We start from the raw sequence: 71,679 nt of genomic DNA on the forward strand, positions 1-71,679 counted from the left end.
TAATCAGTAAAATAAGTTATAAGTTAATTTGCAGTTTATCCATAGTCTGTCTCATAACACTGCTTTAGTGGAAAAATAACAGCTTTCTTATTGGTGTGTTTTTTTTGTTTTTTTTCAGATGGCCCATGGGAATTAAATTGTTTGACTGCTCTATCGGATTGTGTTTTTGTTCATTGGGATAAATCTGTTATTAGTATTCTCTGTTTTGTTCTGACCACATTGTTTGGACACAGGGGACCAACTCCTGTAGTTGCACAGTTAAAAAAAATAGTAAATAAATAAATAAATTTATTTGCATTGTTCTTGTACTGTTTTATTTGTTTTTTATTTACACTTTGCACAATAACTATTTTTGTCAACAGTGTTGTAAAGATCAGTGTTTGTTTTTCTTTTATTAGCATAAATATACTGTCAATTTACTTTACTTTGAAACAGAAACAGAAAAACAATACTTAAACAGTAGTCCAAGAACTGCTTGTGACCACTGACTTTATTGGATGTTATTCCTTATCCTGTCACTCCCCTACCGTCTTTGTTAGTAAAAGCATAACAAGGCTCAAAACATGGAGAAAATATTGGTAAATAATGTTTGTGACTAGCAACTTAAATTGAAATTAGATCTCAGTTGACTTAAATTTCAGGAAGTGTTGCATTACAACTATGTGGTAATAATTAGGTTTTTCTTATTGTGTAGCACTGATTTAAGCTTGGTGAATATTATGGAAGCACAGTAAGTAAAAAACTGTGTTAGGTAGAAAGTAAGGTCAAATCTGCTCTGTGTAATTGTTTATGTATGTTTATAGTAAAGTAGTGGCTGTTGTGTTAGAATTAACATTAGATGATCAGAAGGCATTTTAATACAGTATTTGTTTATATAAAAAAATAAGTAGCAAAAGACAAAAAAGATATTTTAGATAATAAATGCTTGAAATTCTAGACAACATAGTCTTGGGCCAGATCTGAGTCAGCTGAGCGAACTCCAGGCCAGATACTATGATGATTTGGCGCAAATGTGAACCACATCTGGCCCACATCTATTCCACACTTCTGGCCCACATCTGGGGCTGGTATGGGACCAAAACCAGAACAGAGCTGGACCAGATCTGGTCCACATTTGAGCCAGATCATCATAAAGGAATCCACATCTGGCCCACATCTATTCCACACTTCTGGCCCACATCTGGGGCTGGTATGGGACCAAAACCAGAACAGAGCTGGACCAGATCTGGTCCACATTTGAGCCAGATCATCATAAAGGAATCCACATCTGGCCCACATCTATTCCACACTTCTGGCCCACATCTGGGGCTGGTATGGGACCAAAACCAGAACAGAGCTGGACCAGATCTGGTCCACATTTGAGCCAGATCATCATAAAGGAATCCACATCTGGCCCGGAGCCGGCTCAGTGCTGGTCCGGATAAGTACAATCGGATCTATGCCAGTATTGGCCCGTTGTGCCAAAAGACATCGGCCCAAGTCAGTTGCGCGAATCTGGCCCAGAACTTACGATGGGTCTGGGCCAGATCTGGACCACATGATTTTTGCTATCTGGGCAGACTAGAGTTGGTGCCAGGGCATTTATCCCTGTAAGATCCAGTTTCCTGACACAGTGGAACCGCACAGGAAGCCGGGGCGGAACAGCAAACAGAATGAGAAGTGTTGGCTCGGAAACTTCTGCTGCTTTATCCTATGCCTGGGGGGGGGCGGGGGGGGTACTGTCTCCTGTTTGTCTCCTCTGCAAATAACATGGGGATGGGAAGGCTGCCGTATGGGCGGCAATGTAGTGCAGCTCTGGGGGGTTGCCTGGTTATAGGAAGGGTTAAAATCTGATCAATGAACATAAACCCAACCTGCAGCTACTGTGCAACTACAGCTCCCAGCATCCCCTGACATTCTGCACTATATTGGCTCCTCCCCCTGCTGCCCCCCGGCATCACCCTAATATTCATACAATGTGTTGTGCCAGCCCCACTGTGGCCCCTCTGTAAAAAAATGACTTTTAATGCCCCCACAGTGGCTGATTTCTCCCCGCCCCCCCCCCCACGCTTGTGTTTAGGGATCTATCAGTGTGGGGAGAAGCCCAGGGGCCCCCACTTTTCATATATTCACAGGATCTGCACCCCCTGTTGTTACTGACTATGTAGGGGCTCCCCTAGAGACTCAGGGGCTCCTGTGCAAAAGTTACCCCCGGGCCCCCCAGGGGTTAATGAGTGAGAATGGGGGGGGGCATGGGGGTTTGGGGATAAGGAAGTTGGTCATGTGAGCAGAAAGTCCCTGATTGGGTGAGGATTTGGCACAAGCTGAGAATTAAAGGTCAATTAAATGACACAATGTGAAAATCTATATAAAATTGCAATTGGTCTTTTTTCTGTCATTTGTAAATATGGATTTTAACAGATTAAATTCCAGACGAACAAATCATCATAAACTCAATTTAACCACCGACTTCATTGCCATTTCATTGGTCGCCGCGGCTCTATGGCGATTCCCCCCCACAATATACTGACATTGATTGTAACCAGATTGTCCAACAAACGAGCAGATGTGATTGGCCGTGGGATCCTCAGATAAGAGATTAGGAAGAGAGAACCATATGCCCTTCCTCTGAGCCCCTCATTATTAGCAAAACAATTGCCCCCCCCCCCCCCCGCCCCTGTGCAATTGTGTCACCTGAGCCCTCTGACCCCCTGACAGGATCTTGTTGTTTTACCCCAACACCTTCTCCCCCTGCCCCAGCACAATACCCTCTTCATCTGCTCTTCCTCAGGCAGATCCTGTTACAGCCCCACAGGGTATAAACAGAGCAGAGCTGAACTTTACTAGGGCCCCTACACTTTATACTTCTTGCCCTACTGTCTCCATCTTGCCCTACTGTCTCCATCTTGCCCTACTGTCTCCATCTTGCCCTAATGTCTCCATCTTGCCCTACTGTCTCCATCTTGTCCTACTGTCTCCATCTTGCCCTACTGTCTCCATCTTGCCCTACTGTCTCCATCTTGTCCTACTGTCTCCATCTTGCCCTACTGTCTCCATCTTGCCCTACTGTCTGCATCTTGTCCTACTGTCTGCATCTTGCCCTACTGTCTCCATCTTGCCCTACTGTCTCCATCTTGTCCTACTGTCTCCATCTTGTCCTACTGTCTCCATCTTGTCCTACTGTCTCCATCTTGTCCTACTGTCTGCATCTTGTCCTACTGTCTCCATCTTGCCCTACTGTCTCCATCTTGTCCTACTGTCTCCATCTTGTTCTACTGTCTCCATCTTGTCCTACTGTCTCCATCTTGTCCTACTGTCTGCATCTTGTCCTACTGTCTCCATCTTGCCCTACTGTCTCCATCTTGTCCTACTGTCTCCATCTTGTCCTACTGTCTCCATCTTGTCCTACTGTCTGCATCTTGTCCTACTGTCCTCCATCTTGCCCTACTGTCTCCATCTTGTCCTACTGTCTCCATCTTGTTCTACTGTCTCCATCTTGCCCTACTGTCCCCATCTTGTCCTACTGTCTCCATCTTGTCCTACTGTCTCCATCTTGCCCTACTGTCTCCATCTTGCCACTTCCAACTTGTCTACTGTCCATCTTGTCCTACTGTCTCCATCTTGTCCTACTGTCTCCATCTTGTCCTACTGTCTCCATCTTGTCCTACTGTCTCCATCTTGCCCTACTGTCTCCATCTTGCCCTACTGTCTGCATCTTGTCCTACTGTCTGCATCTTGTCCTACTGTCTCCATCTTGCCCTACTGTCTCCATCTTGTCCTACTGTCTCCATCTTGTTCTACTGTCTCCATCTTGCCCTACTGTCCCCATCTTGTCCTACTGTCTCCATCTTGTCCTACTGTCTCCATCTTGCCCTACTGTCTCCATCTTGCCCTACTGTCTCCATCTTGTCCTACTGTCTCCATCTTGTCCTACTGTCCCATCTTGCCCTACTGTCCCCATCTTGCCCTACTGTCCCCATCTTGTCCTACTGACTCCATCTTGCCCTACTGTCCCCATCTTGTCCTACTGACTCCATCTTGCCCTACTGACTCCATCTTGTCCTACTGACTCCATCTTGCCCTACTGACTCCATCTTGCCCTACTGTCTCCATCTTGCCCTACTGTCTCCATCTTGTCCTACTGTCTCCATCTTGCCCTACTGACTCCATCTTGCCCTACTGTCTCCATCTTGCCCTACTGTCTCCATCTTGCCCTACTGTCCCCATCTTGTCCTACTGTCTCCATCTTGCCCTACTGTCTCCATCTTGCCCTACTGTCTCCATCTTGCCGTACTGACTCCATCTTGCCCTACTGACTCCATCTTGTCCTACTGACTCCATCTTGCCCTACTGACTCCATCTTGCCCTACTGTCTCCATCTTGCCCTACTGTCTCCATCTTGTCCTACTGTCTCCATCTTGCCCTACTGACTCCATCTTGCCCTACTGTCTCCATCTTGCCCTACTGTCTCCATCTTGTCCTACTGTCTCCATCTTGCCCTACTGACTCCATCTTGCCCTACTGTCTCCATCTTGCCCTACTGTCTCCATCTTGTCCTACTGTCTCCATCTTGCCCTACTGACTCCATCTTGTCCTACTGTCTCCATCTTGCCCTACTGACTCCATCTTGCCCTACTGTCTCCATCTTGCCCTACTGTCTCCATCTTGTCCTACTGTCTCCATCTTGCCCTACTGACTCCATCTTGCCCTACTGTCTCCATCTTGCCCTACTGTCCCCATCTTGCCCTACTGTCTCCATCTTGCCCTACTGTCCCCATCTTGCCCTTCTGTCCCCATCTTGCCCTACTGTCTCCATCTTGCCCTACTGTCCCCATCTTGCCCTACTGTCCCCATCTTGTAGAACAATACAGACAGACATATAAATAATGGGGGTGCAGCAATGTCAGTTTTTCCCAGGCTGAGCTAAAACACAAACTATTTGCCGTTGGACCTGCCCAGTCCTATTAATGAACATGATACCCCCCCCCCCCCACCCTACAAATACCGATCCCCGCACTCACGGGTGCTAATGTGCAGATATGACTAATATAATAATTACACTCATATTTCAAGCAAAGTTTGTTAAAGGGAAACTAAACCTGAGTCGCACCCAGAATAAGTCTTTCTTTTTGTTGAAAGAGTCGCAGGGAGGGAGGGGCCACTGGGAGTGCTGGGAATGTGCGGCTATTGTCGGCCAGTCTGGGCCATTGCCCAACCCTTTATAGCCATGGGGTTGGCACGGCGTTCCCATAAAGCAGATGAATAGCAGGAGGCTGCCGGCCGCTATAATAACAATAGATACGGGCACACGCGGGCAGGGGTTGGCCGGTGCCCAAACTGCGGCCTATGGGTTGGGCCCAAAAGAGTCAAGTTGTTATCAGAATGTGAAGGTTCTTGCTCAGAACCATTGGCCAAAGGGATAAATGACTCCCCCTACGGTGCCCATACAGGGGTCAGACCGACTGTCAGCTTATCTGACCGCTCTCTGGCTGAAAACTGGGCAGGTGCCCATGGGGCAGGTTTGGTTTTCATATCGCATTGGCTTGCTCCTCCGACTGCCCCTATACCCACCCTAGGGTAATTATTGAATTACCCCGATATCACCCACCTTAGGGTGGGCAAATAGGGAGAAATTTTATTGACTCCCAGCATTCCCAGTGACCCCCAGCATTCCCAGTGACTCCCAGCATTCCCAGTCACTCCCAGCATTCCCAGTGACCCCCAGCATTCCCAGTGACTCCCAGCATTCCCAGTGACTCCCAGCATTCCCAGTGACCCCCAGCATTCCCAGTGACCCCCAGCATTCCCAGTGACTCCCAGCATTCCCAGTGACTCCCAGCATTCCCAGTGACCCCCAGCATTCCCAGTGACCCCCAGCATTCCCAGTGACTCCCAGCATTCCCAGTGACTCCCAGCATTCCCAGTGACCCCCAGCATTCCCAGTGACTCCCAACATTCCCAGTGGCCCCCAGCATTCCCAGTGACTCCCAACATTCCCAGTGACTCCCAACATTCCCAGTGACCCCCAGCATTCCCAGTGACTCCCAGCATTCCCAGTGACTCCCAGCATTCCCAGTGACCCCCAGCATTCCCAGTGACTCCCAGCATTCCCAGTGACCCCCAACATTCCCAGTGACCCCCAGCATTCCCAGTGACCCCCAGCATTCCCAGTGACTCCCAACATTCCCAGTGACTCCCAACATTCCCAGTGACCCCCAGCATTCCCAGTGTCTCCCAGCATTCCCAGTGACCCCCAGCATTCCCAGTGACCCCCAGCATTCCCAGTGACTCCCAGCATTCCCAGTGACCCCCAGCATTCCCAGTGACCCCCAGCATTCCCAGTGACCCCCAGCATTCCCAGTGACTCCCAACATTCCCAGTGACTCCCAACATTCCCAGTGACCCCCAGCATTCCCAGTGACTCCCAGCATTCCCAGTGACTCCCAGCATTCCCAGTGACCCCCAGCATTCCCAGTGACTCCCAGCATTCCCAGTGACCCCCAACATTCCCAGTGACCCCCAGCATTCCCAGTGACCCCCAGCATTCCCAGTGACTCCCAACATTCCCAGTGACTCCCAACATTCCCAGTGACCCCCAGCATTCCCAGTGACCCCCAGCATTCCCAGTGTCTCCCAGCATTCCCAGTGACCCCCAGCATTCCCAGTGACCCCCAGCATTCCCAGTGACTCCCAGCATTCCCAGTGACCCCCAGCATTCCCAGTGACCCCCAGCATTCCCAGTGACTCCCAACATTCCCAGTGACTCCCAGCATTCCCAGTGACTCCCAGCATTAAATTGAAGCAAGAATAGGGGGGTTTCTCCCCTTATTCTACCCCCTCTGCCTTTCTATTTTGCCTCCTGAGATCTCTTTCTCCCTGTTTCTCTGTGACTGGGGGGGGTCTCCCATTCTTTCAATAGAGGGGTGCTGCCCCCCATGTCGTCCCATCTGCAGCAGTTGGGGTCTCTCACTGATAGAAGCCCCTAATTCAGCTCCCCGTACCATGTGACTAGGGCATATTGTAACTGGCCAATAGCAGCCATGACGGTGCAAAGTGCCAAGAGAATGAGGGAGTTCATGCTGCCCTGTAAGGGTTAATTTAAAGGTGACTTTCCCTGTTCCGTAGTTTATTATGTGAATGAGCAGTTTATTATTTTAGTGAGGAGGTAAGTGGCCCTATTGGCCGGCTTCTCCCTTGCCAGTGATTATTGCCCCTTGCCCAGGTGCAATTCCCTCTCCTATCACCCCGACACCATCAGCCCCGACCTGTTCTGCACCCCTGAGCCTGACAGGCGCTGGACCTTTATGAGGCATCAAAGGGTAAGTAACTGCCATTAAATTGCCCAATGTGGAATTTCAACCTTTTGTGATTTGTTTATTGTGGGGCCATAAAGGGCTGAGGGCTCATTGTCTCCAGGCAGGGAGGAAATTGGCCCCAACTGGGCGGGGAGGGTTATGTTGCCCTTTATTCTCACTGCCAGGGCCAGTCTGATTGGCTCAAGCTGCAAGGAGCCTGGAGGCCGATATTGTCACTTGCCTAATGATCACCCTGTAATCACCCCCATCATTGGCTTGTTTAGCAAATGGCTTCTCAGTTACGCCGGGAGCTGCCATGTTGTCTGTCCCAGATCAGCTGAGCCCAGTGCATTGCATGAAAATTCCCTGTATTCATTGATATGGGGGGTTGGAGCTGCCATGTTGTCTGTCCCAGATCAGCTGAGCCCAATGCATTGCATGAAAATTCCCTGTATTATTATTATACAGAGGGAGGGTGGGGTATGGGGCTAAAGTCTTACAGAAAGGGGGGTAGATACAGGGAACAGCCTCCCAGCAGGGCCGGTGGGACTAATACAGTAAAGGAATGGGGGGGGGGGGCTGAAAGGGAACATAAGGAAGTGCTACTTTACAGAAAGGGGGGTAGATACAGGGAACAGCCTCCCAGCAGGGCCGGTGGGACTAATACAGTAAAGGAATGGGGGGGGGGGGCTGAAAGGGAACATAAGGAAGTGCTACTTTACAGAAAGGGGGGTAGGTACAGGGAACAGCCTCCCAGCAGGGCCGGTGGGACTAATACAGTAAAGGAATGGGGGGGGGGGCTGAAAGGGAACATAAGGAAGTGCTACTTTACAGAAAGGGGGGTAGGTACAGGGAGCAGCCTCCCAGCAGGGCCGGTGGGACTAATACAGTGAGGATATGGCTGATATCTTGCCCAGCAACTTCTGTATCAGGGGATCAGCCTGTGAGAGGAATCGGCCAATAAACACGCCGGATACCAGTGCCGAGCCCCGGGGTTTATGATTTGGGCAGGTAAATAAGGAACTTATTGCGGCTGATTCATGAGTGAATCACATCCCAGATATCTGTGCCGGCACTATGGAGACCAGGAAAACAAACCCCCCCCCCCCGGCCGGTGACTCCAATACAAATTGCTGACATGGGTTCCCTTCCGTCCCGGGGCTTTTTTTGCCACTTTATCTTATTTTGTGGTCAGTGGCTGTGGCCCTTCCTATTGCCCCGCGGGCTCCGGCGCTGTACGGGGTGCGGCTGGGAATGGAATCTGGTGACTGACGAGTTAGAAATGTCCCATCAGATCTGGGGATTTCAGCTAAAGGATCTGACGAGGAAGGGAGAGAGACTCCCAGCAACACCTGCCCCGAATATTCTGGGGCCCCTCACTAACCCCCATTTACCCCTCATTTACCCCCTGCAGAGCCAGATAGTGTCTGAGCTACACGGGCGGTGTCAGCTGTTTAACTGCAACTCCCAGCACCCCCCCCCCCCCACAGCTGAAGGGATCTAGCTTGATCATCACAGATCTAAATCATCTGGTCCCACTATTGGCATCTTGCGCTACTGTCTCCATCTTGTCCCTACTGTCTCCATCTTGTCCTACTGTCTCCATCTTGTCCTACTGTCTCCATCTTGTCCCTACTGTCTCCATCTTGTCCTACTGTCTCCATCTTGTCCTACTGTCTCCATCTTGCCCTACTGTCTCCATCTTGTCCTACTGTCTCCATCTTGTCCTACTGTCTCCATCTTGCCCTACTGTCTCCATCTTGCCCTACTGACTCCATCTTGTCCTACTGTCTCCATCTTGCCCTACTGTCTCCATCTTCCCCTACTGTCTCCATCTTGCCCTACTGTCTCCATCTTGTCCTACTGTCTCCATCTTGCCCTACTGTCTCCATCTTGCCCTACTGACTCCATCTTGTCCTACTGTCTCCATCTTGTCCTACTGTCTCCATCTTGCCCTACTGTCTCCATCTTGCCCTACTGACTCCATCTTGCCCTACTGTCTCCATCTTGCCCTACTGTCTCCATCTTGCCCTACTGACTCCATCTTGTCCTACTGTCTCCATCTTGCCCTACTGTCTCCATCTTGCCCTACTGTCTCCATCTTGCCCTACTGACTCCATCTTGCCCTACTGTCTCCATCTTGCCCTACTGTCTCCATCTTGTCCTACTGTCTCCATCTTGCCCTACTGACTCCATCTTGTCCTACTGACTCCATCTTGCCCTACTGTCTCCATCTTGCCCTACTGTCTCCATCTTGCCCTACTGACTCCATCTTGCCCTACTGACTCCATCTTGCCCTACTGTCTCCATCTTGCCCTACTGTCTCCATCTTGCCCTACTGACTCCATCTTGTCCTACTGTCTCCATCTTGCCCTACTGTCTCCATCTTGCCCTACTGTCTCCATCTTGCCCTACTGATTCCATCTTGTCCTACTGTCTCCATCTTGCCCTACTGTCTCCATCTTGCCCTACTGTCTCCATCTTGTCCTACTGACTCCATCTTGCCCTACTGTCTCCATCTTGTCCTACTGTCTCCAATCTTGCTCTAATGTTATCATTGTTCCCCAGTTTTGCAACATTGCCCAACTGCCCCCATTTTGCCCTGTGGTTGTGCCTATTATCTCTAGGGATGCACTGAACCCACTTTTTTGGTTCTTTTTGTTGGACCCCAGTTATCCCACCCATTTCCTACCAATCTAAGCCTGAAGAGAACATACAGTTCTATTAAAGTTGCACATATGAAATCCCATTGGGTCTCTGTATCTATATTCCCCCGGCAGCTGCCCCCCCACACACAGGGGCCCATTGTGATATCAATGAGTGAATGTTACACTGTATCCCCGAGCGCGTGGGGGGGGGGTGGCAACTGAGACTCTTTGGCTCTAATGAGGCCCTATCTGTCACATGGTACAGAGAAGTGAAATTCTGCTCATTGCAGGGACCACCCCCCCAGATCTGAACTTTCTGTTTCATTTTCCCATAATATTTTACTATATTTGACTTTACAATGCAGTAAGTGCAGGAAAGCCCTGCCCTGTGGCCCCCCCTGTGGCTCCCCCTGTGGCCCCCCCTGTGGCTAGTCCTGGCCCAGCCCGGCCCTGTATGTCAGCGGGACACAGGATTCCTGAACAGGACAGGTCTCACCATGGGGGGGTCACGTTACTGAGTGATGGAGGGATCTGTCATTCAGTCCCATACAGACCCTCACACTGTTGAGGGACAAACATGAGAGGTACAAGCCAGGCTTTCCCCATCTGTCACTCTTCCTATTCCCAAACCTGCCCGGGGGGGGGGGGGGGGGGGGAGATGCCTAAAAACCCCTAATAGACCCCAATCAGAAGTGCAGTTACTTTATTTACTAATTAGTGCTCAGTAAAACATATTTCTAGTATAACTTGCCCTTTAATGCGATCAGCAAATACCTGGCTCTGTGTATCTGGGGGGGGGGGGTGACTTTCATGTTTCACCTCCTTCATTTTCATTGGCTGAAAAGCAAACACGTGACATTCTGCTCAGTTACGGACAGATATAAATGTAATTATTATTATATTGCTATTATTATCATGAGTTTGAATTTGCCAGCACATCCCTCAGCCACTTATAACAAATGGGGGTGCACAGAGAACATACAGGGGGTGCCTGTGCCCACCCTAACCCCCCCGTTCTCATCCCAGGCCTGACCCGGCCAGACTTTGAGAAGGGAATTCATGGTTCTGTTCTGCTAGGGATGAAGGAGCCCAATTTTCAGCCCGGACCCACCCAAATCACAGGTTACCCCATAAGGTTTGGCCCGGCCCCCCCATCATTAACTCCCCCTGCACCTACACTGAGTAAAGTGCAATATTCTGCTGCAATCATCATGTTTTTTACCCACAATGCAGTGTTCCCCCCCCAGATTCCCAGAGTAATTGTGGTCACCAGAGGGTGCTGTCGAAATAGCATTTGGTGTGAGAGCAACGTGGGCACCCTATTCTTTGGGCCCATCTGGGCCCCACTTACCGGCACCGGGTACCTGTAGGTACTGCCTGGCCTGGAGGTGGTGCTAGCGCCGGGGTTCCCCTGGGGAAAGGGAGGAAGGCCGTGGCCATCTTGCTCTACTGTCTCCATCTTGCCCTACTGTCTCCATCTTGTCCTACTGTCTCCATCTTGTCCTACTGTCTCCATCTTGCCCTACTGTCTCCATCTTGTCCTACTGTCTCCATCTTGTCCTACTGTCTCCATCTTGCCCTACTGTCTCCATCTTGTCCTACTGTCTCCATCTTGTCCTACTGTCTCCATCTTGCCCTACTGTCTCCATCTTGTCCTACTGTCTCCATCTTGTCCTACTGTCTCCATCTTGCCCTACTGTCTCCATCTTGTCCTACTGTCTCCATCTTGCCCTACTGTCTCCATCTTGCCCTACTGTCTCCATCTTGCCCTACTGTCTCCATCTTGTCCTACTGTCTCCATCTTGTCCTACTGTCCCCATCTTGCCCTACTGTCTCCATCTTGTCCTACTGTCTCCATCTTGCCCTACTGTCTCCATCTTGTCCTACTGTCTCCATCTTGTCCTACTGTCTCCATCTTGTCCTACTGTCTCCATCTTGCCCTACTGTCCCCATCTTGCCCTACTGTCTCCATCTTGCCCTACTGTCTCCATCTTGCCCTACTGTCTCCATCTTGCCCTACTGTCTCCATCTTGCCCTACTGTCTCCATCTTGCCCTACTGTCTCCATCTTGCCCTACTGTCTCCATCTTGCCCTACTGTCTCCATCTTGCCCTACTGTCTCCATCTTGTCCTACTGTCTCCATCTTGCCCTACTGTCTCCATCTTGTCCTACTGTCTCCATCTTGCCCTACTGTCTCCATCTTGTCCTACTGTCTCCATCTTGCCCTACTGTCTCCATCTTGTCCTACTGTCTCCATCTTGCCCTACTGTCTCCATCTTGCCCTACTGTCTCCATCTTGTCCTACTGTCTCCATCTTGCCCTACTGTCCCCATCTTGCCCTACTGTCTCCATCTTGCCCTACTGTCTCCATCTTGTCCTACTGTCTCCATCTTGCCCTACTGTCTCCATCTTGCCCTACTGTCTCCATCTTGTCCTACTGTCTCCATCTTGCCCTACTGTCTCCATCTTGCCCTACTGCCCCCATCTTGCCCTACTGTCTCCATCTTGCCCTACTGTCTCCAATCTCTGGGAGAAATTATACTTAGATGAAACAGAATTACAGGGGGCGGGTACTGTGGCCCCTCATTCAGCCGCTCTCTAGGGGCCCCTCTCCATTTCACCTGCTCTAATGTCTATAAAAGAGACAGTCATCCGTCTATCCGTCAGCCATGCACGAGCTCCCCTGCCTGTTCCTTTCATGGCTCTTTTCCATCCATCACCCCATGTCTAGCCCCCCCTCCCTCTCTCATTCTCACTCTCCCATGCCGGGGCAACAATACCTGGAGCCTCACAGGCGGCGGCAGCGACACACGACTGCACATTCTGCGCTGCGAGGAATTCCTGACGTGTTGCTTCTCGCCAAAGGCACCTTAGTGTTATCTTTACTGAGCGATGCCACCCACTTACGTAATGGCACCCAGGCTGCACCCCCCGCTGCCACCCAGAACCTGTTCTGTCCTGTGGGGAATATTTGGGGGCCCCCCTGGGCCACATTGAACAGCACTAAATATTAGTCTCTGGGCTACGGGCACTATGGGCAGCGAGGTGGCACAGCGGGTACCTGCCATGTCTGCCAATCAGCCAATTAGATCCAATTATATCTCTCCCAATATCAACAAATATCACGTTTAATGTGAAAAATTCCTTCAGTTGCTATGGAACAGGACACACAGACAGACAGAGAGACAGACAGAGAGACAGACAGGTATTTAGTCATTGGATTGTGAGATTCCTGAGAGACCGGGGGTCTGGCCCTGAGCCCATAGTGTCGCCCCCCCCCCCCCAATCCTTCCCTATTCCCCCAACCAGAGTCGCCGTCGGTAGCGATGGGCGAAATGTTCCACCAGGTTTGGAATTGTGGGGAATTTCCGCGTTTCACCATTAAAAAAATTCACCGTGTGTCCAAAAATTGTTGCCCACGTCACAAGAATTGTCATGAAGAAATCCCTCTCTCCTTCTGTCTCTCATCCCCTCTCTCCTTCTGTCTCTCATCCCCTCTCTCCTTCTGTCTCTCATCCCCTCTCCTTTCCTTTTCTATTCCCCCCCCCAACTGTTTGGCCTTACTCCCCCCCATCCTCCCTCTTCTCCCCCCTTCTATATTTCCCCTCTCCCCCCATTTGTCTCTCTACTCCCCGAACCCCCTTTCCCTTCCCCTCTCTCCTTCTGTCTCTCATCCCCTCTCCTTTCCTTTTCTATTCCCCCCCCCAACTGTTTGGCCTTACTCCCCCCCATCCTCCCTCTTCTCCCCCCTTCTATATTTCCCCTCTCCCCCCATTTGTCTCTCTACTCCCCGAACCCCCTTTCCCTTCCCCTCTCTCCTTCTGTCTCTCATCCCCTCTCCTTTCCTTTTCTATTCCCCCCCCAACTGTTTGGCCTTACTCCCCCCCATCCTCCCTCTTCTCCCCCCTTCTATATTTCCCCTCTCCCCCCATTTGTCTCTCTACTCCCCGAACCCCCTTTCCCTTCCCCTCTCTCCTTCTGTCTCTCATCCCCTCTCCTTTCCTTTTCTATTCCCCCCCCCCCAACTGTTTGGCCTTACTCCCCCCCCATCCTCCCTCTTCTCCCCCCTTCTATATTTCCCCTCTCCCCCCATTTGTCTCTCCCCGAACCCCCTTTCCCTGCTCCTGGGAGAGAGGAGTGAAGCTGTTTGCAGGGAATTCATCCCCATTGGCCATTGCAGACCGGACCTGGTACTGGTAGATGCGCTGGTACCGTGGGCCCATCTGGTCAGGGTATGATTGCCCTGGGTCGGGGCGCATAGGGCCCGGCACATAATCATCGGGGCAGTTCGGGGATAATAACGGTACATATGGCATCACTTTGCTTTTATCGCTCACCCATGAAATACAAACTGTTTAGCAAAATCCGAGACCCATTTCACAAATGAAAAGAATATGGAATTTCTCTTTCTTCCCATAGTAACTCCCCCCCCCCCCCCATTCCCATTGGCGCAGTCTGAGCTTTCTGGCTTTTATCTGAACTTTGTGCAGTTCTGGGTGTTTTTACACCCTGCGTATAGGGGTGTCGGGGGGGCTTAATAACTCTATATACGCACTTACACCCCCTTCTCTGCACCCCAACCTTCCCCCGACATCTTTTCATTCAATAAACACGATCCCCACATGAAGAATCTGACCACTTCTAAGCAACTTTTCAATTGGTCTTCATGAATTATTTCTTATGGTTTTTTAATTATTCTTCTTTAAACTTTGCAGCTTTCAAATGGGGGTCAGCGACCCCGGCAGCCAAACCCTATTGCTCTGTGAGGCTCCAGTTTTATTGTTATTCTTACTTTTTATTCCTTATCTTTCTATTCAGCCCCTCTCCTATTCATATACCAGTCCCTCATCCAAACCACTCCCTGGTTGCTAAGGTGATTTGGACCCTAGCAACCAGATAGCTGTACGAATATTGAAATAACGAAAAAACTACAAATAATAAAAAATGAAGACCAATTGCAAACTGTCTCAGAATATTACTCTCTACATCATAAAAGTTAAACTTCCCCTTTAAAGTTACTCACCATCAGTAGGACCCTTGGGGGCTCAGAAGGATCTGTGATCCCCCCCCCCCCGGCAATGATAACATTTCCACTTCCCAATAAACTGAATGATTTAATGAAACTTGAGAGAATAAAGGAATTTGCTGAACAATAAAGGGGAATAAATACAGAGGCGGCAGATTTATCCCAATCTATAGTACAAGGAAGATTTCCCAGCCCCCCCAGTGAATACCCAAGGACCACACACACCCCCCCCAGTCCCCTCTCACTTGCCCCGTGGGTCCCCTCTCAGTATTGTGTGGGGCAGACATTGTGCCACATTGTATCACAGTGAATTGGGGACTGGGGGGGCCGCGCCGGTGGGAATGGGCGCTAATTAAAGCAGCCCTGGGGGGGGGATATTTCCTACAGGCCTGTACAGGGCCCGGGGAGGGGGGCTGATTCGCCCCACGGGAGTCATTGAGGCAAAATATTACAAAAGCAAACAAAAAAGATGTGTTTTTAGCCCGACATGAGAATCTTGGGGGGGAAGATGCAAATAACTGGTGCAAATCTCTGCGTTATCCCTCGGTGCCCCCCACCCACATTACGTAGCACCCAGTGCCGGCGCCTATGAGGGAGTCAAATGAAGTTGAACTGCACTCCCCTTACTTGTATCCTAAGCCCTTTATTTAATATCTGCTTGAGGTTGCTAGGATCTGTGACCCTAGCAACCAAAACAAGTTATTGGAAGACTGGATTTTTATTTTTATAGGGCTAGTGTTTTTATTCAGACCTTCTGATTCGAGGCCAGGGTTGGACTGGCCCACTAGGAACAAATCTCATTGGGCCCAGTCCTGTTGGCCCTGCTGCCTACCCACAAGCCAGACAACTATAAAAAGATGAAACTTTCTGCTAATCAGACAAATGATTAGGTTCTCGGTCCCCTGTCCAACTGGAGCTTATCCTAAAACTGGGAGAATCCCCCCTTTCCTGTTACTGGGAGAGTCCAACCATTCCTACCATATGGAGGGACCAATTTTACTACCACTGGGAGAGTCCATTCTTTTTGGTCATAGGGAGAGTCTATTCCTTTCAATGAGTCTACCAACGCTCTACCATTTCAAGAGTCCAAACATTCCCACTATAACAATAGTCTAAACTTTGCTATCATTGGAAGAGTCCAACCTTTGCTACCATAGGGAGAGTCACTGTGAGAGTCCAACTATATCTACCATTGGAAGAGTCCAATTTCTCTACCATTTTGACAGTCCAACCTTTCCTATCATTAGGAGAGTCACTGGGAGAGCCCAACTATTTCTACCACTGGAAGAGTCCAATCTTTCCTACCATAGGGAGAGTCCAATTTCTCTACCATTTCAAGAGTCCAACCTTCCCTATCATTAGGAGAGTCACTGGGAGAGTCCAACAATCCCTAGCCCTGGGAACATCCAACCATTTCTACCATTGGAAGAGTCCAATCTTTCCAACAATAGGGAGAGTCCAATTTCTCTACCATTTAGACAGTCCAACCTTTCCTACCATCAGAAGAGTCACTGGAAGAGTCCAACCATTTCTACCACTGGAACAGTCCAATTTCTCTACCATTTAGACAGTCCAACCTTTCCTACCATCAGAAGAGTCACTGGAAGAGTCCAACCATTTCTACCACTGGAACAGTCCAATTTCTCTACCATTTAGACAGTCCAACCTTTCCTACCATCAGAAGAGTCACTGGAAGAGTCCAACCATTTCTACCACTGGAACAGTCCAATTTCTCTACCATTTAGACAGTCCAACCTTTCCTACCATCAGAAGAGTCACTGGAAGAGTCCAACCATTTCTACCACTGGAACAGTCCAATTTTTCTACCATTTAGACAGTCCAACCTTTCCTATCATTAGGAGAGTCACTGGGAGAGTCCAACAATCCCTAGCCCTAGGAACATCCAACCATTTCTACCATTGGAAGAGTCCAATCTTTCCTACTATAGGGAGAGGCCAATCTTTTCTACTATAGGGAGAGGCCAATCTTTTCTACTATAGGGAGAGGCCAATCTTTTCTACTATAGGGAGAGGCCAGTCTTTTCTACTATAGGGAGAGGCCAGTCTTTTCTACTATAGGGAGAGGCCAGTCTTTCCTACTATAGGGAGAGTCCAATCTTTCCTACCATAGGGAGAGTCCAGTCTTTCCTACCATAGGGAGAGTCCAGTCTTTCCTACTATAGGGAGAGGCCAATCTTTCCTACTATAGGGAGAGTCCAGTCTTTTCTCTCATTGGGAAGACTTCATTTTATTTTGGGAGAGCCCAGTGTTTACTAAACCAGTTTAAAATATTTTTCTCACAGAAGATTGATACAAATCGGCAAAATTGGGCTAATTTGTACAAATCAGAAGGATCCTGGGCTTTATGGGTTCTTCTCACTGGGTTGGGCCCCATTCCAGCCATAGATATATATATACTGTATATACACATTCTACTCTAGTGCGACTTTCCCGGCTTATAAGATCCTTTCTCCCGAGCTCAGCCCCATTACTCGGGACCCTACTGGGGCCACAGACGGAGCGTTGGGTACTCACCGTAGGCCCCGGTTACACAGACTATTAATATAGGGAGAGAGAATGAAAGATTTTATCAGGTTTTGCTCCAGGCAAGCGACTGCTGAATTTATCTATAATTTTTAATGACTTAAAGAAAGAAAGTTCAGTTGCCAAACTGGAATAAAACCTTAATAAATTCCGCAGTGAGCGGCTAACGAGAAACACATGTGGCTCCTGTTTGTTGGGATGCGGCCGGCGGCCAAAGCGCCCCGTATAGTAGGCTGGAAATCTCACCGTTACTTGCGCCGCTGTCACTGACGCAGCCCCGGGGGGCAAATATTCCGAGGTGTTTATTTATACTTCAAATAACTCCCAGAGAGGCGTTGGGCAGCAGGGAGTTAATTGCTCAGAGGATCCCAGGCTGTTCCATTAGGGAGAGAGATACTGGGCAACATGGGATGGGTTTGGGGGTCCAGCAGCCCCTATAGTAGCAGTGGGATAGTAGCACAAGGGCCCCTATAGTAGCAGTGGGATAGTAGCACAGCAGCACCTATAGTAGCAGTGGGATAATAGCACAAGAGCCCCTATAGTAGCAGTGGGATAGTAGCACAGCAGCCCCTATAGTAGCAGTGGGATAATAGCACTATAGTAGCAGTATAGGCAGGGATAGTAGCACAGCAGCACCTATAGTAGCAGTGGGATAGTATAGTAGCAGTGGATAGTAGCACAGGGCCCCTATAGTAGCAGTGGGATAATAGCACAGCCCCTATAGTAGCAGTGGGATAATAGCACAGCAGCCCCTATAGTAGCAGTGGGATAGTAGCACAAGGCCCCTATAGTAGCAGTGGGGATAATAGCACAGCAGCCCCTATAGTAGCAGTGGGATAATAGCACAGCGCCCTATAGTAGCAGTGGGATATAGCACAGCAGGGCCCCTATAGTAGCAGTGGGATAATAGCACAGCAGCCCCTATAGTAGCAGTGGAATAATAGCACAGCAGCCCCTATAGTAGCAGTGGGATAAGTAGCACAGCGGGCCCCTATAAGTAGCAGTGGGTAGTAGCACAAGGGCCCCCTATAGTAGCAGTGGATAGTAGCACAGGGGCCCCTATAGTAGCAGTGGGATAATAGCACAGGGCCCCTATAGTAGCAGTGGGATATAGCACAGGGGCCCCTATAGTAGCAGTGGGGATAATAGCACAGGGGCCCCTTAGTAGCAGTTGGATATAGCACAGGGCCCTATAGTAGCAGTGGGATAATAGCACAGGGGCCCCTATAGTAGCAGTGGGATAATAGCACAAGAGGCCCTATAGTAGCAGCAGATAGTAGCAGGCAGCAGTAGTAGCACCCCCTATAGTAGCAGCGGGATAATAGCACAGGGGCCCCTATAGTAGCAGGGATAGTAGCACAAGGGCCCCTATAGTAGCAGTGGGATAATAGCACAGGGGCCCCTATAGTAGCAGTGGGATAATAGCACAAGAGCCCCTATAGTAGCAGTGGGATAGTAGCACAGCAGCCCCTATAGTAGCAGTGGGATAATAGCACAAGAGCCCCTATAGTAGCAGTGGGATAGTAGCACAGCAGCCCCTATAGTAGCAGTGGGAAAATAGCACAGCGGCCCCTATAGTAGCAGTGGGATAGTAGCACAAGGGCCCCTATAGTAGCAGTGGGATAATAGCACAGCGGCCCCTATAGTAGCAGTGGGATAGTAGCACAGGCCCCTATAGTAGCAGTGGGATAATAGCACAAGGGCCCCTATAGTAGCAGTGGGATAGTAGCACAGCAGCACCTATAGTAGCAGTGGGATAGTAGCACAAGGGCCCCTATAGTAGCAGTGGGATAATAGCACAGCGGCCCCTATAGTAGCAGTGGGATAGTAGCACAAGGGCCCCTATAGTAGCAGTGGGATAATAGCACAGGGGCCCCTATAGTAGCAGTGGGATAGTAGCACAGCAGCACCTATAGTAGCAGTGGGATAATAGCACAGGGGCCCCTATAGTAGCAGTGGGATAGTAGCACAGGGGCCCCTATAGTAGCAGTGGGATAATAGCACAGGGGCCCCTATAGTAGCAGTGGGATAATAGCACAGCAGCCCCTATAGTAGCAGTGGGATAGTAGCACAAGGGCCCCTATAGTAGCAGTGGGATAATAGCACAGCAGCCCCTATAGTAGCAGTGGGATAGTAGCACAAGGGCCCCTATAGTAGCAGTGGGATAATAGCACAGCAGCCCCTATAGTAGCAGTGGGATAATAGCACAGCAGCCCCTATAGTAGCAGTGGGATAATAGCACAGCAGCCCCTATAGTAGCAGTGGGATAATAGCACAGCGGCCCCTATAGTAGCAGTGGGATAGTAGCACAAGGGCCCCTATAGTAGCAGTGGGATAGTAGCACAGCAGCACCTATAGTAGCAGTGGGATAATAGCACAGGGGCCCCTATAGTAGCAGTGGGATAGTAGCACAGGGGCCCCTATAGTAGCAGCGGGATAATAGCACAGGGGCCCCTATAGTAGCAGCGGGATAATAGCACAGGGGCCCCTATAGTAGCAGCGGGATAATAGCACAGGGGCCCCTATAGTAGCAGCGGGATAATAGCACAGGGGCCCCTATAGTAGCAGCAGGATAATAGCACAGGGGCCCCTATAGTAGCAGCGGGATAGTAGCACAGAGGCCCCTATAGTAGCAGCGGGATAATAGCACAGGGGCCCCTATAGTAGCAGCGGGATAGTAGCACAGAGGCCCCTATAGTAACAGCGGGATAATAGCACAGGGGCCCCTATAGTAGCAGTGGGATAATAGCACAGAGGCCCCTATAGTAGCAGTGGGATAGTAGCACAGCAGCCCCTATAGTAGCAGCGGGATAATAGCACAGGGGCCCCTATAGTAGCAGCGGGATAGTAGCACAGGGGCCCCTATAGTAGCAGCGGGATAATAGCACAGGGGCCCCTATAGTAGCAGCAGGATAATAGCACAGGGGCCCCTATAGTAGCAGTGGGATAATAGCACAGGGGCCCCTATAGTAGCAGTGGGATAATAGCACAGAGGCCCCTATAGTAGCAGTGGGATAGTAGCACAAGGGCCCCTATAGTAGCAGCGGGATAGTAGCACAGAGGCCCCTATAGTAGCAGCGGGATAATAGCACAGGGGCCCCTATAGTAGCAGCGGGATAATAGCACAGGGGCCCCTATAGTAGCAGCGGGATAATAGCACAGAGGCCCCTATAGTAGCAGTGGGATAGTAGCACAGAGGCCCCTATAGTAGCAGTGGGATAGTAGCACAGAGGCCCCTATAGTAGCAGTGGGATAGTAGCACAGAGGCCCCTATAGTAGCAGTGGGATAGTAGCACAGAGGCCCCTATAGTAGCTCTTAAAGTTACTAAGGGTAGTGTTTTGCTTAGCAACACTGATTAAGGTATAATTATTGGGGGACAATAAAGGATAATTTTCTATACACAGCACATTCGGACAATACACAGAGTATAAACAATACAATAAAATTCAAGATTAAGTGTGTAAATATACAACAGGATAGATTCTCCTGTCCCAAAGAGCTTACAATCTAAGATTGTCAGGAAAACCATGAGATTTTTCCGGGGCTACAGTCGCTAAGCTGGTAGAGTGTAAGCCTTTGGGACAGGCAGTAATAGATGCAGACAAATGTGACACCACCTGATTAAAAGAGACAGTAGCCCCGCCAGGTGGTATTAATGCCCCCCCCCCCCCATATGGGGGGTAAGAAGGGTCTGTTTGAGCTGAAGTGCACTCAGGGTGAGAGGAAGGCGCTCAGGAAGGCAGAGAAACGATCAAAGGGCTCCCAAAATAACTCTGTGGCATCAAAGGAACAAGGAAACCCCACAGCTCCCCTCCTCCCCACCGGATCAGGTACACTGCGCCTTTAAGGGGCGGAGCTGAGAGTTGAGCTTGAATGGGGTGTGGGGGCGGAGCCTGGGCCGCTCACTCTGGGAACCAAGTGCCGCACAGAAGCCGCCAGTTGGGCAGCGCACACGACTCAGTGCTGACCTGATACTGGCGTCTTGCTGCGACTGTCGGGCACTGAGCAAAGGAATGTAGAGACAGACAGTCGGTACTGACCCAGGGCAAACAGGAGCGACTTTACCGAGTAACTGCAGGAGATATTCCCGGACTGGATCCCGACACACCGACCCAGGAGGGAACCGATCGGAATTAACATGAGACCGGAGCGGATTGTGCCCGTACTTACCCTGCTGCTCAGCAATGTGTTTATTGCCCTACAGACCAAGGAGGGTAAGTACCCATGTGCCGGGGGTCGGGATGGGGGGGTCGGTGACACGTTGGCTACAGTGGGGTGCCAAGCAGGGGGGGTGCCAGGGTAGGAAGAGCTGTGCCACTGAGAGAGGGGCTGTGCCAGGCGTAAGGGGGTGGGTGCCAGGGGCAGAAATGTGGCACAGAGGGAATGGCCGGGGTACCAAGGGTACAGGAAAGTTGATCATCCACCGGCCCAGGGGGTTATGTCTGTGGTGAGGGGAGTTGGCACCGTGTCAGGGCAGTGGCACCAGGGGTAAGGAGAGGTGGCACCGGGGGTAAGGAGAGGTGGGACCCGGGGGTAAGGAGAGGTGGCACCGGGGGTAAGGAGAGGTGGCACCGGGGGTAAGGAGAGTTGGTACCGGGGGTAAGGAGAGTTGGTACCGGGGGTAAGGAGAGTTGGTACCGGGGGTAAGGAGACCTGGTACCGGGGGTAAGGAGAGTTGGTACCGGGGGTAAGGAGAGTTGGTACCGGGGGTAAGGAGAGGTGGCACCGGGGGTAAGGAGAGGTGGCACCGGGGGTAAGGAGAGGTGGCACCGGGGGTAAGGAGACCGGGAGTAAGGAGAGTTGGTACCGGGGGTAAGGAGAGTTGGTACCGGGGGTAAGGAGAGGTGGCACCGGGGGTAAGGAGAGGTGGCACCGGGGGTAAGGCGAGGTGGCACCGGGGGTAAGGAGAGGTGCGACCCGGGGGTAAGGAGAGGTGGCACCGGGGGTAAGGAGAGTTGGCACCGGGGGTAAGGAGAGGTGGGACCCGGGGGTAAGGAGAGGTGGCACCGGGGGTAAGGAGAGGTGGCACCGGGGGTAGGGAGAGTTGGCACCGGGGGTAAGGAGAGGTGGGACCCGGGGGTAAGGAGAGGTGGCACCGGGGGTAGGGAGAGTTGGCACCAGGGCTAAGAGAAAGTTGATAACGAATGGGTAGAAAGTGTGGTAGAGTCAGGAATGTTCGGGACAGGAGAGGGGCAGCCAGATGCCGGTACAGGGGATAAGGTGGCATCCGGGCATGGGAGTTGGTACCGGGAGGAACAGAATCTGCCGGGAACATGGGGTTCTGATACAATGTATCGGTCAGTGGGCACTGGGCCGGTTCTGCCCGTAGATACAGTAACAGTCAGGGGACAATGGGTCAGTTCTGCCCATAAATACAAAGTATCAGTCAGGGGACAATGGGCCGGTTCTGCCAGTATATACAGTGTAAAGTCGCTCACCTGGGTGGGCAGCTCGTCTCTCTGTGCCCCCCGGCTGGGAACTGACAGTTGGGAGTTTTATGCACTTTTGTTGGAATTGTGAGAATTCTCTTTAAAACGTGTCTGGCAGAGGTTTAAGGGGTGCCAGCTGGGATGTTGGGGTGTCTGTATCTAGCTTGGTTACACCTGCCCGCATGTCAGGGGGAGTTTGTAATTTGGGGGTTACACCTGCCCGCATGTCAGGGGGAGTTTGTAATTTGGGGGTTACACCTGCCTGCATGTCGGGGGAGTTTATAATTTGGGGGTTACACCTGCCTGCATGTCGGGGGAGTTTATAATTTGGGGGGTACACCTGCCTGCATGTCGGGGGAGTGTATAATTTGGGGGTTACACCTGCCTACATGTCGGGGGAGTGTATAATTTGGGGGCTACACCTGCCTGCATGTTCGGAGAGTCTATAATTTTGGGGTTACACCTGTCGGCATGTCGGGGTAGTCTATAAATTGGGGGTTACACCTGCCTGCATGTCCGGGGAGTTTATAATTTGGGGGGTACACCTGCCTGCATGTCGGGGGAGTCTATAATTTGGGGGGCTTACACCCCCGGCGCACTGTGTGCCCAGGATACGGATCGCTTTGGGCAATTTGATTGGAAACCGGTCGGTTGGGTTACGTGGATTCCTTCCAAATTCCTCACTCTGAGATTTGGCAGTGAAAGGGTTTATTACTTCCTGGTTTAACCCCTCATAGTCGGCCGATCTGCACTCCTGTATGTAGCCCCATTTCCCTCTATAGCGGCGTTTTTGCGCCGCTTTTGTAAGTAGTTCCGTGCGATTATACGGGTAAAAGAGTTGTATGCGGCCTGTGACCCTGTTGTTGGACTACAACTCCCAGCAGCCTTAGCTCTCCGCTGTAGCGGGGCAAATTGTTTCCTTCCTTCCCACATCCCGGCTGCGCTAAGGAGTCGTGCCTGAGTCATTAGGCTGATTGCGACACAAATGGTTAATTGTTTAATTAGGGAGCAGTGTTGTCAGTGTGAGATCACACGCCTGGCTCTGATTAATGGAAATAAAGTGCCAGGTATATTTAAATCTGAGTGTTAAAATATGCGGGGTATAAAAATAGCGCATTTACCCCTGGGGCAGAAGCCTGAATGTGCTCCCTGGGGGCAGGGGCATCGTTTTAATAACAATTTAACTTGATATAGAGAGTGATATTCCGAGCCACTTTGCAATTGGTCTTCATTTTTTGTGTTTTTTGAATTATTTAGCTATTTTGGTCAGCAGCTCTTTGGTTGCTAGGGTCCCAATTACCCCAGCAACCAGGCAGTGGTTTGAATGGCCATTCTATAACATGCTAAAATTTAACTTGAAGGTGAACTTCCCCTTTAGGTTGCCATATAGAGTATAACTGGGGGGGGGGGGGGGGGGTAAAAACTCTTTCTGATGCAAAAATTCCCAAAACCCCTATTATTTAACCATTGGTTGCCCAGAAGGAACTCTCAAAGCCTTTCCTTTTCGGCTCTTGTTGAACTAAAACAACCCAGAGATTTATTGTTTCTGCTCTCGGTGCCGGTTATTACTTTCCAAAGTCCAATGTCGCTGAACCGCAGGCAGGAGTCACACTCAGCCGGCATCCCATAATGAGTGGGGGTAAGTGGGGGCCATTGTGACAGTGCCGGGGCAGTTCATGCTGGTGGCACAATACAAACCCCGTGTGTATTTTCTTAGCGAGTAGAACAAGTGTCCTCCCCTGTCTTTGTCATGTTTCTTTTCCTTTCATTGTTTGTTAAATAAAGGGAGAATTCTGCTTGTTTTCGGCATCACTTGCCTTCTGGAATGTTATTGCTTTACTGACTGTAAATATGGGGTATACTTTGCCTTTAATTGCAAATTGTCCCTCAGTTATTCATTGTAGGGTCACTCATGTATTATAAGGGATAATGTACCCCCTACTGTAAATGATAAGGATATTAGCAGTCACTGAGGGGTTCTGTGCCCCCCATATAAAGGCACAAGGCTGCAGGCTGAGTTATACAGGGAACTCTGAGTATCACTCATGTATTATAAGGGATAATGTACCCCCTACTGTAAGTGATAAGGATATTAGCAGTCACTGAGGGGTTCTGTGCCCCCCATATAAAGGCACAAGGCTGCAGGCTGAGTTATACAGGGAACTCTGAGTATCACTCATGTATTATAAGGGATAATGTACCCCCTACTGTAAATGATAAGGATATTAGCAGTCACTGAGGGGTTCTGTGCCCCCCATATAAAGGCACAAGGCTGCAGGCTGAGTTATACAGGGAACTCTGAGTATCACTCATGTATTATAAGGGATAATGTACCCCCTACTGTAAATGATAAGGATATTAGCAGTCACTGAGGGGTTCTGTGCCCCCCATATAAAGGCACAAGGCTGCAGGCTGAGTTATACAGGGAACTCTGAGTATCACTCATGTATTATAAGGGATAATGTACCCCCTACTGTAAATGATAAGGATATTAGCAGTCACTGAGGGGTTCTGTGCCCCCCATATAAAGGCACAAGGCTGCAGGCTGAGTTATACAGGGAACTCTGAGTATCACTCATGTATTATAAGGGATAATGTACCCCCTACTGTAAATGATAAGGATAAAGGACAGTCACTGATACATTTAATATCACTATAAATACTGCTGGGATGATTATACTGATAGTTAAGAAAATGCCACAATAGTTACATAATATTATTAAAGTCAGTTGCAACATCCCCTGGATTATACCACAGCTATTCCCCGTGTTTATATCAGTATTAATGTTGCTCAGGTTCCATATAACCAATCAGCCCGGGATATGGCGCTGAGTAACCACATAAATCCGGCTCCATGTGACCGTATGGTCCAATAAATCTCACTTGCTGGAAAGTCCCGGGTGATTGGTTCAGTTTAAACCTCACGACTGGGAAAGGGTTAACTTGAAGGAATGGGATAAAGGTAGAAATCTGCCCATGATGTAGGGTGCAGGGTGTCACACAGAGGGGGGGGGGGGCAGTAAGAATGAAGTGAGGGAGGGGTTGGGCCGGTGCTTGATTCAAGCTCAGGAATTCGGATATTCATTGAGTGACGTAGGGCCGGTCGCTAGGGCCGGTTGCTAGGGCTGCATTGCTATGTACTTACCTGTTAGATCATCATCTGGGCAAACGGCTCTAACACCTTAATGAGCAGCTACTAACTCTGGAATGTTATTGCCCTCCATCGTAAAGCACTTTTATTGGCCATTGAAGTCAGGCTGCCGGCCCAGGGGAACCCAGGAGCTGTAGGAAACCCCTAGTAGAGCGGGGGATCTGTTCCGGGGTACTAGGTGGGTTCCCCTAGTAGAGCGGGGGATCTGTCCTGGGGTACTAGCTGGGTTCCCCTAGTAGAGCGGGGGATCTGTTCCGGGGTACTAGGTGGGTTCCCCTAGTAGAGCAGGGGATCTGTCCTGGGGTACTAGGTGGGTTCCCCTAGTAGAGCGGGGGATCTGTTCCGGGGTACTAGGTGGGTTCCCCTAGTAGAGCAGGGGATCTGTCCTGGGGTACTAGCTGGGTTCCCCTAGTAGAGCGGGGGATCTGTTCCGGGGTACTAGCTGGGTTCCCCTAGTAGAGTGGGGTATCTGTTCCGGGGTACTAGCTGGGTTCCCCTAGTAGAGCGGGGGATCTGTTCTGGGGTACTAGCTGGGTTCCCCTAGTAGAGCTGGGTATCTGTTCTGGGGTACTAGGTGGGTTCCCCTAGTAGAGCTGGGTATCTGTTCTGGGGTACTAGGTGGGTTCCCCTAGTAGAGCGGGGTATCTGTTCTGGGGTACTAGGTGGGTTCCCCTAGTAGAGCGGGGGATCTGTTCTGGGGTACTAGGTGGGTTCCCCTAGTAGAGCGGGGTATCTGTTCTGGGGTACTAGGTGGGTTCCCCTAGTAGAGCGGGGGATCTGTTCTGGGGTACTAGCTGGGTTCCCCTAGTAGAGCGGGGTATCTGTTCCGGGGTACTAGGTGGGTTCCCCTAGTAGAGCGGGGTATCTGTTCCGGGGTACTAGCTGGGTTCCCCTAGTAGAGCGGGGGATCTGTCCTGGGGTACTAGCTGGGTTCCCCTAGTAGAGCGGGGTGTCTCCTCTGTGTGGGTTCTTCGGGGTTAATTATACCCTATATGTTAAAGAGAAAACCTTTCTCCTCTTTGAAATATTTAGTTAAATAGGTGGGTTTACCTTTAAGCTGTTAGTACGTTATACAATGGCCTATTCTAAGCAACTTTTCAATTGGTCTTCATTATTTGTTATAGTTATTACATTATTTGCCTTCTTCTGACTCTTTGCAGCTTTCAAATGGGGGTCACTGACCCCGGCAGCCAAACCCTATTGCTCTGTGAGGCTCCAGTTTTATTGTTATTGTTACTTTTTATCCCTTATCTTTCTATTCAGCCCCTCCCCTATTCATATTCCTGTCTCTCATCCAAACCACTCCCTGGTTGCTAAGGTAATTTGGACCCTAGCAACCAAATACCTGTTGAAGCTCCAAAGTGGTGAACTGAGAATGAAATAACTAAAAAACTACAAATAATAAAAAATGAAGACCAATTGCAAACTGTCTCAGAATATCACTCTCTACATCATATTAAGAGTTAACTCAAAGGTGAACATCCCCTTTAAAATAGAGAGAGAGAGGTAACTCGGTATCAGGTTCTGGGGGGGGGGGGGGGTTGCGTAACATTGGGTAAGGGAGACTGTCTCGCTTACAGGGAAAGCAGATTTTTGGCAGATCCTTCTGCCCTTGTCTGGGGCCACAAGAGAGATGTTGTAATACAAGCGCTTTCTACAAGGAAAGGGAAAGCGGCCAAGAGTCAGTCAGGCATCTCCTGTGCTCATCCCCTACACATTCTCTTCCCCGTCCCATAGATACACTGATACGGACTCAGCCCAGACATGTCAGGTGTTGTTGCTATGGGCAGAAACCCTAGAGGCAAGATGTGCTGCCAAACTGCATGCGAAAGGGATAATGTACCCCCTACTGTAAATGATAAGGATATTAGCAGTCACTGAGGGGTTCTGTGCCCCCCATATAAAGGCACAAGGCTGCAGGCTGAGTTATACAGGGAACTCTGAGTATCACTCATGTATTATAAGGGATAATGTACCCCCTACTGTAAATGATAAGGATATTAGCAGTCACTGAGGGGTTCTGTGCCCCCCATATAAAGGCACAAGGCTGCAGGCTGAGTTATACAGGGAACTCTGAGTATCACTCATGTATTATAAGGGATAATGTACCCCCTACTGTAAATGATAAGGATATTAGCAGTCACTGAGGGGTTCTGTGCCCCCCATATAAAGGCACAAGGCTGCAGGCTCAGTTATACAGGGAACTCTGAGTATCACTCATGTATTATAAGGGATACTGTACCCCCTACTGTAAATGATAAGGATATTAGCAGTCACTGAGGGGTTCTGTGCCCCCCATATAAAGGCACAAGGCTGCAGGCTGAGTTATACAGGGAACTCTGAGTATCACTCATGTATTATAAGGGATAATGTACCCCCTACTGTAAATGATAAGGATATCGGCAGTCACTGAGGATTCTTTCTACTTGGATTATTACTCACATAGTAAATGAATGTTAGGGTTTACTTCCCCTTTGATATGTAAGACAAGGGTGGGGGTTGGACGCAGGATGCATTAGTATCACCTGATTGTGGGCATTTCTCACCCCATTGACTCACTAATGAGGCAGATTCACAGCCCCTGATGTTCCTTCCGCACAATAAAAGGGTGTTAGAGTCCCGGGCACATGGTCTCGTCACCTCCGGGGAAGTGTTGTTTATGGGACTTGTCGGCCTTTGATGGGATCTTTCACATGGATCTGAGCCCCTCCCCTGGATGGTACCGAGTCATAACCGGGGGTGATTGTGGCCTTTTATCATTCTAATGAAAGGGCTGATGGGTCGGCATTAACGCCCCTTTGTACTCGCTGAAGCGCAACTCCCAGCGCCGGGGAACAGATGCTGCTGGGAGTTGTCGGCAATAGGATCCTCCTGCAGTTGGTCGATTTCTTCTTTATATAACTGCGACCCTATGCCTTGGGCTATTATAGACTAAACACTCATTTGGGGCTTTACTTCCCCTTTAAATTGCTGGTGTTGAACTATAATGCTGGGCTGCGGGGTGTTGGCTTGGGATTCCGTGTAATATCCTCTCTAATGTCAGTGATGTAATGCCCCAAACACTCCTTTATTGCAGGTAGTTGGACTTGGCACCGCTCCCTCCTTTGTACATGTTCCGACATTTACCCGCCGTACCTGTAATTACCGGCGCTTTGGTGAATCAGGGGATTGTAGTGCAGCCCAGCGACATTCCTCTCACCGCATTCTCTAATCTGCCCATGACTAGTCACTTACCCAGCATGCACAGCGGGGCGGAACCCTGCAGCACTCGTGTATATATAGGGGGGCAATGCGATTGGTCTGGGAAATTGGGGGTCTGGCATCTGTGAGTAGGAGAGGGGGAAACTGAGTAAATAGAGGAATGTGATTGGCCATAGAGAAGCATGTGGGGCAAGAATGGGCCTGCGGAGGGTGCTGGGGCTCGGTATCAGTAGCCATAGGGCAACGCTAAAGGCTCAGTATCAGTAGCCATAGGGCAGGGCTAAAGGCTCAGTATCAGTAGCCATAGGGCAGCGCTAAAGGCTCAGTATCAGTAGCCATAGGGCAGCGCTAAAGGCTCAGTATCAGTAGCCATAGGGCAGCGCTAAAGGCTCAGTAGCCATAGGGCAGCGCTAAAGGCTCAGTATCAGTAGCCATAGGGCAGGGCTAAAGGCTCAGTATCAGTAGCCATAGGGCAGCGCTAAAGGCTCAGTATCAGTAGCCATAGGGCAGCGCTAAAGGCTCAGTATCAGTAGCCATAGGGCAGCGCTAAAGGCTCAGTATCAGTAGCCATAGGGCAGCGCTAAAGGCTCAGTATCAGTAGCCATAGGGCAGCGCTAAAGGCTCAGTATCAGTAGCCATAGGGCAGCGCTAAAGGCTCAGTATCAGTAGCCATAGGGCAGCGCTAAAGGCTCAGTATCAGTAGCCATAGGGCAACGCTAAAGGCTCAGTATCAGTAGCCATAGGGCAACGCTAAAGGCTCAGTATCAGTAGCCATAGGGCAACGCTAGAGGCTCAGTATCAGTAGCCATAGGGCAACGCTAAAGGCTCAGTATCAGTAGCCATAGGGCAACGCTAGAGGATAAGCCCTGGATGCTGGAGCTCAGTATCAGTAGCCATAGGGCAACGCTAAAGGCTCAGTATCAGTAGCCATAGGGCAGCGCTAAAGGCTCAGTATCAGTAGCCATAGGGCAGCGCTAAAGGCTCAGTATCAGTAGCCATAGGGCAACGCTAAAGGCTCAGTATCTTAGCCATAGGGCAACGCTAAAGGCTCAGTATTAGTAGCCATAGGGCAACGCTAAAGGCTCAGTATCAATAGCCATAGGGCAGCGCTAAAGGCTCAGTATCAGTAGCCATAGGGCAACGCTAAAGGCTCAGTATTAGTAGCCATAGGGCAGCGCTAAAGGCTCAGTATCAGTAGCCATAGGGCAGCGCTAAAGGCTCAGTATCAGTAGCCATAGGGCAGCGCTAAAGGCTCAGTATCAGTAGCCATAGGGAAGCGCTAAAGGCTCAGTATCAGTAGCCATAGGGCAGCGCTAAAGGCTCAGTATCAGTAGCCATAGGGCAGCGCTAAAGGCTCAGTATCAGTAGCCATAGGGCAGCGCTAAAGGCTCAGTATCAGTAGCCATAGGGCAGCGCTAGAGGCTCAGTATCAGTAGCCATAGGTCAGTGCTAAAGGCTCAGTATCAGTAGCCATAGGGCAGCGCTAAAGGCTCAGTATCAGTAGCCATAGGGCAACGCTAAAGGCTCAGTATCAGTAGCCATAGGGCAACGCTAAAGGCTCAGTATCAGTAGCCATAGGGCAACGCTAGAGGCTCAGTATCAGTAGCCATAGGGCAACGCTAAAGGCTCAGTATCAGTAGCCATAGGGCAACGCTAGAGGATAAGCCCTGGATGCTGGGGCTCAGTATCAGTAGCCATAGGGCAACGCTAAAGGCTCAGTATCAGTAGCCATAGGGCAGCGCTAAAGGCTCAGTATCAGTAGCCATAGGGCAGCGCTAAAGGCTCAGTATCAGTAGCCATAGGGCAACGCTAAAGGCTCAGTATCTTAGCCATAGGGCAACGCTAAAGGCTCAGTATTAGTAGCCATAGGGCAACGCTAAAGGCTCAGTATCAATAGCCATAGGGCAGCGCTAAAGGCTCAGTATCAGTAGCCATAGGGCAACGCTAAAGGCTCAGTATCAGTAGCCATAGGGCAGCGCTAAAGGCTCAGTATCAGTAGCCATAGGGCAGTGCTAGAGGCTCAGTATCAGTAGCCATAGGGCAGCGCTAAAGGCTCAGTATCAGTAGCCATAGGGCAACGCTAAAGGCTCAGTATCAGTAGCCATAGGGCAGCGCTAAAGGCTCAGTATCAGTAGCCATAGGGCAGCGCTAAAGGCTCAGTATCAGTAGCCATAGGGCAGCGCTAAAGGCTCAGTATCAGTAGCCATAGGGCAACGCTAAAGGCTCAGTATCAGTAGCCATAGGGCAGTGCTAGAGGCTCAGTATCAGTAGCCATAGGGCAGCGCTAAAGGCTCAGTATCAGTAGCCATAGGGCAGCACTAAAGGCTCAGTATCAGTAGCCATAGGGCAGCGCTAAAGGCTCAGTATCAGTAGCCATTGGGCAGCGCTAAAGGCTCAGTATCAGTAGCCATAGGGCAGCGCTAAAGGCTCAGTATCAGTAGCCATAGGGCAACGCTAAAGGCTCAGTATCAGTAGCCATAGGGCAGCGCTAAAGGCTCAGTATCAGTAGCCATAGGGCAGCGCTAAAGGCTCAGGATCAGTAGCCATAGGGCAGCGCTAAAGGCTCAGTAGCCATAGGGCTCATGATTTTGAGTCACCAGAGGTTTCTGAAGTTCCATGTTAGAGGGACAAAGGCACAAATAAATAATGGGAATCTGAGTTTCACTGGAAAATGCAGTATGAACTGGGACGGGGGGTGCAGATTCCAGTAAAGGGGAAATTCCGGCTCAGGGAAGCAGAGCGCAGTATCCTGTTTGGAATAAATGGTTCTTCCCCTGCACCGGCCCAAAGGTCTCCTCTTCCTTCCCCTCGCGCCCGAGTCATAAACATGGAATTGGCGCAGGTCCCTCGGCGCTGTACCTAGAGCGTGGGGGTCATTATCATGTAATGAAGTGTAAGCTCTGCGAGACAAGATTTCCCCTTTTTATCATCGTGATGCCCCAATTAAACTGCAGCCCCCAAGTTTTAAACTGTTATCTGGTTGCTAGAGTTCCACTAATCCTAGCAACCACACTGATTGGCAGATAGGAGGATGGACAGGGAAAGCCTGAATAAAAAGCGAAGGAATCTGTGGCCTGGTTGCTGCAGGCACTGACCCCCGGCAACCACAAAGACTTTTTGAACTCTGTGCGTCTCCCACAGTAAGTGCCCCATTATTCCCTAGGGAACAGTCCGATTATGCGGAACGCAAGGCTGCACTTGAATCGATTGGCGCCAATCCCGCGTTTGTTGTTCGTACCTGTTCGCTGTGTTTTTACTTTGCCCCTTCAGGCAACGTGGGATCTGTGGCTTGTTCTGTGCAGTCCTGCCCTGATCCTACCAAATTGCATTTCAATTACTGTGGCCTCAAAAACCTCACAATTCAATGTGCAACCCAAACCCCTTGCTTCTCCAGGCCTGGGCAGCGCCGATTGGACACTGGGGGGGTTACGGGGTGCCAGAAACTGGTATTTGAAGGGTTAAGTCATCCTGAAATTTCCCTTTTTTACATTTCTGTTTCACTTTTTGATTTTTGTGTAAACGCATCCAAATCCCCTATGCCTTGCTAAGCTTCCTTATCTGACCTTGTTACTAACTACTGATAGCTAGAATCTCAGCCATAAAGCAGGGCAGGACTGCTGCTTACAATGGGGGATCAGATAGGATCTGTGCCACTGTGACAGAATGCTCTGTTATACAGATAGCTAGAATCTCAGCCATAAAGTAGGGCAGGACTGCTGCTTACAATGGGGGGATCAGATAGGATCTGTGCCACTGTGACAGAATGCTCTGTTATACAGATAGCTAGAATCTCAGCCATAAAGCAGGGCAGGACTGCTGCTTACAATGGGGGGGGGGATCAGATAGGATCTGTGCCACTGTGACAGAATGCTCTGTTATACAGATAGCTAGAATCTCAGCCATAAAGCAGGGCAGGACTGCTGCTTACAATGGGGGGGGATCAGATAGGATCTGTGCCACTGTGACAGAATGCTCTGTTATACAGATAGCTAGAATCTCAGCCATAAAGCAGGGCAGGACTGCTGCTTACAATGGGGGGATCAGATAGGATCTGTGCCACTGTGACAGAATGCTCTGTTATACAGATAGCTAGAATCTCAGCCATAAAGCAGGGCAGGACTGCTGCTTACAATGGGGGGATCAGATAGGATCTGTGCCACTGTGACAGAATGCTCTGTTATACAGATAGCTAGAATGTCAGCCATAAAGCAGGGCAGGACTGCTGCTTACAATGGGGGGATCAGATAGGATCTGTGCCACTGTGACAGAATGCTCTGTTATACAGATAGCTAGAATCTCAGCCATAAAGCAGGGCAGGACTGCTGCTTACAATGGGGGGATCAGATAGGATCTGTGCCACTGTGACAGAATGCTCTGTTATACAGATAGCTAGAATCTCAGCCATAAAGCAGGGCAGGACTGCTGCTTACAATGGGGGGGGGATCAGATAGGATCTGTGCCACTGTGACAGAATGCTCTGTTATACAGATAGCTAGAATCTCAGCCATAAAGCAGGGCAGGACTGCTGCTTACAATGGGGGGGATCAGATAGGATCTGTGCCACTGTGACAGAGTGCTCTGTTATACAGATAGCTAGAATCTCAGCCATAAAGCAGGGCAGGACTGCTGCTTACAATGGGGGGATCAGATAGGATCTGTGCTACTGTGACAGAGTGCTCTGTTATACAGATAGCTAGAATCTCAGCCATAAAGCAGGGCAGGACTGCTGCTTACAATGGGGATCAGATAGGATCTGTGCCACTGTGACAGAATGCTCTGTTATACAGATAGCTAGAATCTCAGCCATAAAGCAGGGCAGGACTGCTGCTTACAATGGGGGGATCAGATAAGATCTGTGCCACTGTGACAGAATGCTCTGTTATACAGATAGCTAGAATCTCAGCCATAAAGCAGGGCAGGACTGCTGCTTACAATGGATATATCTTTAAATGCAGAGAAGCTTTTAGGAAAGTAAATGCCCTTCACCCCGTGTATGTTGGCAGAGGAAGGACATTCCATGCTGTTTGTATGCCCTTTGTGCCCGGCGCTGTATCAGTATTTGCTTACAGACTGTTTGCCCAGGGAGGCAGGGAGATGGTACAAGGACTGGCTACACTTACATTATACTACAACCTACACACACCTTCTCCCTAAATGCCTTGTCCCAAAGGGCAAGGGGAGGAATGAGTTAATCTGCAGTTTTGGGGAAAATGAAACTAGAAATGATATTTGGATTAAAACAGATATACTGGGAAGCTACTGCCCGGGGGAGGAGAGCAGCCATTCTGCCACTTCCCATGGTGATGAGGCCACTAGGGGCGCTGTTTGGCTAACGCTGAGATTCCCATTCTCTACGTGCGCAGAATGAAATATAAATGAAATATAATATGATTTGGATCTGTAAAGCCTCCCACGCCTGTATGAGATCATTCTACTAAATCCCCGAAACCTACGTGCGCCCCACGTGCTGCGGCATTCCTGCCCCACTCCCTGACCTACTGCAGCCCATGGAAATATGCGGGAGCTGCCCGGGCTTGTGTAGGAATCTTCTGCTAGTCACACAGTGCAACGCTGGCACCTTCCCTGGCCACAGAGTCCTCTCTGGGACTTATAATATCCCTATATGTTACAATAGGGGGCACTTTATTCACTATATATTATAAGGAACTCCTCGGGGGCTTATAATATCCTTATATGTTACAATAGGGGGCACTTTATTCACTATATATTATAAGGAACTCCTCGGGGGCTTATAATATCCTTATATGTTACAATAGGGGGCACTTTATTCACTATATATTATAAGGAACCCCTCGGGGGCTTATAATATCCTTATATGTTACAATAGGGGGCACTTTATTCACTATATATTATAAGGAACTCCTCGGGGGCTTATAATATCCCTATATGTTACAATAGGGGGCACTTTATTCACTATATATTATAAGGAACTCCTCGGGGGCTTATAATATCCCTATATGTTACAATAGGGGGCACTTTATTCACTATATATTATAAGGAACTCCTCGGGGGCTTATAATATCCCTATATGTTACAATAGGGGGCACTTTATTCACTATATAGTATAAGGAACTCCTCGGGGGCTTATAATATCCCTATATGTTACAATAGGGGGCACTTTATTCACTATATATTATAAGGAACTCCTCGGGGGCTTATAATATCCCTATATGTTACAATAGGGGGCACTTTATTCACTATATATTATAAGGAACTCCTCGGGGGCTTATAATATCCCTATATGTTACAATAGGGGGCACTTTATTCACTATATATTATAAGGAACTCCTCGGGGGCTTATAATATCCCTACATGTTACAATAGGGGGGCACTTTATTCACTATATAATATGTATGATATTGTATATATATTTTCAGTTACAATCATAGGCCGCCATTGGCTGTATTTATTCCCACTTGCCCCAAAGAGGCATCTGACCCTTACTGGAAGCTATCTACTGTTTCTGCCATCACCGCACTGTTCTGGGATGTTCCATGTATAAATAACCAGTACTGACAGTATACCCGCTAATGAGTAAATGCCATGGTAACGTGCCCCCCCTCTCTCTCTCACAGTGGTTCTGCTGGATTTCGAGAAGACTCAAGGAGAACTGGGCTGGCTCACCCATCCATATGGCAAAGGGGTAAGTGCAGAGAAACCATGTTTGTACAACCCCCCCTGGGGGGCCTTCCCTAGTTACAATTAACTGTACAAGGGAAACAGTTGTGACATGGGCGCAGTTCCTATGTACTAATGAGCCTATAGGTGTAATTGTGATATTGGCGCAGTTCCTATGTACTAATGAGCCTATAGGTGTAATTGTGACATCGGCGCAGTTTCTATGTACTAATGAGCCTATAGGTGTAATTGTGACAATGGCGCAGTTCCTATGTACTAATGTGCCTATAGGTGTAATTGTGACATCGGCGCAGTTCCTATGTACTAATGAGCCTATAGGTGTAATTGTGACATCGGCGCAGTTCCTATGTACTAATGAGCCTATAGGTGTAATTGTGACAATGGCGCAGTTCCTATGTACTAATGAGCCTATAGGTGTAATTGTGACAATGGCGCAGTTCCTATGTACTAATGAGCCTATAGGTTTAATTGTGACTATGGCGCAGTTCCTATGTACTAATGTGCCTATAGGTGTAATTGTGACATCGGCGCAGTTCCTATGTACTAATGAGCCTATAGGTGTAATTGTGACATCGGCGCAGTTCCTATGTACTAATGAGCCTATAGGTGTAATTGTGACAATGGCGCAGTTCCTATGTACTAATGAGCCTATAGGTGTAATTGTGACAATGGCGCAGTTCCTATGTACTAATGAGCCTATAGGTGTAATTGTGACAATGGCGCAGTTCCTATGTACTAATGAGCCTATAGGTGTAATTGTGATATTGGCGCAGTTCCAATGTACTAATGAGCCTATAGGTGTAATTGTGACAATGGCGCAGTTCCTATGTACTAATGAGCCTATAGGTTTAATTGTGATATTGGCGCAGTTCCAATGTACTAATGAGCCTATAGGTGTAATTGTGATATTGGTGCAGTTCCAATGTACTAATGAGCCTATAGGTGTAATTGTGACAATGGCGCAGTTCCTATGTACTAATGAGCCTATAGGTGTAATTGTGACAATGGCGCAGTTCCTATGTACTAATGAGCCTATAGGTGTAATTGTGATATTGGCGCAGTTCCAATGTACTAATGAGCCTATAGGTGTAATTGTGACAATGGCGCAGTTCCTATGTACTAATGAGCCTATAGGTTTAATTGTGATATTGGCGCAGTTCCAATGTACTAATGAGCCTATAGGTGTAATTGTGACAATGGCGCAGTTCCTATGTACTAATGAGCCTATAGGTTTAATTGTGATATTGGCGCAGTTCCAATGTACTAATGAGCCTATAGGTGTAATTGTGATATTGGCGCAGTTCCAATGTACTAATGAGCCTATAGGTGTAATTGTGACAATGGCGCAGTTCCTATGTACTAATGAGCCTATAGGTGTAATTGTGACTAAGGCGCAGTTCCTATGTACTAATGAGCCTATAGGTGTAATTGTGACAATGGCGCAGTTCCTATGTACTAATGAGCCTATAGGTGTAATTGTGACAATGGCGCAGTTCCTATGTACTAATGAGCCTATAGGTGTAATTGTGACAATGGCGCAGTTCCTATGTACTAATGAGCCTATAGGTGTAATTGTGACAATGGCGCAGTTCCTATGTACTAATGAGCCTATAGGTGTAATTGTGACAATGGCGCAGTTCCTATGTACTAATGAGGCTGCATATTTTACATTTTGCTGCTGATTTTTCTCATATTTATTAAACCTGCGTTTTTGTGCGACAGTGGGACCTGCTGCAGAACGTAATGAACGGCAGTATGATCTACATCTACTCGGTGTGTAACGTGCAGGAGGGGGAGCAGGACAACTGGCTGCGCACCAATTGGATCTACCGGAGCGAAGCGCAGCGCATCTTTGTGGAGCTGAAGTTCACGGTGCGGGACTGTAACAGCTTCCCCGGGGGCTCCGGCACCTGTAAGGAAACCTTCAACCTCTACTCCCTGGAGTCCGACATCGATTACGGGACCAACTTCCAGAAGCGCCAGTTCCGCAAGATCGACACGATCGCCCCCGATGAGATCACGGTTCAGGCCGACTTCGCGTCGCGCAACGTTAAAGTCAATGTGGAAGTGCGCTCGGTGGGGCCGCTGAGTCGCAAAGGCTTCTACCTGGCCTTCCAAGACATCGGGGCCTGCGTGGCGCTGCTCTCTGTGCGCATTTACTACAAGAAATGCCCGTCGGTGGTGCAGGGGATGGCGCAGTTCCCAGAGACAGTCGCTGGTACCGACTCCCAGTCTTTGGCAAAGGTGTCGGGCCAATGTGTGAATAACGCCGTGTCGGCCACTGGAGAGGTTCCCACAATGCACTGCAACACTGACGGGGAGTGGCTGGTACCCATCGGGCACTGTCTGTGCCAACCTGGCTATGAGAAAGTCGGAGACACCTGCCAAGGTAAGTCCGGCCTGGGATGTTTCCCAGCAGCCATTGCAGTAGGGTTTGGCTCTACATTCAACTATTGTTATAGAATGGCCTATTCCTAGCAACTTTGCAATTGGTCTTCATTATTTCTTATAGTTTTTGAATTATTTCCCTTCTTCTGTCTCTTTGCAGCTTTCAAATGGGGGTCACTGACCCCGGCAGCCAAACTCTATTGCTCTGTGAGGCTCCAGTTTTATTATTATTGTTACTTTTTATTCCTTATCTTTCTATTCAGCCCCTCTCCTATTCCTATTTCAGTCTCTCTCCCTGGTTGCTATGGTAATTTAAACTCTAGCAACCAAATAGCTGCTGAACTGAAAATGAAATAACTGAAAAACTACAAATAATAAAAAATGAAGACCAATTGCAAATTGTATTGGAATATTACTGTCTACATCATACTAAGAGTTAGAAGCCGTCATAACGCCCCCCCCCCCCCCCTCGCTGATCCCGCCCAGGCATTGGCCTTGTGGTTCATTCATGTGGACAATGACATTTAGTCCCATTCAGAGCCGGCGGCTAGTGGAGCGTGTCAGCACATTGGCCAATAGGGTGGCACTTGGGGTGGAATGCGTCGGGGCTTAGTCAGCAGGGACTGCGCTGTCTGGCAGCTCTGTAATTGCACGGTGGGCAGATTTCCTTTCAGCTCCCCCCAGGGGGGGGGGCTTGGTTTCCCAATACTTGTTGTTGCTGGGGGGCCCCAGGGTTGGCCCCTGGGCACAGTCACTATTATATATGGCCGAGCATTGCCCGGGATTGTAATTCTCCCTGCAGAACAATAACTGTCACTGTTCCCAGACCTGTCCCCCCCCCCAGCGATGGGGCCAACTCCCAGTTTACAGCAGGTCTATGGAATGCAGGAGGGTGTGCGCTGAAACCAACTCGCAGCTATAGGTGCCCTGGGCTCTACGTGGAGCTGAACCTTTGGGCGCCCAATTATGTTTTACTGCAGATTCCCAACCACTAAACTGCTGGTTATGGGGGGGTCGGGTCGGTCCCGGGTGCGAGAGAGAATTCAGGGACAGGGTAGATGAAGTTGATAAAAGACACAAGTCCCTTAACTTCTATCGTTTGTTCAAATGGGCAGAGGTGCAAAAATCTAAATTGCTCCTGACTCAATAGGCCAGCTGAAGGACTAGGCTGCGGTGCTTAGTGCAATCCTGGGCTATCTTGGGGCTACCGTCTTTAGGCCGGGATTAGAAGCCCCCAGTTCTTAAACTGATATTGGGTTAGATGTAGATCCGGCAGGGCTGCAGATGAATGGATGCTGCAGGCTGTACTGGATTCTATGTAGCCACGCAGCAGGCATTTTAACGAACTGCCAATTAACCGCACAGCTTGGGGGTTTTATATGTGCCCAAAGGTGCCAGACCGGGCCTCAGGGTGGCTACTGCTAGCCCAGGGTGTTTGTAGGTAGATGTAAGGGTTAATCCCTGAGGTGTTGGGTTTCCTTGGGACAGGATTCTGACACAGATCTGCTACAAGTTAAACACTGGGGGGGGGGGGTAGGTGTGCAGTGAGGGGTAATGGCCCCGTGCCCCCTGTCACTGATCACTCAGGATTATGGGATTACTTTCATCTCTTGCCCGAGTCTGTTTCTGGTTTCTCCTTTCTACCATCAGGGATTTCCATGTGTATGTGAGGGTTAGCTTCCCCTTTAATGGCCATAGGTATCATTTATTGTGCCCAGTCAGTAGCCCTCTCCCCTACGGCTGGGGCTTGTGTGCCGGGGCAGTTACAACTCCCGTGTGGGCAAGCACCTTTATATGGCAGTGCCAGGGGGGGGCGCTCAGGAGAGGAGAAGCCACTAACAAAGGGCCCTTGTCTGGCCTCCCCCACATGGCGGCAGATTTATGCCCCTCTTCTTCAGAAGCCGTAATGATTGTTTGATTAGATCCAGATTCCCTGTCTGGATTCCCCCCCAGAATAGAAACAGGGGGTCAAATGCCCCATCCAGGGCAGGAGTTGGGGGGGGGGGGGGCAGACAGAGGCAGGAGGGGCCCCGCAGGTGTCCTTAACCCTGAGCCTGTGAGAGCAGGAGGGAGGTATGTGCGGAATGAGTGGCTTTTACCCTTAATGACTCCCCCCCCCCCCCCCCCAAGCAGAGGTGTAAAAAGACACAGGAATTTAGCACTGGGGGGGGGCAGTTGTTACTGCCCCAACGACCTGATTCTGACTGATAAAGAGGCTTTTCTGCTCTATAAAGGGATTTAATGCCCCCAATAGGAAAGATAAGGTGAGTGGGGGCTGGAGGTTAAAGGGGAACTAATCTATAGTTACATATAAATAGCACTACTGCTCTAGTGCAACTGTAACTCCCAACCCATAAGCTCTTGCAGTAGCAGACACAGCGCCACACGCAGGGTACAGTCGGTAAATGGCAGTTGAACTTTCCCTTTAGACATCCCTGGTTTTTGTGCAGTTTGGACCCTTTCCCCGAGAGGCGCCTGTTTATAAAGGAGGCGGAGCCTAATCTCAGGCCGTTTCATCTCTGGGGTGAATGAAATGAGGTTATTTGACCTTGGCCAGGTGGTGCCCGGGGTGTCATTGGCTTCCGATCCCTAATCCCCCCCCACTGCAAACAAATACCCCCCCAGCAGCCCCCCTCCCTCCTTGTCTCTAAATAAAGAGAGCCCCCCCCCGGGAGGATCCCCTGTGCCCCGTACGTGCTGGCACTGCCCGCAGGGAGCTGACCCCGGGGTTCTGGGAAACTGCTTGCTGGTTATTTTGGAACCAATGTTATTTGTCATCTGTATTCTGGCCAGCGCCGTCAGCCCCCCCACCCCCCGAGGGACCCTGTATTCCCTGCTTCACTAGTCTGTTACAAGTGGCCCCCCCAGGAGTGAATGGGTTAAATAAGCCTGTACTGTTAGAAAAAAAAAATTGCATCTGGTTGCTAGGGTCTCTGTTCATGGCAACAGTTTGTGTTCACTGTAAGTCAGTAGCCCTCTGCTTCCATTAGTGCCTGGTTAGTGATTGTGGCTTCATCTCTCTGCTCTGCCCAACCGGTCACCCCCGGCCAAGCCTTAGTGTCACCCCCGGCCAAGCCTTAGTGTCACCCCCGGCCAAGCCTTAGTGTCACCCCCGGCCAAGCCTTAGTGTCACCCCCGGCCTAGGCTTAGTGTCACCCCCGGCCTAGGCTTAGTGTCACCCCCGGCCAAGCCTTAGTGTCACCCCCCGGCCAAGCCTTAGTGTCACCCCCGGCCAAGCCTTAGTGTCACCCCCGGCCAAGCCTTAGTGTCACCCCCGGCCAAGCCTTAGTGTCACCCCCGGCCAAGCCTTAGTGTCACCCCCGGCCTAGGCTTAGTGTCACCCCCGGCCAAGCCTTAGTGTACCCCCGGCCTAGGCTTAGTGTCACCCCCGGCCTAGGCTTAGTGTCACCCCCGGCCTAGGCTTAGTGTCACCCCCGGCCAGGCCTTAGTGTCACCCCCGGCCAAGCCTTAGTGGCCGTCCCTTACCCGTCCCTGCCAGTCCCCCCCCAGCATGGTGTATTGGCCATTGTTGGGCACAGTAGGTGCAAGAGATGTAAATCATATGTACAAGAAGCTGCCAGTCCTGTCTGCCAGGAAGTGATTCAGGGCCAAACAGGTGATCTGGGTGCCACATTATTTAGCCGGCGAGACCGTGGGAACTGGGAGGGACTGGCAGGGACGGGTAACCTCCTCCTACCCACAGCGACTGGCATTTCTGCCTTCCCACAGGGTATCCCCTGCTCTTGCCCCAATTGTGACGTCACTCCCTGCCCCAATGCAACAGATATACTGAACCACTTGGCTGATCTTGCCCTAAATGCCACATAGGCCGGTGCCACGCTGAGTGGGTCCTGACTGGATCCTGCGGCTTTTGTGCTGCGTAAGAGCAGGAAGAATGCGCAGCAAACAGGAAAGGCTGAATTGTGTGGGATATCCGATGTGGATATGATGGAATTTGTACCGGATGATCCGCTGCCGGTGGGGACCCTGCGGGAAAAGCCCATCTGGTGCTGTCAGGCCAGGAGCGGGCACGGTGCCCAGAAAGCTGCCCCCTCCCGTGTATCAGTGGTTTGGTTTCCCCTTCTCCTAGTCGGACCTGCCGAGGGTATCTCCAGGCAGCAGTGCTGTACATGTACCTCTATCCGTATGTGGGATATTCCCAAGGTCACTATTGGGCCAAGGTTCTGCCCTGCCCTGTAAACTACCCCTGCCCTGTAAACTACCCCTGTCCTGTAAACTACCCCTGCCCTATAAACTACCCCTGCCCTGTAAACTACCCCTGCCCTGTAAACTACCCCTGCCCTATAAACTACCCCTGGCCTATTATGTGCCCCAGGAAGGGTGAGCGAATGATAAATCTCTATATACGCCCGGTTTCGCTCGCACACTTTGTTCTGCCCGCGTCACGCTAGAACGGCGCAGGAATTCTCTGTTTGCTTACGGCGCTCACCTGCCCCGCACATGGGGCATTTAGCAACGAGCCTTTACTGAATAAATGTTGATTTAAGGCCGCGCCGCACAGGGAGCCGAGAGAATAAACTGGAAGAAAGGTGAATTCCTTTTGCAGCGACACATTTGTCTTTACAGCACTGCTGCCCGGTGAGGCCTGTGACTAAGCTGGGAGATAGAAGGGCTGGGGGGCAGCAGGTGGCTTATTCCCCCTATATATTAACATCCTACAGACCCTTCCAGGGGCAAACATGGCTGAAACAATGAAGGGGGGTGATTTAATTAGATTGGAGCGCTGATTGCCGGAACTGACTGCACTTTATGGGCTCGTATTGTGGCAAGTAGGGACCGGCCAGGAATCCGCGTTACTCATTCCCCCAACCATTCATTTGGGCTGTAAAACTGCACCTTCATCCCTGCTCCCATAGGTAGGAACGGCCATAAAACCATAGCTTGGCCCGGAATCAACAGGCTGCTTGTTCTCTTATGGGAACCAGACATAAATGTGCCCCTCCAGCTGTGAGCGGGGGCTGCGCCTCCTGGGGGGGTCCCGGGGGTCTGGGAATAACTGACCTTGATGACTGCTCACTGTCTGCTGTCCCTGAAATACAAGCCAAAATTCCACTTCACCCCAAAAGGGAAAGTTAACCTTAAAGCTAAATATTAGCCTGATGTTGGCAGTTAGAAGGGTTACTGCCTGCCCTGCTCTCATTTCCCTACAGAAATAGGGGTTGGTAGCACTAGGTAGGTACCTAATATATAGGGGCAGAGACAGGGGAAAGTGTTGGAAGGGTTACTGCCTGCCCTGCTCTCATTTCCCTACAGAAATAGGGGTTGGTAGCACTAGGTAGGTACCTAATATATAGGGGCAGAGACAGGGAAAAGTGTTGGAAGGGTTACTGCCTGCCCTGCTCTCATTCCCCTACAGAAATAGGGGTTGGTAGCACTAGGTAGGTACCTAATATATAGGGGCAGAGACAGGGAAAGTGTTGGAAGGGTTACTGCCATGCCCTGCTCTCATTTCCCTACAGAAATAGGGGTTGGTAGCAACTAGGTAGGTACCTATATATAGGGGCAGGAGACAGGGGAAAGTGTTGGAAGGGTTACTGCCTGCCCTGCTCTCATTTCCCTACAGAAATAGGGGTTGGTAGCACTAGGTAGGTACCTAATATATAGGGGCAGAGACAGGGGAAAGTGTTGGAAGGGTTACTGCCTGCCCTGCTCTCATTTCCCTACAGAAATAGGGGTTTGGTAGCACTAGGTAGGTACCTAATATATAGGGGCAGAGACAGGGGAAAAGTGTTGGAAGGGTTACTGCCTGCCCTGCTCTCATTTCCCTACAGAAATAGGGGTTGGTAGCACTAGGTAGGTACCTAATATATAGGGGCAGAGACAGGGGAAAGTGTTGGAAGGGTTACTGCCTGCGCTGCTCTCATTTCCCTACAGAAATAGGGGTTGGTAGCACTAGGTAGGTACCTAATATATAGGGGCAGAGACAGGGGAAAGTGTTGGAAGGGTTACTGCCTGCCCTGCTCTCATTTCCCTACAGAAATAGGGGTTGGTAGCACTAGGTAGGTACCTAATATATAGGGGCAGAGACAGGGGAAAGTGTTGGAAGGGTTACTGCCTGCCCTGCTCTCATTTCCCTACAGAAATAGGGGTTGGTAGCACTAGGTAGGTACCTAATATATAGGGGCAGAGACAGGGGAAAGTGTTGGAAGGGTTACTGCCTGCCCTGCTCTCATTTTCCTACAGAAATAGGGGTTGGTAGCACTAGGTAGGTACCTAATATATAGGGGCAGAGACAGGGGAAAGTGTTGGAAGGGTTACTGCCTGCCCTGCTCTCATTTCCCTACAGAAATAGGGGTTGGTAGCACTAGGTAGGTACCTAATATATAGGGACTGGTATTACTGGGCAGGTTCCTAATATAAACTTTGGAACAATGTTCTGTTCTTTATGTGGTGCTGTTGGGTATCATTAAGTTTATTTAATAGAGGAGAGGCCTAATTTTGGGTTTAACCAGACTCCCTGTTACTATTTTTGAGTAGAAGGATTACGGGTTTAGGTGACAGTTGGAAGGAAAGGGCAAAGGCAGAATAAAGGGGAAGTTAAGAGGCTTTTGGGGGGAGTTTATTAGACATAAAGTCATGTGACTCGGCAGCAGCCGGATATTCTCTCTCTCATTAATCCCCGGGTCGGAGTTGGTTCCATTCCTCTTCCTTTCTAGATAATATTAAAAGGAAAGTTAGTTTTCTGTAGAACAAATTGGGGGCAGAGGTCAGAGTGAGGGGGGGGGAGAGGGGTAAGTCGGACCCTCAGGGGAAAGGGTGTTTGCATTCTGGACACAAGCGGCTTGTGAGACCACCTTGCTGTCTGTGCCTGTGGGCAAGGTGGGGATTCCTGGGAGGGGGGGGGTAAATCCTTGTATTTAGCAGCAGGGGGTTTAAAAAAGGGAAGAAATAATTTATCTTTGTTTGTATGGGGGGGGGGGAACTCACACACCTCTGGGGCTGCTGTAGAGCAGTGTATGTACCAATGGGGGGGGGGCAGTGTATGTACCAATGGGGGGCAGCGTATTACCATGGGGGGGCAGCGTATGTACCAATGGGGGGGTGGGGGGCAGTGTATGTACCAATGGGGGGGGCAGTGTATGTACCAATGGGGGGGGGGGCAGCGTATGTACCAATGGGGGGGGGCAGTGTATGTACCAATGGGGGGGGGGCAGTGTATGTGCCAATGGGGGGGGGCAGTGTATGTGCCAATGGGGGGGGCAGCGTATGTACCAATGGGGGGGGCAGCGTATGTACCAATGGGGGGGGGCAGTGTATGTACCAATGGGGGGGGGCAGTGTATGTACCAAAGGGGGGGCAGTGTATGTACCAATGGGGGGGGCAGCGTATGTACCAAAGGGGGGGCAGCATATGTACCAATGTATCTCTGCTCAGCTCCCATAGAGACACTGCACCCTGTCAGGTACAACTCCCAGCGCCCCGAGACAGGCCGAGGGCTCAGCCAATGGGAGCAGCCGTCTCTCTCAGTGTTTTTATTGTGGTGAAACCGGAATCGCTGGGAAGAATGAGCGGCATCTGCCGAACCCTTTGTTCCGGAAAGAAGCAGTTTAAATTCCACATTGAATTTTCCCAAATGAGCGCAGAGTTATTTGCTGTCAAAAGGAGACGATTTGGTGATGGGGCCTTGTAACTACTACACCGCCGGCGGCACTGGGGCCCAGCAGTATGGCCAACAAGTAGTAGGGACGGGCAGTGTTGGCAGTTAGTGTGGGTAGTAGGGACGGGCAGTGTTGGCAGTTGGTGTGGGTAGTAGAGACGGAGCAGTGGTGGCAGTTGGTGTGGGTAGTAGAGACAGGGCAGTGTTGGCAGTTGGTGTGGGTAGTAGAGATGGGGCAGTGTTGGCAGTTGGTGTGGGTAGTAGAGATGGGGCAGTGTTGGCAGTTGGTGTGGGTAGTAGAGACGGAGCAGTGGTGGCAGTTGGTGTGGGTAGTAGAGACAGAGCAGTGGTGGCAGTTGGTGTGGGTAGTAGAGACAGAGCAGTGGTGGCAGTTGGTGTGGTAGAGAGACGAGCAGTGGTGGCGTTGGTGTGGTAGTAGAGACGGAGCAGTGGTGGGCAGTTGGTGTGGGTAGTAGAGACAGAGCAGTGGTGGCAGTTGGTGTGGGTAGTAGAGACGGAGCAGTGGTGGCAGTTGGTGTGGGTAGTAGAGACGGGGCAGTGGTGGCAGTTGGTGTGGGTAGTAGAGACAGAGCAGTGGTGGCAGTTGGTGTGGGTAGTAGAGACGGGGCAGTGGTGGCAGTTGGTGTGGGTAGTAGAGACGGAGCAGTGGTGGCAGTTGGTGTGGGTAGTAGAGACAGAGCAGTGGTGGCAGTTGGTGTGGGTAGTAGAGACAGAGCAGTGGTGGCAGTTGGTGTGGGTAGAAGAGACAGAGCAGTGGTGGCAGTTGGTGTGGGTAGTAGAGACAGGGCAGTGGGTGTGGGTAGTAGAGACAGGGCAGTGGGTGTGGGTAGTAGAGACAGGGCCGTGTTGGCAGTTGGTGTGGGTAGAAGAGACAGAGCAGTGGTGGCAGTTGGTGTGGGTAGTAGAGACAGAGCAGTGTTGGCAGTTGGTGTGGGTAGTAGAGACAGAGCAGTGGTGGCAGTTGGTGTGGGTAGTAGAGACAGGGCAGTGGGTGTGGGTAGTAGAGACAGGGCCGTGTTGGCAGTTGGTGTGGGTAGAAGAGACAGAGCAGTGGTGGCAGTTGGTGTGGGTAGTAGAGACAGAGCAGTGTTGGCAGTTGGTGTGGGTAGTAGAGACAGAGCAGTGGTGGCAGTTGGTGTGGGTAGTAGAGACGGGGCAGTGTTGGTGACTCAGGGGAGCATTTCGGGGGCAGGTGTGAAGGAATGGGGGCCTGGGGGGCATCACACAGAAGCAGCTATGAGGTCCCTCAAGAATCTTGTTTTCAGATCAGTCACCGTTGCTATAGCGACAGCAGCCTATGGCCCCCCCCAAGGAGATGAAAAAAATTCAAATGTCCATCTGCCGCCAGGGCAGACAAGACTGGCACAAAGGTTGCCCAGGAACTCCCCCGCCGTTGGCGCACAATAGATCGGCCCATTGTCCCCTTTGTAAGAGCCATGGCAGCTCCGCTCTCCCTACTAATCAGCAGCCTCTCGCTCTGCCCTTAATATTCATTATCTCTCACTGCCGCCCGTGCGTGGGGGCCCCTCGGGGTGCGAAGCCTCCAGCATTTGTTCCAATGCAACCGGGGGGGGGGGGCTGAATTTAATTTCTCCAAATTAAATCATTGGCCATTTGGCCGCTGATGTGCATGGAAATGGTAATGATCGCATTTCCACTTGTGCCTCTTCCTGGGGGGGCCAAGGGGGGGCTTCCTAGTGCAGGCAGATGCTCAGAGCCCCCCCTTGTTCCATTCCCACCCCCCCCCCTGCAGCATTTCCCTTTTGTGCCGTGGCCCATTCATCCCGGCACAAAGGCTGACACTCAGTCTGGGGGGCGCAGACCACTCCATCCCTCGCTGCCGACTTGTCAGGTCAAGAGTTGCTTTTGACCTTTCATTAATCTGCCCTGGGAAAGTGCGGGGTTTGTGTTTGGGCAGAGGCGGCCAATCAGATAAGCAGCCGGTGGGGGGGGGGGCTCTTGGGGCACTTGTGCCGGGGCCCCCCGGGGCCAACATGGAAGCAGCAGCCATTGCTTGTGGTGTAGCCAGTGGATTATGAGTTACCTTTCTGGTTAGGGGCAGATAAGCGTTACCCCTGACCCCAGGGCAAATAGGAGTTTCTGAGGCGCGGGGGGGGGGGGGGGGGGGATTAGCCGCCCAATCCCCTTTAATTATAGAGAAATCCCATGTTAAGGTCAGAGGAAATAGAGAATATTGAGCTCGGCAAACACTCCCCACCTATTCTCTCGCTTTGCCTTTATCTTATCCAGTGCCCCCCCCCCCGGCAGGGAATGGGGCCCCCCCGCCACCTTCCCAGGGGCACCTCTCGCCGCTGCCTGTGAATAAGGGGATTAAGTTGTAATTCTGGGTGCTTATTGTTTACCCCCCGCAGCTTTGGAACGTTCTGACAAACTTGGCTTATTGTGCCCCCCCCCGCTGCACCCCCCACTGCTTAAAGTGGTATTTCTCCTTTTGTTTTGCCCTTAATCCCCTGATCTTGCCCCAAGTTGCCCCTTTTGTCTCTGCGCAAGTCACCTGTGTCCCACCTCCAACATGAAAGAATGTGCTGAATACACAGGAGTGCGGGCCGGTGAGTCTGACAATAGGTGCCTTTCCCTGTGGGCCGGCCGGGACCCCCACTGAGCTTTAGAGATGGAAATGCCCCCCCACCCCCATACAAGGAAGGGCCACATCAGCTCTTCCCTTTGATGCCCCATGGGGCAATGTAAATACAAGGGTTAAACAAGCTGCTCCTTTATTGCAGCCCATTTGATTTAGTGGCCAATCTCCTAGTTTTGGTGGTCCGGTTTGGCTCAGTGGGACCCCAGGGTCTCTCTCTTTGCTGCATTGTTCCCCAGAGGGCCCCCCGGTTCCCCCCTCGGTTCTAGAGTTGGTAAATTTCCCCATCACAAGCAGAGGAACCGGTTAAGCAGGAACGGACTGTTCTACCCAGAGAGGCGACAGTATCTGTAGAACCGGATACCCCTGTGGCTTCTGTGGCTTTTAGTTGCTCTGTTTAATGACACAACTCTGTATTGGGGGGGGGGGGGGGTGAGCACCCTATGGGAAGTACAATTCCCATCATCCTCAGGGAAGAGCCTTGCAGCATAAAAACAGCTGCTGATTGGATAAGGGGCTTATTTGCCTGGGGGGGGGGCTATGGCAAAGTGGGGAAAGGGGTTAACTTTGCTCCCTCCTGGGGTTCCCCAGCCCCCACCTCGGCTCCTATTAAATCCAGTAATAAGGGAGCCTGGCGCTGTAAAACCAACACATAAATGGATCCAGACAACGAGCGCTCTGTGCTCTTCCGCCCCAGCGAGGGTCCCCATTCTGCCCCGGCGAGGGTCCCCATTCTGCCCCGGCGAGGGTCCCCATTCTGACCCGGCGAGGGTCCCCATTCTGCCCCGGCGAGGGTCCCCATTCTGCCCCGGCGAGGGTCCCCATTCTGCCCCAGCGAGGGTCCCCATTCTGCCCCAGCGAGGGTCCCCATTCTGCCCCAGCGAGGGTCCCCAACACTGAGAATTAGGGGTTGGTTATAATTTGGGTACAGTTAGTCCCCTGTAATCAGTATGGCAGTTCCTGTATCAGTATGGCAGCTTCTGTAATCAGTGTGGCAGCTCCTGTATCAGTGTGGCAGCTTCTGTAATCAGTATGGCAGCTCCTGTATCAGTGTGGCAGCTCCTGTATCAGTATGGCAGCTTCTGTAATCAGTATGGCAGCTTCTATAATCAGTATGGCAGCTTCTGTAATCAGTATGGCAGCTTCTATAATCAGTATGGCAGCTCCTGTAATCAGTATGGCAGCTCCTGTCGATGATTGGCTCACTCAGTTGCCCTTTTTCCTTCCACAGCTTGCAAGCCAGGATTCTTTAAGTCGGAAACCTCCAACGGACCCTGCCTGCCCTGCCCGGATCATACAGAACCGACCAGTCAGGCCGCTACTTTCTGCCCTTGCAATGATGGGTTCTTCCGTGCCACCTCTGACTCCAACTCTGCCCCCTGCACCAGTAAGTAATGGGGAATTCCATCTCCCCCGTGGGGGGGGGGTAGTTTGGGACTGGGGCAGCTTGTACTTAATTGGGTTTGTAGTAGAACTGGGTCTGACTCACGATTCTCCCCCAGGTTTCCCATCTGCCCCCCGTGACTTCACGGCTGTTGACATGGGCTCCAAGGTGGTGCTGCGCTGGTTGCCCCCCAGCAACTCCGGGGGCCGCAGTGACATCACCTACACGGTGACGTGCGAGAAATGCCCCCCGGAGACTGGCGACTGCGTTCCCTGCGACAATATCCGTTACTCCGAGACCCCCCGGGACCTGAAAGGCACCACCATCTCCATCATGGACCTGGAGCCTCATCTCAACTACTCCTTCACCGTCGAGGCGCGGAATGGCGTTTCTGCTTCCGGCTCCAGTCGCAGCTACGCAGCTCTACGGATCAGCTTGAACCAGACTGGTAAGGAATTGGGCGCTGGACCGGTCCTGTTTGTGTGTTGGGCCCGGTCCCCTGTGCAAGAGCTTACGCTTATTTGTTCTGCAGAACCCCCCAAAGTCACCTCCGTAATCCTGGAGAACCAGGGGACCAACTCCCTCGGCCTGTCCTGGTCAGTGCCGGCCCGGCAGCAGAGCCGCGTATGGAAGTACGAAGTCACCTATAGCAAGAAGGTAAGTTGTAAGAGTAGTAGAGCACGGATCTGTTTCCCGTGGGAGGTGGCACTGTGCACAATGAGCCCCCCTGATTGGCTAATGCATATTCTGTTCTGGTTGCAGCACGACGGCAACAGTTACTCGGTGCAGCGGTGCGAGGGCAATGCCGTCACGCTCGTGAAACTTGCGCCGGGAACCACCTATGTCGTCCGGGTGCAGACGCTGACGCAGGAGGGAGTCGGGATTTACAGCAAAGACTACGAGTTCGATACTCTGCTCGGTGAGTAACGACGGTCAGACCATTAGCCTATGGGGGGGCCCTCAGGGTGAGACTCCAGGGCCCCCCGGCTGTAGATGCTCCTCCCTTTATGACACGTAGTAACGCCCCCGGCTGTTTAATGTTTGCCAGTCGTTGACGCCATTTCTCTCGGCGCAGGTGAGGAAAACTCCAATAACGCCGCAGTCATCGGTGGCGCCATCGCCGGCTCCTTGTTAATCGTCGTCTTCGTGGCCGTCATCATCTTCATGCACAGAAGGTACCGTCCCTGTCTGTCTCTCTCTGCGTCTGTCTGTCTCTCTCTGCGTCTGTCTGTCTCTCTCTGCGTCTGTCTGTCTCTCTCTGCGTCTGTCTGTCTCTCTCTGCGTCTGTCTGTCTCTCTCTGCGTCTGTCTGTCTCTCTCTGCGTCTGTCTGTCTCTCTCTGCGTCTGTCTGTCTCTCTCTGCGTCTGTCTGCCTCTCTCTGCGTCTGTCTGTCTCTCTCTGCGTCTGTCTGTCTCTCTCTGCGTCTGTCTGTCTCTCTCTGCGTCTGTCTGTCTCTCTCTGCGTCTGTCTGTCTCTCTCTGCGTCTGTCTGTCTCTCTCTGCGTCTGTCTGTCTCTCTCTGCGTCTGTCTGTCTCTCTCTGCGTCTGTCTGTCTCTCTCTGCGTCTGTCTGTCTCTCTCTGCGTCTGTCTGTCTCTCTCTGCGTCTGTCTGTCTCTCTCTGCTTCTGACTGTCTCTCTCTGCGTCTGTCTGTCTCTCTCTCTCTGCGTCTGTCTGTCTCTCTCTCTCTGCGTCTGTCTGTCTCTCTCTCTCTGCGTCTGTCTGTCTCTCTCTCTCTGCGTCTGTCTGTCTCTCTCTTTCTGCGTCTGTCTGTCTCTCTCTTTCTGCGTCTGTCTGTCTCTCTCTTTCTGCGTCTGTCTGTCTCTCTCTGCGTCTGTCTGTCTCTCTCTGCGTCTGTCTGTCTCTCTCTGAGTCTGTCTGTCTCTCTCTGCGTCTGTCTGTCTCTCTCTGCGTCTGTCTGTCTCTCTCTGCGTCTGTCTGTCTCTCTCTGCGTCTGTCTGTCTCTCTCTGCGTCTGACTGTCTCTCTCTGCGTCTGTCTGTCTCTCTCTCTCTGCGTCTGTCTGTCTCTCTCTCTCTGCGTCTGTCTGTCTCTCTCTCTCTGCGTCTGTCTGTCTCTCTCTTTCTGCGTCTGTCTGTCTCTCTCTTTCTGCGTCTGTCTGTCTCTCTCTTTCTGCGTCTGTCTGTCTCTCTCTCTCTGCGTCTGTCTCTCTCTCTCTGCGTCTGTCTCTCTCTCTCTGCGTCTGTCTGTCTCTCTCTGCGTCTGTCTGTCTCTCTCTGCGTCTGTCTGTCTCTCTCTGCGTCTGTCTGTCTGTCTCTCTCTGCGTCTGTCTGTCTCTCTCTCTCTCTCTGCGTCTGTCTGTCTCTCTCTGCGTCTGTCTGTCTCTCTCTGCGTCTGTCTGTCTCTCTCTGCGTCTGTCTGTCTCTCTCTGCATCTGTCTGTCTCTCTCTGCATCTGTCTGTCTCTCTCTGCGTCTGTCTGTCTCTCTCTGCGTGTCTCTAACCCCCTGCCGCTCTCTCTCTGCCCCCCAACAGCCGCAGGAACCCCAATACGCGCCAGAGCGACGAGGACATCTACTTCTCCAAACCCGGTAAATATATTTCCCCCCAATTTTTCAATACATTTCGTGCCAATATCTTTATCCGCTAACGCCCCTCCCCCCCCCCACAGAGCAACTGAAACCCCTAAAGACCTACGTGGACCCCCACACGTACGAGGACCCCAACAAGGCGGTGCTGAAGTTCACCACCGAGATCTCGCCCAACTCCATCACGCGGCAGAAAGTCATCGGCGCAGGTGAGGCTTTTGCGTGAGGCGTTTTTACAGCGTTGCAGGAAAGCGCGGTCGGAACGGAGATTGAATACGGTTTTCCTTTGCAGGCGAATTCGGGGAGGTGTTTAAGGGAATCCTGAAGCTGCCGGGGAAGAAAGAAGTCCCGGTCGCCATTAAGACTTTGAAGGCCGGTTACACGGAGAAGCAGCGCATCGACTTCCTCAGCGAGGCGAGCATCATGGGACAGTTCTGCCACCATAACATTATCCGCCTGGAGGGCGTGGTCTCCAGATGTAAGTAAACTCCTCCCATTCCCTTTCTCCCGCCCCCTGCGTCTCCCCGACTGCCCCCCCCTCACGTGTGCTCTCTCCCCCCCAGACAAACCAATGATGATCGTTACGGAACACATGGAAAACGGAGCCTTAGACAAGTTCCTAAAGGTAAGAACCCCCCCCCCCAGATCCATTGGTTCAACCGACTGGTTGTGCTGCCTGCCTGGGCCTCACAGCATGAGTTACTGTGCCCCCATCTCACCGCTGCCCCCTTGTGCCCACAGGATAACGACGGGGAGTTCTGCCCCATTCAGCTGGTGGGAATGCTCAGGGGCATTGCCGCCGGGATGAAGTATCTCTCCGAGATGAACTACGTGCACCGCGACTTGGCCGCTCGGAATATTCTGGTGAACAGCCAGCTGGTGTGCAAAGTGTCGGATTTTGGCCTCTCGCGGGTGCTGGAGGATGACCCCGAGGCCACTTATACCACTAGCGTAAGTTCTGACCGTGGCGGCCATTGGGGTTGCTGAGAATGCTGGGAGCTGTAGTCCTTTTCTATACTATCCACCATCCCTGGGTGGCAGTGAAAGTACAGGGGGTAGAAGGTAATAAAAAGGGGTTTTGGGAAACTGCCCTTAAATGGGGGGGTTCACCTTTAGATTCACTTTTAATGTCATAGAATGCCCTATTCCTAGCAACTTTGCAGTTGGTCTTCATTGTTTATTTGTTATCATTTTTTATCTATTCACCTTCCACTTCTACATCTTTCCAGCTTTTTAAATTGGGGGTCACTGACCCCGGCAACCAAAAAACGATTGCTCTGCGATCTTACAACGTTATTATTGCTACCTACTACCTGGTTGCTAAGGTTAAGAAGACCCTAGCAACCAGGGAGCTGCAGCAATTCCCAATAAAAAATGCAGACCAATTGCAAATTGTCCCCCAGTACGCCAGCAGGGAGTTTTGATCATATGCTCTCCAATTGCAGGGGGGCAAGATCCCAATCCGCTGGACGGCCCCGGAAGCCATCTCTTACCGGAAGTTCACCTCGGCCAGTGACGTGTGGAGCTACGGGATCGTCATGTGGGAAGTGATGTCATATGGGGAGCGGCCTTACTGGGAAATGTCCAATCAGGAGGTGAGGAGGTTGTCCGGTCTGTCAGTAGGCCGTTCCTGCTGAACTGTACTTAGTACTTTGCTAAGCGGTTGTAGTCGTCCGGGTTTCTGCTGGGGGGGTTGTAATGTTAGAGGTTGAACCGACTGTTCCTAACGCCGCGCTGCCTCTTGCAGGTCATGAAGGCCATTAACGAGGGTTTCCGACTCCCGGCACCCATGGACTGCCCGTCGGCCATCTACCAACTAATGATGCAGTGCTGGCAGCAGGAGCGCAACCGCCGGCCCAAGTTCCCCGATATCGTCAGCATCCTGGACAAACTGATCCGAGCCCCCGACTCTCTCAAGACATTGGCTGATTTCGACCCAAGGTTTGTGATATAAGAGTTTCTTTTAGTGCCCCCTGGTGGTGGGGTAGGGGTTGTACTGGGACTGACCGAGCCCCTTGCTCCAATACCGGCTTCTGATTGGATAGGGGAGAATCTACTTTTATAGTTTCTAGTGATGAAAGAGTGACCCCCATATTCTCTTGTTGCCCCCTCAGGATCTCCATTCGCTTGCCCAGTACCAGCGGGTCGGAAGGGATGCCATTCAGAACCATCGCAGAGTGGCTGGAGTCCATCAAGATGCAGCAGTACAACGAGTTCTTCATGGCTTCCCCCTATAACTCCATGGATAAGATCATCCTCATGAACCAAGAGTGAGTGTCCTAATGCGTCCGGGGCGGTGGGCACAGGCGTAGGGACCCCCGGGCACAGGCGTAGGGACCCCCAGGGCACAGGCGTAGGGACCCCCGGGCACAGGCGTAGGGACCCCCGGGCACAGGCGTAGGGACCCCCGGGCACAGGCGTAGGGACCCCGGGCACAGGCGTAGGGACCCCGGGCACAGGCGTAGGGACCCCCGGGCACAGGCGTAGGGACCCCCCGGGCACAGGCGTAGGGACCCCCCGGGCACAGGCGTAGGGACCCCCCCGGGCACAGGCGTAGGGACCCCCCCGGGCACAGGCGTAGGGACCCCCCCGGGCACAGGCGTAGGGACCCCGGGCACAGGCGTAGGGACCCCCCGGGCACAGGCGTAGGGACCCCCCGGGCACAGGCGTAGGGACCCCCCGGGCACAGGCGTAGGGACCCCCCGGGCACAGGCGTAGGGACCCCCCGGGCACAGGCGTAGGGACCCCCGGGCACAGGCGTAGGGACCCCCGGGCACAGGCGTAGGGACCCCCCGGGCACAGGCGTAGGGACCCCCCGGGCACAGGCGTAGGGACCCCCCGGGCACAGGCGTAGGGACCCCCCGGGCACAGGCGTAGGGACCCCCAGGGCACAGGCGTAGGGACCCCCAGGGCACAGGCGTAGGGACCCCCCCCGGGCACAGCCGTATGGGACCCCGGGCACAAACCCTTGATTTCTCCGTAACTAAGTGCCATGTTTCTACCCCCCCAGCGACATCAAGCACCTGGGCATCCGGCAAACCGGGCACCAGAAACGCATCGCATTTAGCATCCTGGGACTGAAGGAGCACGCCAGCACCATGGGCATCCCCATCTGAGGGCCAATGAGAGCCGGCCGTACGTGTAACCATGGCAATATCCTCCATCCGAGGACCAACAGGCTACGTCTTTATTGCCTTGGCGTTGGCAGGGACCCACCCCCTCTGCGGACCCCCCCACACAAACTGAGCATACTTGAAGTGTAAAACCAGCGGGGAGCCATAGTTATATATAGTGGCTTCCCCCCCCCTGCTGACAGGCACATGGACTCTTCCACCTGTGGTGCTTCAATGGGGGTTCATTGCACTTTCTAAAATGCACAGGGGGGGCAGGATGAACTGCCAGTGGAGGGACCCCGTGACCTCCCCCCATGACGGACCGATGCTGCTATGGGCGAGGGACAGCCGCCCGGCGGATGAGAAATTTAAAGCAACGACGCTGCTTTCTCATTGGCCGGAAGCTGCGGAGCTGAAACGCGGACTGTCCAAAGGCAGCGCCTTCGCCCGGACTTGGCAGAGCACTTTGTGTTTATACTTATGGAGATTAATGAAGTGACACTCGGACCCCCCCCCCCCCCCTTAGGACTCCCAGATACCCCCTGAGCTGCGGGAGATGTGAAACATCTGGCCGGGGGGGGGGGTGATAAATTTCAGGACATTCCCAGTAAATTCCCAGCTTGGCAGCGGCACAGTCGCTCGGTGCCTTTTTATTGTATTTATAGACTTTATACTGTGTTTATTTTAGCCTTGGTACCAGAACGGCAATGGCGGAGCGGCCAACGACCAATCCCGCTCCTCCCCGCCCCATTTATATCAACATTAAATGTATATTCTGTTTAGGAAACACTTTGCAATTGGTCTTTCTTTTTTACAATCTTTTACATTCTTTTTGTATAGCTTTTTAGTTACCGGGGGTTACTGACCTTAGCAACAGTGGGGTCATTTTCTAATATATATATATATACATATAAAAATCAAGACCAATTGCAAAGCTGCTTGGATTACTCCTCAGTGAACTCCCCAGAGAAATACAACAAGGGTTGTGGGAGGATGCTGGGAAATGTAGTTCCAGGCAGTGATTTCCTGCTTCGTTTACACAGTCGGCCAATGGTGCTCTGCTGGCTGCAGAATTAAATCTCCCAGAATCCATTGGGCCAACTAATCTGGCTGGGGCTGCTGGGAAATGTAGTCCCGCCATGGCTGGAGGTTTTTCCGTCTTTCCGTTATAATATTTTGCTTTGGCATTTAATGGCATTTAGTTATTTGTTCCTAATAATTTGGATTCATGTTAATATTTCCAAGTGCCTTCTTCCCCCCCCCCCCCCGAGCTTCCTCATCCTCATTGTGCCCCGCCCCTTTCTTTCTAATTTATTTCTGTGCCTTTCTGTACGTAGGACGGTGCCTCGCTCAGTGTTAATGTTCTTTATGCCATAATTATTTATTTTTGTATATTTATTGATAGAATGTCGGTTATCTGTTTCTCCGAAATAAACCCGCACATTAGTTTTTCAGAGTAAAGCGGCTTGTGAGTTATTGTATTATTTGGTTCATGGGATCATGATGTTATGGTACAGAGAGACGCAACTAAACTAATAAAGGGAACTGAAGGGCTCAGTTATGGGGAAAGGCTGGCCCAGTTGGGATTGGTTACACTGGGGAAGGGGCAGTTAAGGGGGGGGCACTATATATAAATATATAAGGGGGGGCAGTAATGAAATAGAGAAAGTACAGGGAAGAGCGACTAAGCTGATAAAGGGAATGGGCTCAGTTATGGGGAAAGGCTGGCCCAGTTGGGATTGGTTACACTGGGGGGGGGCAGTTAAGGGGGGGTCACTATATATAAATATATAAGGGGGGGCAGTAATGAAATAGAGAAAGTACAGGGAAGAGCGACTAAGCTGATAAAGGGAATGGGCTCAGTTATGGGGAAAGGCTGGCCCAGTTGGGATTGGTTACACTGGGGGGGGGGGCAGTTAAGGGGGGGGGTCACTATATATAAATATATAAGGGGGGGGCAGTAATGAAATAGAGAAAGTACAGGGAAGAGCCACTAAGCTGATAAAGGGAATGGGCTCAGTAATGGGGAAAGGCTGGCCCAGTTGGGATTGGTTACACTGGGGGGGGGGGGGCAGTTAAGGGGGGGGGTTACTATATATAAATATATAAGGGGGGGCAGTAATGAAATAGAGAAAGTACAGGGAAGAGCGACTAAGCTGATAAAGGGAATGGGCTCAGTTATGGGGAAAGGCTGGCCCAGTTGGGATTGGTTACACTGGGGAAGGGGCAGTTAAGGGGGGGGGTCACTATATATAAATATATAAGGGGGGGCAGTTATGAAATAGAGAAAGTACAGGGAAGAGCGACTAAGCTGATAAAGGGAATGGGCTCAGTTATGGGGAAAGGCTGGCCCAGTTGGGATTGGTTACACTGGGGGGGGGGGGGGGGCAGTTAAGGGGGGGGTCACTATATATAAATATATAAGGGGGGCAGTAATGAAATAGAGAAAGTACAGGGAAGAGCGACTAAGCTGATAAAGGGAATGGGCTCAGTTATGGGGAAAGGCTGGCCCAGTTGGGATTGGTTACACTGGGGAAGGGGCAGTTAAGGGGGGGGTCACTATATATAAATATATAAGGGGGGGCAGTAATGAAATAGAGAAAGTACAGGGAAGAGCGACTAAGCTGATAAAGGGAATGGGCTCAGTTATGGGGAAAGGCTGGCCCAGTTGGGATTGGTTACACTGGGGGGGGGGGGGGCAGTTAAGGGGGGTCACTATATATAAATATATAAGGGGGGGCAGTAATGAAATAGAGAAAGTACAGGGAAGAGCGACTAAGCTGATAAAGGGAATGGGCTCAGTTATGGGGAAAGGCTGGCCCAGTTGGGATTGGTTACACTGGGGAGGGGGGGCCCGGGGGGGCCCATAGCGGTTCCTGATGACTCCACAAATCTCATGACACGGTGATTCGTTCTACAATCAGACACTGATCTCTCTATTCAATACTAAAGCCAAAGAGAATGGCAGCTCCTAACCGCCAGTTCCTGTGTGGCAGTTTGCCCGGGGGCCCAGCCCAGGGGTAGAAATATTCCTACCTTTGTAGCCAATATAAAGCCATTGTGTCACTCACAGACCTAGGGTCTCACCTCTAGTTTAAACAATTTGCAATTGGTCTTCATTGTTTATTATTTATAGATTTTTTTCTGGTTGCTAGGATCCAAATTACCTTAGCAACCAGGGAGTAGTTTAATTGAAAGACAGGTATATGAATAGGGGAGGGGCTGAATAGAAAGGAATAAAAGTAACAATAACAATAAAACTGGAGCCTCACAGAGCAATAGGGTTTGGCTGCCGGGGTCAGTGACCCCCATTTGAGTTTGAAGAAGATGGAAAATAATTAAAAAACTAGAAGAAAGAAATAATGAAGACCAATTGAAAAGTTGCTTAGATTTATGACATGTATGACATGTTGCAACAATTGCCCCTGTGTGGGCAGCTTAGTTGCTCAGAGACACAAGTACATAAGGGCTGGGGGGCAGGTTGCACGTCCCTATTGCCCCCTTATATTGGGGCCCACACTTTCCCCCATTTCCCACCCAGCACTTTGGTTCTATGCACTTTCTGGGTACTGATCGGCTCCATGGGCCCCCAGGACCCCCAGACAGCGCCGGTACCAGCCGGGCCTAATTACAGCTCGTTAGGCGCAGGGATAATCCCGGGGGCTGAGGGGTCACACAATGTCCCTTTGGGCCCATTAAACTGCCAAACAGGAAGTGTCATTTTCCAGAAAAAGAATTTATAAACAATGTTTCTCCCCATTGGGGATTCCGAGCGCTGGTTCCCAGGACGCTGAGCCGTATGGGCCGGCTGTGTGAGCACTCTAACTGCAGCTGTCTCGGGTCAGCCTCACCGGCCCGACCTTCCCATGTAGGTTCCCATGGGCTCCTGATTGGCCAACGCCAACCTGAATTCTACTAATCGGCAAAGTAATATCAGCAGTATAAACACCTGTACCTTCTGATTGGCTACAGGTTGGACTGGCCTTATGGGTATTCCAGACTCTGATTGGCTACAGATTGCTCTAACCCTGTGAGTGTTCTAATGCTCTTATTGGCTACAGGTTGCTCTGTCAGTATTCTACTCTGATTGGCTACAGGTTGCTCTGTCAGTATTCTACTCTGATTGGCTACAGGTTGCTCTGTCAGTATTCTACTCTGATTGGCTACAGGTTGCTCTGTCAATAATCCTCTACTCTGATTGGCTACAGGTTGCTCGCTCAGCATTCTTCTATGCTGATTGGCTACAGGTCCTCTACTCTGATTGGCTACATGTTGGTCTCTTAGTATTCCTCTACTCTGATTGGCTACAGGTTGCTATGTCAATATTCTTCTACTCTGATTGGCTACAGGTTGCTCTGTCAATATTCTTCTACTCTGATTGGCTACAGGTTGCTCTGTCTATATTCTTTTACTCTGATTGGCTACAGGTTGGTCTCTTAGTATTCCTCTACTCTGATTGGCTACAGGTTGCTATGTCAATATTCTTCTACTCTGATTGGCTACAGGTTGCTCTGTCAATATTCTTTTACTCTGATTGGCTACAGGTTGCTCTGTCAATATTCTTCTACTCTGATTGGCTACAGGTTGCTCTGTCTATATTCTTTTACTCTGATTGGCTACAGGTTGCTCTCTCAGCATTCCTCTATTCTGATTGGCTACAGGTTGCTCTCTCAGCATTCTTCTACTCACATAGTAGCGCAACTGTATGGGCACATATTGGGCATTACTGGCTTAAATATATACATTATCACAAAATATGCCATTTGCTTCTTTGCCCAGATGCTTTCTGGATAAGGGGGAGAGGGCGCTGTGGCCTCGGGCGAGTGCCCACATTAACAAAATGCCAGCCCAGGGCCTTGGCATAGAGACCCATGCTTCTCTACCCGTGGCACAGTGATCAGACCAGCCGGTACCAGAGTAGAGAGGCATTGGGTTTGGCACTAAGTCCTGGTTACCCAACATTGTAACATTTGCCCCGTGCAGTTACCCCTAGCAACCAGCCTGCAGTTCATGCCACTGACCTAGTGACAAAGGGCAAGTTATCCATTCGCTTCCATCCCTTATTGCCATTGGGCAGCCTGGCACCGTGCCCCCAACAAGTGACCCTTCTCCCACCCGTAAAACAGCTGCTATGATTTCCCGGCCCGAGCCTTTGAAGTCCTGACCCAATTCCCCCCCCAAACCAACCAAAGTCCGTGGAATCCGCTTTGGAAGAAGACACAATGGGCCATTGTCTGTGCCAATCAGCAACGCCTCGCTCTGGGGATCACACTGTGCCAAGGGAGATATGGGCCCCCCCAATGTATAATTAACATTAGGGAGCCGGAAATCCCGTGCCAGTTCCATTGTTCCTATTGGCTGGCACGGTGATTAGATCTAATTAGATCGGCACTCGTTAAGGAAGAATTCGAAGAAATTTGCATTTAAATATTTGGAATATAATTTCCCAATTCACAGGGTTACGGTAGAGTTCATCTGCCCCCCGCGGGGCTACTGGGGCACCGGGGCCCCCCATTACCCCTACACCCACCCTGCCCCCTTATTCCCTTTTCCATACACTCAGTAGGGCAATTACTAGGGGGTCAGAGGGGGGGCAGCGGCCATTCTCCCTTTGCATCATCCCCCATTGTATAGCACCCCCAAATGCATTGGATCAGCAGGAATCTCATTGGCTAATGCTTACCCCACAGTTGTTACGCTTACAATTCGCCAAATACCCCGCCAGGGGTAGTTCACCTTTGTGTTAACTTTTAGTATGATGGAGAGAGTGATATTCTGAGACAGTTTGCAATTGGTCTTCATTTTTTATTATTTGTAATTGTTTAGTTATTTCATTTTCAATTCAGGACTCAGTTTGGAGTTTCAGCAGCTATTTGGTTGCTAAGGTCCAAGTTACCTTAGCAACCAGGGAGTAGTTTGAATGAGAGACAGGTATATAAATAGGGGAGGGGCTGAATAGAAAGACAAGGAATAAAAAGTAACAATAAAACTGGAGCCTCACAGAGCAATAGGGTTTGGCTGCCGGGGTCAGCGACCCCCATTTAAAAAAAGAGTCTGAAGGAGAAGGCAAATAACTTAGAAACTATAACAAATACAAAATGAAGACCAATTGAAAAGTTGCTAAGAATTGGCCATTCTATAACATACTAAAAGAATCACAGGGCTGCAGTTCTTGCTTGTGGGCTGAGCCCCGCCCACGTTCTAATGAAACCAGATACAAAGAGGCAGACATGGAGTTGCCCCTGTGCCCATACGTCTGGCTGAGCAGTTACTGAGAGAGTACAGACCTGGGCAGCTGGGGTGGGGGGGCAGGGTAATGTCAGGCAGATAACGAGGCCTGGGCTAATTAATGGGGTAATTGCATGGGATGAGTGGAAATGAGAGGTCGCATCCTAACAAAGCGACATTTGCACTTCCTCCTGCTCTAAATATGAACCCAGCGCCGTTCCCAGGCCCCTAACTGGCAGGAAGTTGTGATGTGGGGCCCCCGGGGGTCCGTCTCATGTAGTAGAGTGCAGCCAGCGGCCCCCCATCCCTGCCCAGTTATATATATATACAGGCCTGGCCCCCATCCCTGCCCAGTTATACATATACAGGCCGGCCCCCCAACCCTTCCCAGTTATACAGTATATATATATATACAGGCCGGCCCCCCATCCCTTCCCAGTTATACAGTATATATATATATATACAGGCCGGCCCCCCATCTCTTCCCAGTTATATATATATATACAGGCCGGCCCCCCATCCCTGCCCAGTTATACAGTATATATATATATATACAGGCCGGCCCCCCAACCCTTCCCAGTTATACAGTATATATATATATATATACAGGCCGGCCCCCCATCCCTTCCCAGTTATACAGTATATATATATATACAGGCTGGCCCCCCATCCCTTTCCAGTTATACAGTATATATATATATACAGGCCAGCCCCCCATCCCTTCCCAGTTATACAGTATATATATATATATACAGGCCGGCCCCCCATCCCTTCCCAGTTATACAGTATATATATATATATATACAGGCCGGCCCCCCATCCCTGGCCATTTATACAATATATATATATACAGGCTCTGCTACATTCCATACGGGGGCGGAATTGCACCTCTGCCTTCTGTAACTGTCCCACTGCATTACAGGAGGGCCACAGGGGCCAACACTCAGTACTCCATGCTACACTCAGTGCTCCATGCTACACTCAGTACTCCATGCTACACTCAGTACTCCATGCTACACTCAGTACTCCATGCTACACTCAGTACTCCATGCTACACTCAGTGCTCCATGCTACACTCAGTACTCCATGCTACACTCAGTACTCCATGCTACACTCAGTACTCCATGCTACACTCAGTACTCCATGCTACACTCAGTACTCCATGCTACACTCAGTACTCCATGCTACACTCAGTACTCCATGCTCTCCTTGGCTACTAGAAAGGTTAATTTCTTAACTGTTTCCATTTGTGCCCCCCCTGGTTACACTGAGTGGGAGTGTTGGGGATAAGTTGGGGTCCCACACGGAATGGGGCAGTCGTTGATCCCTGATGCTTCTCTTTCCCTCACTCACTTCCTGTACAATTATCCTGTTCCTTGGCTCTGCCCCCCCCCCCCCCGCACTAAGCACAAGGTGGGGGGCCCCGTGCCACAGAAGCCCACACGCCTCATTTAGTAGCCAAAATAAATCTTACAGAAAGGGCCAATGGGGTCACATTATCCCTGGCAAAGAAAGGGACCTCTGTTGTTATAACAAATAGTATTAAATAGTAAAATACACTGATTGGTGCCTGGGAGATGCCCCCCTGAAAGCCTTGGCCCCCCCAATATCTCTCTGCTCCCTGTTTGGCCTTACTCCCCCCCATCCTCCCTCTTCTCCCCCTTCTATATTTCCCCTCTCCCCCCATTTGTCTCTCTACTCCCCGAACCCCCTTTCCCTTCCCCTCTCTCCTTCTGTCTCTCATCCCCTCTCCTTTCCTTTTCTATTCCCCCCCCCAACTGTTTGGCCTTACTCCCCCCCATCCTCCCTCTTCTCCCCCCTTCTATATTTCCCCTCTCCCCCCATTTGTCTCTCTACTCCCCGAACCCCCTTTCCCTTCCCCTCTCCCCCCATTTGTCTCTCTACTCCCCGAACCCCCTTTCCCTTCCCCTCTCTCCTTCTGTCTCTCATCCCCTCTCCTTTCCTTTTCTATTCCACCCCCCAACTGTTTGGCCTTACTCCCCCCCATCTCTCCTTCTTCCTTCCTTTCCTATTTGCCATTGTACTTATATTTGGGGGACATGGGGGGGGTTACCTTGGGATATAAGGCACAGACTGAGCAGCACGTGTCCCTGTATAAGTAATAGCCCTGGGCTGGAAGGGGTTAAGCGAGTGCAAGCCTACGTGGGACAGTAATTACACACAAGGAATGTAAATTAGAAGGCAGAAGCAGCTCTGAGCCTCTCACCCCCCCCCCCCCCCCCTCATTATTATCATCTGAGTCGGCAGCAAATATTTCCAATAGGGGAGAGTTGGGCCCGGATACAGGGACTGGATTGAAGCAACAACATGGGGGGGGGGGAATTCTGTGTCACATAGAAGCAAATGATAGGAAGTTGCTGTGTATGAGGGATTGGGGGGGGGGGGGGCAGGGATTCCTGGGCTGTTTGTGTCACTTTGAAGTTGTGTCATTGTTACAACCTGTTCCTGGAAACAGAAGGCAACGCAACATTGTAACAGAATGACCCCCCCCCCCCCCCGGAGCAGGTAGTAACGTCAGGTCACCTCCATAGGCTGGAGCGGAGCCTTTAATGGGTAAGAAAAAACAGCTTCCCCGTTATGTACTTTCAAATGGGGGTCACTGACCCCGGCAGCCAAACCCTATTGCTCTGTGAGGCTCCAGTTTTATTGTTATTGTTACTTTTTATTCCTTATCTTTCTATTCAGCCCCTCCCCTATTCATATACCTGTCTTTCAATCAAACTGCTCCCAGATTGCTAAGGTAATTTGGACCCTAGCAACCAGATAGCTGCTGAAACGCCAAACTGCAGAGCTGCTGAACAAAAACAGAAATAATTTTAAAAAACTACAAATAATAAATAATGAAGACCAATTGCAAATTGTCTCAGAATATCACTCTCTACATCATACTAAAAGGTTTACAACCCTTAAAGGGCCAGTAACACCATATTTTATTTAATCATAGCCGTAAGCTCCTCCGCACGTTAAATGTGGCAAAACCAGATCCATTTTCTATGATTTGACCCTATGGGTGACCCCTGACCCCTGTTTACCTGTACTTATGTACTAAGCCGTTGTATTGTAAACAGCTTATCTGTTACCCCCTATGCAAATGTGGCCCTGCAGCACTGATGGTAATGCCCCCCCCCGCCCCGCAAAAATTCACAAAAAGACCATTGAGTTAACTCTTAGTATGATGTAGCGAGTAATATTCTGAGACAGTTTGCAATTGGTCTTCATTTTTTTATTATTTGTAGTTTTTTAGTTATTTCATTTTCAGTCCAGCGGCTCTCCAGTTTGGCGTATCAGCAGTTATTTGGTTGCCAGGATCCAAGTTACCTTAGCAACCAGGCTCTCAGCGGCTCTCCAGTTTGGCATTTCAGCAGTTATTTGGTTGCCAGGATCCAAGTTACCTTAGCAACTAGGCTCTCAGCGGCTCTCCAGTTTGGCATTTCAGCAGTTATTTGGTTGCCAGGGTCCAAGTAACCTTAGCAACCAGGCTCTCAGCAGCTCTCCAGTTTGGCATTTCAGCAGTTATTTGGTTGCTAGGTTCCAAGTAACCTTAGCAACCAGGCTCTCAGTGGCTCTCCAGTTTGGCGTTTCAGCAGTTATTTGGTTGCCAGGGTCCAAGTAACCTTAGCAACCAGGCTCTCAGCAGCTCTCCAGTTTGGCGTTTCATCAGTTATTTGGTTGCTAGGGTCCAAGTTACCTTAGCAACCAGGGAGTGGTTTGAACGAGAGGCTGATATATGAATAGGGGAGGGGCTAAATAGAAAGATAAGGAATAAAAAGTAACAATAACAATAAAACTGGAGCCTCACAGAGCAATAGGGTTTGGCTGCCGGGGTCAGTGACCCCCATTTGAGAGCTGCAAAGAGGCAGAAGAAGAAGGAAAATAATTCAAAAACTATAAGAAATAAATAATGAAGACCAATTGAAAAGTTGCTTAGAATTGTCCATTCTATGGACAGGCAGGTACCCCTCTCACCCCCCCAGTATAATCCCAATGCGCCACTGGTTAAACCCTCAGACTGGCCAATGTTGGGCGGGGGCCAGCGGGGTATCTGGGGATGATGCTGGGCGCAGGGGTTGCCATGTTGATCTCAAGGCGTTGGTATGTGAACTGGAACGGACATTCCTGAGTCTCCTCTGCAGCCGATTCCTGTCTCAACAGGTCTCTGGGAATGTTCCGCCGCTCGGTGCTGCCAGGAATGCCCCCCCCCGGCTGGTATCTCCCATGGGGGGCAACTGACTTGCCAGGCGGTTCTGATACTCACCCAATTAACCTTTTCCCCTGGGTGGGGGGCTGGTAACATCTGTGCAAGTGGCACCCCCCAGCACCCAGGTATTTCTTATTGCAGACCCTGATTCTGTTTTTTTTGGGGGGGGGGGCTTCACTGTTGCCATAGCGATGATAATTTATCATTAGAAATTGATATATATGGGGGCAAACTGTTTGGGGGGCACTGGCAGTGGTGTAACTATATACACAGCAGACCCCGTGGCGGTCGGGGGGGGTCCTGGACAGCAGGGGGGGGTCAGCTGTACCTTAGTCCCCCCTCCCAGGCCCCTCACCTTAAATATACTGGGGCGCAGTCGGTGCCGGGAGTGGGAGAAGGGACTGGTCGCACCGGGCCCTCTCAAAAGATTTTTCTGCAGGGGGGGCCCGGCCCTGGGCATTAGACATTTCTGCCCAACTATTGGGGTTCAGCGACTGATCCATTTCATTAACACTTTCACTCCCACGAATAATAAAAAGGAATAGGGGTGCCCCTGCCCGGCAGGCGGAAATTCCCACTGATTTTATTTTATTCCCATTATACAGGGCTGCTGGCTGGAGAGGCCTCAATGCATTTGGGTAACTAGATGAGAAAGCTCGGCAAAGGCAGAGTAAACAAAACCATTAGACACCAAAAATCTATAAAAATTAAGGGAATTGGCTCCCTGCCTACAGCATTCACAGAATGGAAATGGAAGCAGTTTGCTGCACTGCTGGTTATGACTCCTGAAACAATGTAGCCGAAGCAGCTGCTAATGCTATGAAACAGGGTCTTTTTCATGCAATTAAGTGCAGGAAATCTACCCGGTGCCTAATAACCAGCCGGGGACCCCCAGGGACCCCCGGGAACCTGCCCCTGTTATGGCCGGGCAAGTGTTTGCCTGTCTGTGTTTGGATACGGTTCTTGCCAAGAGGAAAGTTGCCCCGATGAGACTTCCCGTGGCCCAACCCGACACCTGCGCGGCACCGGCGCCCCTCTATGGTCCATTTACTCAGAGCCCTAATGGCTGTTTGTTTTCTTGGCTAATTGTTCTGTAGGTTTTGTGTCAAATGTGTCAGATCAGAGGGGGCCATAAATCTGGAGATTCCGCCACCGGCTGCGCCTATTTACCTACAAACTGCCCCCCCCCGCAATAATGATGTTTATACACATGGGGCTCTCTGGCTCCTCAGCTCTCTGGCTCCTCATCTGGGTCCGTTTTAGCACCTGACTTGTACCCAAACACTATAATAAATATATAACTGCCCCTTCTGCATGGTATGTGGTCCCAGAGCCCCTCAGTGACTGCTAATATCCTTATCATTTACAGTAGGGGGTACATTATCCCTTATAATACATGAGTGATACTCAGAGTTCCCTGTATAACTCAGCCTGCAGCCTTGTGCCTTTATATGGGGGGCACAGAACCCCTCAGTGACTGCTAATATCCTTATCATTTACAGTAGGGGGTGCATTATCCCTTATAATACATGAGTGATACTCAGAGTTCCCTGTATAACTCAGCCTGCAGCCTTGTGCCTTTATATGGGGGGCACAGAACCCCTCAGTGACTGCTAATATCCTTATCATTTACAGTAGGGGGTACATTATCCCTTATAATACATGAGTGATACTCAGAGTTCCCTGTATAACTCAGCCTGCAGCCTTGTGCCTTTATATGGGGGGCACAGAACCCCTCAGTGACTGCTAATATCCTTATCATTTACAGTAGGGGGTACATTATCCCTTATAATACATGAGTGATACTCAGAGTTCCCTGTATAACTCAGCCTGCAGCCTTGTGCCTTTATATGGGGGGCACAGAACCCCTCAGTGACTGCTAATATCCTTATCATTTACAGTAGGGGGTGATACTCAGAGTTCCCTTTATCTCCACATTTGTTCTTTTTCCTCTCAGTAATGATTCTAAATTTGTTTCCATAATATTTCTTGACCCCCCTCCCCATTATCTGTGCCCCCTACTCCCTTCAGCTCTTAATGTTCAGTTGCCCCCTCTCCTTACACCAGTTTGGGGGCCGTGGGGGGGTACGTGGGAGAGATAGCAGTCGGACTGCGCAACATCACACAAACATTTCTGGAAGGCGAGGGGGGGGGGGGGTCTCTCCCTTATCAGGTTCAGCTGAAGCCTCGGATGTTGGGGGGGGGGGTTTAATCAAGTAAAAATATTTGAAATATGAAGCAACTTTCCAAATCTCTCAGCGTTTCCCATCGAACTCGCCCAGACACCGTTATATCTATTTGTTCCACTGGTACCACTGGGTACTGTGTGTTCTAGCAGCTCTGGTACCAGAACATGAATGACTGTAGGAACTCATAGCAGAATCTACTGCCCCAGTGAGCTTACAATCTAAGGTCCCTATCCCATTCCCATCAGCCCCTGCCCCAGTGAGCTTACAATCTAAGGTCCCTATCCCATTCCCATCAGTCCCTGCCCCAGTGAGCTTACAATCTAAGGTCCCTATCCCATTCCCATCAGCCCCTGCCCCAGTGAGCTTACAATCTAAGGTCCCTATCCCATTCCCATCAGCCCCTGCCCCAGTGAGCTTACAATATAAGGTCCCTATCCCTATTCCCCCCCTGCCCCAGTGAGCTTACAATCTAAGGTCCCTATCCCATTCCCATGAGCCCTGCCCCAGTGAGCTTACAATCTAAGGTCCCTATCCCATTCCCATCAGCCCCTGCCCCAGTGAGCTTACAATCTAAGGTCCCTATCATATTCCCATCAGCCCCTGCCCCAGTGAGCTTACAATCTAAGGTCCCTATCCCTCCCATCAGCCCCTGCCCCAGTGAGCTTACAATCTAAGGTCCCTATCCCATTCCCATCAGCCCTGCCCCAGTGAGCTTACATCCTATTCCCATCAGTCCCTGCCCCAGTGAGCTTACAATCTAAGGTCCCTATCACATTCCCATCAGTCCCCCGTCGCCCCCTTACAATCTAAGGTGCCCTAGCCCATCAGCCCCTGCCCCAGTGAGCTTACACTCTAAGGTCCCTATCCCATTCCATCAGCCCCTGCCCCAGTGAGCTTACCAAATCTAAGGGTCCCGTTCCCATCAGCCCTGCCCCCAGTGAGCTTACAATCTAAGGTCCCTATCCCATTCCCATCAGCCCCTGCCCCAGTGAGCTTACAATCTAAGGTCCCTATCCCATTCCCATCAGTCCCTGCCCCAGTGAGCTTACAATCTAAGGTCCCTATCCCATTCCCATCAGCCCCTGCCCCAGTGAGCTTACAATCTAAGGTCCCTATTCCATTCCATCAGCCCCTGCCCCAGTGAGCTTACAATCTAAGGTCCCTATCCCATTCCCATCAGTCCTGCCCCAGTGAGCTTACAATCTAAGGTCCTATCCCATTCCCATCAGCCCCTGCCCCAGTGAGCTTACAATCTAAGGTCCCTATCCCATTCCCATCAGTCCCTGCCCCAGTGAGCTTACAATCTAAGTCCCTATCCCATTCCCATCAGCCCCTGCCCCCAGTGAGCTTACAATCTAAGGTCCATCCCATTCCATCAGCCCCTGCCCAGTGAGCTTTACAATCTAAGGTCCCTATCCCATTCCCATCAGTCCCTGCCCCAGTGAGCTTACATTCTAAGGTCCCTATCCATTCCATCAGTCCCTGCCCCAGTGAGCTTACAATCTAAGGTCCCTATCCCATTCCCATCAGTCCCTGCCCCAGTGATCTTACAATAAGGTCCTATCCATTCCCATCAGTCCCTGCCCCAGTGAAGCTACAATCTAAGGTCCCTATCACATTCCCATCAGTCCCTGCCCCAGTGAGCTTACAATCTAAGGCCCCTATCCCATTCCCATCAGTCCCTGCCCCAGTGAGCTTACAATCTAAGGTCCCTATCCCATTCCCATCAGTCCCTGCCCCAGTGATCTTACAATCTAAGGCCCCTATCCCATTCCCATCAGTCCCTGTGCCTACAGAATGGGTTTCCTGAAGAATCAAACTGCACAGAACCCTGAGCTCAACCCAAGTGACCCCCTGTGGGATGGAACCCCGACTGTGAGCCTGACCCCCAACATCACTGCCCAACCTCACTAATGCCCTTGTGGCTGAATGGGAGCAACTCCCAGCAACACTGTTCCACCATCTAGTGGGAACCCTCCCAGAGGGGCAGGGGCAGTTATAGCAGCAAAGGAAGGGGCAACTTCACATTAACCCCCCTGGGTTGCGGGGGCCTAGATACTATTGGCTTCATAGTCTCGTTACAAGGACAAGGGAGCCCCTTTCTGTGTGGCCCCCCCAGAGCAGCGGATACAAAACCCCATACAAATGCCTTTCTGGGAAGCAGTAGCCCTGTAACCCCCACGCTCACTACTGGGGCCCCCTCTTTGGCTATTTTACCCCAGGGCCTGTTGAAAGCCTTTCCTACCCACAATGCCCTGCTGCAGCCCTGCGTTTCCCAGCACCCCTTGGGGGTCTATATAAAGCACATTGGAGGAATGTTCCTATTTAGGGCTGAGGGAATATAACCTCATAAAACACTAAATTTGTCTCCGCACCGGAGTAGCCATGTGGCTTTAGCCCCCGCGGCGCCCCCCCCCCCCCCCAGCCAATTAGAGGGCAGAAAATACTTTCCAGATGGAAGTCGGGATTCCTGAGGTCGGGATTCGCCGCCCTGTAATAACGGCGAGATTCCGCTGACCAAGCGCAGGGATGAAAGGATTTAGCTGCACTGCTGGTTCCGACTACATAGCAACGCCACTATAGTCAGCTCCCCTCCAGCCAAGACTCCCATTTCCCACAATGCCTTGCGTGCGATTATCCCCCCCCCCAGCCCAAAACCTGAGATGGGGGGCCGCGCCTGGGAGACCCCTAAATCACCTCTTTATCCACGGAAATAAAGCTTCTGATTGAGATTCATTTTTTGGAAATGGGAAACGCTAAATAAGCTGCAATTAGCCCTAAAATGACCCAGCAGGCATAATAAGAGCCCCCTGTTCCCTGCCCCCGGCCCCCCGGCCCCCCTGCCCGCCTCCGACCCGCAAACAATTACAGGGCGAGAGATACATTCCGTCTGCATTCCAGGAATTTCCCTTTGTGCCAACGCAGCCCAGAGCGGCCTCAGAACCCGTGCCAGGGCCGGGGGAGCCATGCCCAGTCTGTGCCCATTGGGAGACGGGCTGATCCGACCCACTTCTGTTATCTGTAGGGGAATAGGGCAACCTGAGCCGCGTGGCACGGCTACTGAGGGGGGGGTACCTATACGACTCCTGTAAAGGGGATATAAACCCCACCATAACGCTGCCCCACTGCGCCCCCTAGTGTTGCTATAGTCGTAATTATAGATGCTGATGGGAATGTGATAGGGACATTAGATTGTAAGCTCACTGGGGCAGGGACTGATGGGAATGGGATAGGGACCTTAGATTGTAAGCTCACTGGGGCAGGGACTGATGGGAATGGGATAGGGACATTAGATTGTAAGCTCACTGGGGCAGGGGCTGATGGGAATGTGATAGGGACATTAGATTGTAAGCTCACTGGGGCAGGGGCTGATGGGAATGTGATAGGGGCCTTAGATTGTAAGCTCACTGGGGCAGGGACTGATGGGAATGGGATAGGGACC

At 50.9% G+C, this 71,679-nt stretch overlaps 2 protein-coding genes across 2 annotated transcripts in view; both read left to right on the top strand.

Moving 5' to 3' along the window:
* The window catches only part of LOC101734515, a 13,189-nt gene extending 12,887 nt beyond the window's left edge, over positions 1-302 (top strand). Inside the window, exon 10 of the mRNA XM_031906079.1 lies at positions 119-302. Coding sequence (XP_031761939.1) covers positions 119-136 — 18 coding nt within the window. The 3' untranslated portion in view covers positions 137-302. The remainder of the gene's footprint in view (positions 1-118) is intronic.
* A 21,137-nt stretch (positions 303-21,439) lies between these two features.
* On the top strand, positions 21,440-57,062 carry epha2 (EPH receptor A2). The gene is given in 17 exon segments (NM_001006764.1): positions 21,440-21,706; positions 35,870-35,937; positions 37,656-38,322; positions 49,791-49,946; positions 50,062-50,391; positions 50,476-50,600; positions 50,706-50,862; positions 51,019-51,118; positions 52,436-52,491; positions 52,572-52,697; positions 52,781-52,966; positions 53,052-53,113; positions 53,230-53,439; positions 53,934-54,083; positions 54,236-54,429; positions 54,603-54,758; positions 55,499-57,062. Coding segments are annotated over 17 exon segments (2,925 nt in total). The 5' UTR covers positions 21,440-21,630; the 3' UTR covers positions 55,605-57,062.
* Positions 57,063-71,679: the final 14,617 nt, after the last annotated feature.

The sequence above is a fragment of the Xenopus tropicalis genome, chromosome 7 (assembly GCF_000004195.4).
Source record: "Xenopus tropicalis strain Nigerian chromosome 7, UCB_Xtro_10.0, whole genome shotgun sequence".
Taxonomy (NCBI): domain Eukaryota; kingdom Metazoa; phylum Chordata; class Amphibia; order Anura; family Pipidae; genus Xenopus; species Xenopus tropicalis.